Source organism: Musa acuminata, chromosome BXJ3-1 (genome assembly GCF_036884655.1).
Source record: "Musa acuminata AAA Group cultivar baxijiao chromosome BXJ3-1, Cavendish_Baxijiao_AAA, whole genome shotgun sequence".
Classification (NCBI taxonomy): domain Eukaryota; kingdom Viridiplantae; phylum Streptophyta; class Magnoliopsida; order Zingiberales; family Musaceae; genus Musa; species Musa acuminata.
Genome location: NC_088349.1, coordinates 41355920 through 41428008, shown reverse-complemented (window position 1 = coordinate 41428008; position 72089 = coordinate 41355920). Strand labels below are relative to the sequence as shown.

Genomic DNA, 72089 nt, shown 5'->3' with positions numbered 1-72089 from the left:
TATACCAATCTTGGATCGATGCAAAGAATGGTTTACAAGCGAGAGACTTCGTGAGTAGGGCAAGAGTAAATCGCTACTGTTATGATTGTTATGATTGCTGTTGTTGTGAAGGCATAGGTTTTAATATATTAACATGTTCCCTCTCCTATTTATATAAATTAAGAGAAAGGATTTCCCTTAACAGAATAGAGGATTTTTCTCAATAAAATAGAGAGATTTCCTCGTACAGTTGGGGAAATCTTATATTCTATCAATTGGTTAGGCGACGAAAAACGATCAAGAAAACCAGAAAAATCGATCTTCACATAAGAAAGTCGACAACCAAGAATCGATTAAAAGAACCCCAAGACCAACAAAAATTTTGAACTCTAATCAAAATTTCGACGGATGAAGAACCAAGTGAAACGAAACAAAACAAGAGAAAAAAAAAAGAAAGGAATGAGATCACCGCAATAAAAATTGAAGGAAAGGACCCTCACAGCTGTACCCGTTCGTGTTCGTCGGAGAGTAGTTCCGACCTTCGCAGAACGACGAGATCGCCGAGAGCCGAGAGCCGAGAGCCGAGAGCCAAGAACGCGCGAGGGGAGAGATAGTTGTGATTGCAACAGAGTGGGCCCTCGGGTTATATAGATGCCACCCATCCCAAGCGTTACATTCTAAAATCATTCCGTTATATTTACCCAATCTACGTAGCGGGTAGTTTGACATCACACCATTATATACAGCTATCATCTACGTTAAATTTCGTGTACCTTACTCTTTTAGAATTTGTATGTTAAAGAAACAAGACGTGGTATTTTTTTTGTACGAAGCAATGTTTTTAAACTACTAAAATTATTATTAATATAATGAGATTTGATATTCTTTTATTTGTCACTAAAAAAGAAAATTTTTATTTCAGATTTTTTTAATTTTTAAATAATATCTATAAACTGATGATATTTTTATTAATACACTAGGTTTTGAGTCTCAAATAATAATATATCTTATTTTTAATTTTAAATTTAATACAATTTTCCTTCACATAAATTATGCATCTAATTAATCCAACAAAGATCAATGAACAATTAGACAAAACTAGAAGTAAATGCTGACCATTCTCAATTTAGATGATAAATAGTTAAATGCTTGAATTATTAAGAAAAATATGACAATTAATCAGTTTTAATCATATTAATTTATTATTGTAATTCTAACCAAAATTCATTGAAATTTCATCTTAAATTGTTGGATAATCATAGAGTTAGTTATTATTGTAATTCTAATCTCAATATTCAATCTATCTTATCTTTGCGAACACAAATCGATATTAGCTTTCTTATGAGTATAATCATAGAGTTAGTTAACTAGCCTCTCTTACCATACCAAGTAGCAAAACAAAATAATAATAATATTTTTAAAAAATAAAGAGGAGGAATTATATTGAAATATGAATTAATAAACTATAGCCATTTACAATTCTATTTATAGAGCCTAAAAAGCATCCCAAATGTCACATTTAACTGATATTGTTGTAAGAGACATATCCTTTCATTAAAATATCTTTTATGCGTATCAAGATTATCTTTACATAATTTTAATTTTTAAAATATAATACTAATAAAATTATATTTATTTATAAGATAATATCATTAGAAAAACTTTTTATTTTTTTCTTTTTACCTAGAAAAGAATGACTTCAGGATTATGTAAAAGACTGAGATACTTTTCTCTCCCTTTATCAAAAGAAAATGTAAAAATATCTATAAATCAAATACGACTATAATGATATATTAAATAATAAAATAATACTTTTAATTAATATCTTAATAAATATAGTATGAATTATTAAAAAAATAATAGTACTATCAAAAAATAATCATATAGGTTGTTGTTATTAGATATCAATTTAATTTATCCTTAAGTCATTTTTGCTATTTTTGACACAATTTTGATTAAAATGTGTTATAATTGATAAAAGAGCAAAAAAATTAAATTAAATTTATAAGTTATGAAATCCATAAAGTAGATTAGAAAATATTTATAAAGAGTATAAAAGAGTTTATAAAAGGTAGAACCAAAATATATGAGATACATTATTCTTAAAATAGATTCCACTACTTCATAAATTTATAAAATTATTATAATTTTATTTAGCTAAGGTGATTGAACTCCAAATCAAAAACATTCTACATGAAACCTTTATAAATATTTTGTAGATTGTTTCAGTTTTCAAAACTTTGATAAAAATTTATTATTTTTTTTACCTTTTCATCACATTTTAACTTGATATGTCAAGAGAACTGTGTAGACTTTGCATCACTTCAAAAAAATTTCTATTATTATCTACTTAGAATACTCTTTAAAGGATCCATAATTTGTGAAAGAGATTTTGGGGGAGATAGATATAAGAGTATTATTATTAAATAAAAGTAGAAAAATATCATTTCCAGAATTCTTTATTACAAATGATCATTAAATTAAAACTAGGATGCTTTATAAAGTGATATAGTAAGCACTAAAATTAGAATGTCTTATGAAAAGATATAATAAGCCATGTAGTAGTTTTTGTTGTACAAAGCTGATTGCAAGCTTCTATGAGTACATTTACTCCCATTAATATATATCTTAAAAAAAAGTTTTGTGATTATTGATATTCTTTTATATTACAAATAATATTATTTTTATCATAATATGAACACCTAGAAAAGAGAAAAAGAGATGATCATATGAAATTAACTAGAGCTTATCGAAGTAAGATTTTCTTTTTAGGCAAGATTTTGATTTTCTAAAATAAAATGATTGAAGGTAAAATCCATCAAACAAAATTACATATGTAGTAAAAATCATCATACCACCTAAAATGGTATAAAACATGTTATGCGTACTAGTCTAAATGTGGATCGGTATGCGAATTGCTCTTGTTTTAAGTGGTCTAATCTAGATTATATATGAAAACCTTAGAATCACCATATTTCTCATTATGTTGTTGCTATTGGATGGTGCTCACTCATTAGCCAGCATTTCTCTCTTTGGTACATACTTTCTTCTTATCATTCTCCTCTTCTTTCTTCATGTCCTTTCTCACTACTTTGTCTCCTCTTTCTCCTCTTTCACCGCTTTATCTTTTTCTTCATCCTCCCTCCTTTGATCCATCTTCTTTCTTCTTTCTCCTTCACTGCTTCCTCTTCTTCCTTCTTCCCAATCCAACACAAATTGATATAGGACAAAAGCATATTATTGAATTCTCTTATATTAACAACTACATAAATACCTTTATGTTCAACATGACCTCTTTTGAGTTTGGCTTCTCAAATGGATTCTCATATTATTAGATACTTCAATCACCATCATTTTGTGTTTGTCCAATGATCTTATATAGTATAAGGTTTATATATTTTATTTTCAAATACAAAATATTTAAAAATATTAAGAAAGACAAGGTTAAACAACATAATTGTTCCATTTATTTATAGTCATTGCTTGAAATATCGGAAAGAAAATATATTAGAAAAATATATTTTCTATTAGTAACTCATTGCAAAATTACTATCATATTTGGTACATTTAGATGCTTTCTCTATTTAATAACCTTTTTTACTTTAGAGGAGTCTTGTCTAAGTGGAATTAGAATACTTTGGGTGATATTAATGACAAAGTTGATATTAATAAGTTATAGCTTCTAGATGCCATTGCTATTATCTTAAACAAGGATATTATAGAGTTGGGATCCCTTTATAATCACATTCAGACTCTTACTAGGTATGTTAACCTAAAGACTTCGGTCAAGATCAAGTTTAGATAGATTCAGAACGAGAATAGGGATATGAGATTTTATCATAATTTAATTATTGATAGATATAAGTAGAATTTCATTCATAACATTACCATTAGTGTACTTATGAACCTGAGCTTGTCTCTCATAAATTCATCTCCTTTTATTCTCAATTTTATGGTGAGGATATGAATAAGCCCTTTTTTTATTTTAATTCTAAATCCCTTTAGCCTAATATGAATAGTATTCTTAATGATCAAGGTTCTAAGTTCATTAGATATTTTAACAAATATAAAATCTGTAAGTTTCTTAGGTTGTTCGACTTTAGTAAAAGTCCTAGGACTGATAGGTATACTTTTAAATTTTATCAATACAACTGACATACTAAAAAAGATTATCTTGTTAAGGCCTTTAATTAATTATATTTTCATGGCTTTTTGTTAGTTGATTAGACTAGAACCTTCTCTGTCTTCATCCCTAAATATTTCATTCCTAGAAAAATTTTATATTTTTCATCCCATTTCTCTAGGTAATGTGGTGTATAATGTTTTGTCTAAGCTTTTAGCTTCTCATATCAAATCTCTCTTGAATAATTTGTTTCGTATTGAGTAATCAGCTTTTCTTTCAAGTAGAAGTATTCATGATAATATTTTGATAGCTTAAGAAGTGGTTCATTCTACGTTTGAAATAAGGGTAAGAGTCCTTTAGTTATGTTTAAAATTGATCTTGAAAAAGAATATGACCATCTTTCTTAGGATGTCATTATTTGCATTTATATTATTTTAAATTATTTTATATAATTTATGTCTTCGATTAAAACTCATATTTCTATTTATATCTTTTCATATCTTATTAATTGTAAGGGATTAAGGTATTTCAAGCGCAATAGGGGTATCGGGGACTAATATCCCTATATCTATACATCATTGTGGCTCAAATCCTTTCTTGCCTATTTCATAAGGCTATTGATGATAAGTTGCTTACCCTATTTAAATTTAAAAATGTATATGTTTCTCTCATATTATATATGTAAATGATATTTTGACATGCTTTAGGGTGAATAAAAGATTTTGTGAAACCATTAAGGATAATCTCAAGGCTTATGAGACTCTTATGAATCAACTCATTAATCTTAGTAAATATGATTTTTTTTTTCTCGTAGCATGAGAGTTGGTAAGAGAAAGTTCCATTTTAAATATCTTAGTACTATAATCATCCCTCATAGAATTCTTAAATCGCCCTTTGATATTATGTTGAAGTCTTCATGGTAAAATTGATTCTTGGAATAGGTCTAAGTTATCCTAGGCTGGTGGGTGTTAGAATCATAATGACACTAAGAGGAGAGGGTGAATTAGTATTATAATAAATTTTAACTGATTTTAAAGGTCCATTAATAAATCCATATTGGAAATGAAATTAACCAAAAATGTGAGTAAGGGTTCTAAGTAAAGTAAATTAGTAAGTAACAATAAATTAAAATCAAGAGAAACAATACAAATCGATTTATAGTGGTTCAATCTTTCCGACTTATATTTGCTCTCGATTTCTCTTTCATCGAGGTCATTGGCTTTCACTACTGATCTTCTTTTCAACAGATGAAAATCAACTATCATTGTTATAGCTTTTATCCTTTTAATAGGCTTATGAGAGAACCTCCACACTCACTCTTTTATAATATCTCTTATCTCCTATAAGTTAGAATCACCTCCTATAACTCAGAATCACCTCTAAACTCAAAAAAAGAGACTTAAATAATATCCAAAGAGAGAGCTACAACTCTTTACCAACTTATAAATTGATGCTCCATCAACCAAACCTTAGTGAGGTATTTATAGGCCCCAAGAGGCTTAAAAAATAGAGTCAAAAAATTTAAATCCCCTAAATTTTAGGGCATAGGCGGTACTATCGTTGACACATGGTAGTACTACCGTTATAACTTTTGATATTACAATTTTAGACTTTTGGACAGTACCATTATTATAATTTTTAAATTTTAAGTAATACCACCATCAATATAGGTGGTACCACTACCGGTAGCACTGATAAATAATGTTTATGCTTATCGGTTGACTTAAGCGGTACCACCACTTGTGCCTAGTAGTACCACTACCCAAGCCAACTCAAGTCCATTGTTTTAGCCTTTTAATAGGCCTAATTTAACCTTGGTCAAAGCCCATTGGCTTTATCAACAAGTTGACATGGTTTTGGCCCAATCCTAACTTAGTTTGACCTAAAAAGATATCAAACAGAACTTTAATAATTCAACAACATATCCTGCACAATTACAAAGCTTTCAACATGTTGTATGATATTTTGGCAAGTCGTCCAATCTTTTGATACTTTATCTGAAACTCTGGTATGTCGCCCTTTCCATCAGCATATCACTCAATCTATCGGCATGTCAACTTTTCTACGATATATGTTATTTTAGCATAATATCTAATTCTTCTAGCAAGATACCCAAACTTATAGCATAAAGTTCAATCATCCAACTCTATGTCTAATTTCCAACATAATACTTTTCTTAGCACAATGTTTGATTCTCCTACTTCGACAATTTGCCCTTGATGGTTCGAGTCCTTGATCGATATATTTCCTATGTCACTTCTCTCAAAAGTATATTAGTTTGTGAACTCATTAATTGATTTTATTATCAAAATATAGAATTGGATCACCCTCATTAATTTTTTTTAAATGTCACCCTTTTTCATGTTTTAAATGTCTTGATACTTAAAAAAGTGTTTCAGAATATTATATTAAGGATTTCTTATAGTAAAAATTTGATAATACTAATGGCTTTATCTAATTTCCTAGGATATTATTACGCTCCCCAAACAAGATGGTGGTTAGGGCATTCATTTGACCACTACTAGTCTTGCTCTTTAAGTGAAAAAGAGTTTCCATAGTGCTGAATTAGGAGTCCAATCTTTAGGTCAAAGTGATTACTGTTAAATGACATTATCTCCCCTTATAAGCATGTTAATTCTTCTCTTGTTAATTGTTGTTGGAGTTTTTTTCTCTATATTTTCTCTACGAGGGTTTATCTTTCTTCATCAGTGATAGTATTTCTATTGATGTGATATATGATAACTGATTATTTGATGTCCCTCTTTTATTGAAGCTAACATTTATAAATATGGATTTTAACTTTAAAAATGTCATAATTTCTAGTTTGATTTAGGGTTTGTCTTTTCAAGTACTAAACCCATTTCGATAATATATTGGAATGATACATATCGGTCTATATTGGTATATTAACACATGGTATGCTGGTGGTATATACTGGGGGTTTGGCGAGAAAGAAAAATAGAGAGAAGTGGAAGGGCGATGTCGGAATAGAGAAGGAAGGAGGAAGGAAGAAAGAGGGAAGAAGTGGTGAAAGAAGAAGGAAGAAGACGAAAGATGATGAGGAGAAAAAGAATAGTAGTAGTGTACTTGGGAAGCTACAACATTAATAGTACTGGTGAAGCAATAATATCATCGAAGTGGTGAAGCAATAATATCATCGAAGTGACAACAGTAACAACAACGATATCTTACTTAATGGCGAAGTTGTAGCGAGAACAGTGATGAAGTAGCAACAACAAGGCGGTAGCATCTTACACAAGAAGAGGGCTCGCATTTGTGATTGCGAGTTGGTGACCTCTTATGCGACAATGAAGCATGACAATAATAGTGGCAAAGCAGCAATGGCGAGGCGACAACATCTTAAAGGAGAAGAGAGCTCGCATTCGTAAGTCATAATCTCTTTTTTATAACATTAATTTGGATAGGACCTCCACTATATCTTTGATTTTTTATTAAGTTAATTAAATTGCTCAAAATGGGATGGTTTGCATATTGGCCCACATCTGGACAAGTATATATCACCCGTCCTATACCATTTTGGGTGGTACAATAAATGTTGGTTTGGTTAATAATTAATTATGGGATACATGTAAAATACTATCCTTATTTGGGTTAGTGGGAGGACCTTTGGTTACAAGGATTAGTATTCCCTTAGCCTCTATGATGATAGAAAGATATGGAAGGCACAACTATTAACTAAATTTGCTTATAGGTATTTGAGAGGTTGCTCTAGTGACACTGGTTTGAGTGAGGAGTGTTAGGTGAAGCTACAGAAGGTTCTTATCCTCCCTAGAGTTTAATTATTTTGTTGAAAATTGCTTCATCATAGGCTTCTTACCATTGGGAGATTAGCTAAGATTGGTATTTGTGATTTTAAACGGCAACATTTTTGGAACACAAATTGTTGGCATAGCTATTAAGTTTTGGTGTTATCGTAAGACAACAATATGAGACCAATAAATAAAGATATCAAATGCTGCTCTCGAAGACAATATGAAATTCCACTTAAGCTATTCTTCATAATTCTATTCTTATAAATGTCATCAACAAAAGGTGCAATAAGACTAACTCACTCCTAATTGAAAACGAACATCTACATTTGAAAATATTTTCTAGAAAAATAACAAAATCTTGTTTAATTTTTCTTCAAGAAATTTAAATATTACCTATTTATTTTTAACTTTTAATATAGTCAAGCGGTCAAATATTACCTCCTAATTCAACACGAAATAACCAAATACTATTTACTTTTTCTTTATGAAGATTCAAATATTACCTGATTATTATGAGTTTTCAATATAATCAAGCAATCAAAATCTAATCAATAAATGAAGCCCACTAATCTGTAGAGTGTTTTTGTTATTTAGCTGGCACTACTTTTCCTACATGATTGACATAACAAATGAGTACCATGGACTTGAATAATATAATGAATATCCTATGGCCTAGAGGGATACAGCTACATACATTTAAATTTCCTAAGATTTTGTAGTGGCCAAAGCCTCTTGATGTGGTAGCCATGTTTATTTTTGAATAATCTGATCATACTTGTTTGAGGCTAAGGCAGAGAGATAAGAAAATAAAACTTCACAACTTACCTATAAAGGCCATGTTCTTGTGAAAGCTCTAATGTTCTCATATAAATTCACTAACTAACTTATGACCATAAACCATAATGTCATGTTTGCAAAGCACCGGGCATGATTTCACTTGCTATAACTTGGAATGTTATGGCCATAACTTATGCAAAAGCTAAAGGTTTGATAGAAGCATATAAACATCACAAAACATGAATTATCTTTCTGCATACAGAAAGTATATAATCCCAATATGGTTGTAGAGTTAGAATAAATTACCTTTTCTATTACTAGTGGAATAGAGAGAAAGATGGGTTGATCAAGTACAAAAAGGAACTCAAGATGTTGCCCTCACTGGTCTCATTCAAAAGACTTTTAGAGATTTATGATTCACATAAAAAAATAGAAAATCATTTTCGTTTATCTAATACTGTATAGAGTGAGTAGAGTGATACCAAATTTATAGATTCATCAAGAGGATACTCAAAAGCTACATGAACTAAAATCCTAGAAATCAATTTGTATAGTACTTTCTTCTTTTAACAAAGTTCTTCCTAAGCAAAGAACAAATTGAGAATTAGAAACAAAAAGTAAAATTAAAAGTGTCTCACAGGATTTACTCATCATATTGTAATTATATTTAAGCAATGGCACCTAGCAAAAACACAGATTCAAACATGATTCATAATTTCTATCCGTACTATTGTACCGAGTCTCGCTCAATACAGTATGCATACTAATAGTATGCTAGGGCATATTGCGAATATGCATAAAATGAGTTAAAATCCCTTTAAAATATCTAAAAAATAAAAAAAGTTAGAATTTGATTTTTAAGACATAAATAATTATAAATTTAGCATAGCTTTAGCAAAAATAATGTAAATTAGAAAATATTGTCATATATCTTTTTTGAGCTTTAAGGAGTAACATTGTGGTATGTTTTAGATCATCCTTCCGTTAATATTGAATAATCTAGTGGCTAAGGAGTATTGCGAAAGGCAATGTGTTGACTATCACGAAACATTCTCACCCATAGTCAAGCTAAAATCCATCTGAATCCTATTGGTTATTGTAGCATACTATGATTATGAGATTTAGCAGATGGATTTAAAAACTGCATTCCTCAATAACAACATCGAGGAGGAGGTGTATATGATACAACTTTAGGGATTCATGTCCAAGGATTACTCAAATAAGATGGTGTGTAGGTTGGTTAGGTCCATTTATGGACTAAAGCAAGCTTCTTGAAGTTGGAACATAAGATTTGATCAAGTAATCAGATCTCATGACTTCGTGAAGAACGAAGATGAGCCTTATGTATACAGAAAGGTAAGTGGGAGCGCTATCACCTTCTTGATGTTATATGTGGATGACATCCTAATCATTGGAAATGATGTAGGAATGCTATCCATAGTAAAGATTTGGTTATCTAGATACTTCTCCATAAAGGACTTAGGGGAAGCATCCTATATCTTGGGGATTCAGATATATAGAGATAGATCCAAGAGGATGCTTGGCTTGTCGTAGTCCAGATACATAGTCACAATTGTCAAAAGGTTTAACATTAAAAATTCCAAGAAATGTCTTATACCGATGAGACATGAGATATCACTTTCTAGGAGTATGCCCCCAAATACTCTTGAAGAAAGGGCGAACATGGATAGGATACCCTATGCCTCAATGATAGGGTCTATCATGTATGTCATGCTATATACCAGACCTGATATAGCGCTTGCTCTGAGTGTCATAAGCAAGTATCAGGCAAATCCAGCCTTGGAGCACTAGAAAGTAATAAAGTATATCATTAAGTACTTGAGAAGGACTAATGATATTTTACTAGTATATGGAGGTATATTGCTGCAGCAAAGGCAGCAAAGGAGGGAGTTTGGATGAAGAAGTTCATCACAGATCTAGGAGTCATGCCAAGGAGCGAGGAGCCGATTCCCTTATATTGCGATAATAACGGGGCGATTACTCAAGCAAAGAAACTCAGGTCTCATCAGAAATGTTCTAAGGAGGTTCTAGCTTATTAGAGAGATCATGACCCGAGGAGATATAACAGTGGAAAGGGTTTCATCTGAAGATAATATCACAGATCCACAAACAAAGCCATTGTCTCATATTGTCTTTGAGCGTCACAAAGGTTTGATGGGGATCAGGCACATAGGTGGTTGGCTTTAGGTCAAGTGGGAGATTGCTAGTCATAAGTGTCATACAAGCCAATCATGTGAGTGATGACACTTATGACTTGACACACAGTCTTTTTGCTTATTATTATTATTTAATATTTTATCACTATATATATATATATATATATATATATATATATATATATATATATATATATATATATATAGTGATGTCTATGGATTTGTGCAATGAGAATCGAATTGTGATGAGATCACGATAATAAAATCGATTTATCTTTAAACACAAACCCTAAATAATTCTGATCATAGGTTACTCAAGAGGGACATCGAGATAATTAGACAGACTGGTGTGCTGTATACCCGTTTATATGATGAATGTAACTGATCTCGTAGCTACTCGTATGGGGACACTAGAGACACAGGACATGTGCTAGTTCACTTATTAATCTGCTTACGGAATGCTGGATAGTTGATGATGCCTTATTATTAGACAATGATTCAATTGTCCCAATGGTATATCTGATCCTTAGACTTGAGATACCAATGATGTCTTGTATGAGTATCCCACTCTTTGATACCAGACTTATAGGTCTGAAAGTTTCAAATCTAGCACAACCGGTCATCGAGAGTGGTAGCCAACCGTATGAGAACTATTGAGTATTGATAGAGGATCATTCAATCTTAGTGTCATAAGAGGAATATCTCATGTGTTCTTGCTAAAAAAAATCCCTAGTCAAGGTCATTCAGATTGAGATATAAAGAGTTCTCTAGGAGAATCCGATTAGAGTGAGACTCGAGTAGAAAGCATATGGGTATAATAGCACCATGCTCGGTATATGGTCTCTAGGATATTAGATAGATGAGGGACTATTGGTATATGGTAACTAAGGGCAGATAGATCCAATGGATTGGGTTCCCCTATATCATTTTGGGACTATGGCGTAGTGGCCTAGCACGTCTGCAGTTGATGAGTCGAGTGAATTATTATGGATATAATAATTCACTAAGCTAGAAGGAGTTCTAACAGGTATGACTCATGGCCAGCTTGATGTTGGGCCTAGAGGGTCACACACATATGGTAGGCGTTGCGATGAGTAAATGTTCGAATATGAGATATCTGTCGGAGCCCCTATCTTATTGGATATCCAATAAGCCCCTGAATTATTAGATCCTATGAATGAGATCCATTAAGAGCCAATGAGAGATTATTTGATAGAGATTAACTAATCTAAGAGGCTTGGGTAGTTGGATGGAGATCCAATACCCAATAGGGTTAGATCCACTAGGGTTAAGTTGATAGGAGACATCTATAAATAGGAGGGAACCAATGATTCATAGGCTAGAGCCTCTTTGGGTTGTCATCTCCTATTCTCCTCCTCAAATAGTAGGCTTGGAGATTTGAGGAGCATCGTTGCAACCCTACTATGTGGATCACCACTAGAGATGAGGGCATTTGACTTTATTCATCCTCTTCTACAGATATGTAGGGATTCAAGGATATATTATCTCCCTATGTAACACAATCTTTAATATACACAATTTTAAGTTTCACGGATTTTGCGCACCAATCTTCGCACGATGACGAACACATCTTTAGGAAATTTGGGGATCTTGTTTTCTATTCTTCTGCTACGCATGTGATGTTACCCCAAGATTTCCCCACAGTGGTATTAGAGCCAAGTTGTTCAGGTGAAATATTGGTTTTGAACTTCGTGTGTTGTGTTTTGGAGAAGTTTTTTATGTCAAAATCATTGACACAAAAGCGAGAAAGGGCAGCAACTGTTGTTGCCCTTGCTACCCTCGCAGATGGCAGCACTGCCATCTACGTGCAGTAGGCTTGCTGTCGACGGCCGACAGCCTACGGGGGTCGACAGCCCGCTAGCGCTTCCTGCAGTCGCTAGTTGCCTATGGGGGCCAACAGCCCATGAACAGAGGCACCGCGGGGGTAGTGGGGCCTATGGGCGCTGTGCTTGTGGGTAGAATCGCCCGTAGGGGCGATAGGGTCTACAAGGGCGCTCGTCCGGCAAGATAGCACTGCCTGCGGAGGCGGTGCTGCCCGCGGGGGAGCCCACCCGTAGGGGCGGAGCAGCTTGTAAGCACACCGCCCGTAGGCAAGGGCAGCACCCCCGCCCCCCGTCGTAGAGAGTCGCCACTAATAAGGCGACCGCAACAGAGGAGAGGGAGAACCGTAGTAGGGTTTTTGGGCAAAAAGATAGTTTTACCTTTGTGAACTTGAGAAATTTCATATTTTGTCCCTTTGTCCAAATTATGAAAATACCCCTCATAATTTAGAAATTTTCCTACTAACCTTGATTTCAAAAAAATATTAATTAATTAAAAGTTTAATTGATTATTATTATTATTGTTATTATTATTATTATTATTATTATTATTATTACTATTATTATTATTATTATCTAGTAGTTCTACATGATGATCATGTGTATATGTGATGTATGATATGTGGACGAATGATCATGGGCTATCGGAAGTGTGTAATTGTGATTATTATTATTGGGGCCTGTAAGCCTCCATTTTATTTTTCGTTTATTGTCGGGCTTGTGTGCTTATGATTAAGTTGTAATTACACTATGAGGCATAACAGAAGCATGTAAGTGATAGTGAAACCCATGAGACAAACGATCGTGATGCTTGAAGATGCGTCGAGATGCCAACAGAACCGACAAGGACAAGATAGACGATCACAGGGCATGGAGATGCACCGCTACACACATAGATCTTGATGTGAGTGATTAAGCCCACTAGCTCGGGCTTGATCACATTAAGCTATGGTCCATGATTTTCTGGTATGATTGCTCATGTGATGTGTGATTACTTGTACACCTACTAACCTACTATATATATATATATATATATATATATATATATATATATATATTATGTATGCGATGTAGATATATATTAAGTGTGTATGTGTGTAACATGTCATATTAGGAGACCAAATCAAAGAAACCCCTATCTCGATAATATTAAATCGATAAATGTGAAGCAATTAGATTAACCAACGTGACCTTCCATCGTTATAGGTAGGGACGGATTCTTGATGTAGGTTGAATTAGTCGAATCCCTCGAGGCTCACCTATATCATGATTCGCTATCTTATCTATGACATAGAGGTGTCACCGGTGACCTGAGGACATGGTATGCTTAGTCGAGTGAGCTACAATATTGATACTTCCGTCATCACAAACAATAATGATATCATATTTAGCAATAAATGTAGTTGTCTCTTTTTTATTTTTCTTCTTTTCATTCTATTCTCGCTTCCAAAACCTACACTTTTTCTTCATGTGACCTGGCCTATTGTAGTGGAAACACTTGATATCTCTTCTAGACTTGGATCTTCCTCTATAATCATATGGATTTCTATTATGAGTTCTTTCACTTCTTTCTTATTTTTCAATAATAAGTGCATTAGAATAAGATTCTCCTTGTTATTTCCTTTTGGCATCTTCATTTAACAAACTATTTTTAAATATGTCTATAGTTATAGTCCCCTCTAGCATGGAGTTAGAAATTGTCACCATATAGGTTTCTCAACTTTTTTATAAATAGCTAAAAAGTATTAATTCTAGCATATCATCTTCTATATTCATTTTCATAGTAACCAGCTTGTTTGCAATACTCTAAAACGAGCTTATGTGCTCAACAATGTTACTATCATTTTTATATTTTAAATTGATAAGCTTTTGAGGAGAGAAATTTCATTTCTCACTATCTTTTTCACAAAGAGATTTTCTAATATTTGTCAAATAACATCAGCTTTGGTTTTATCAAAAATATGCTCTTGCAAATTTACATCCATCCATCTTCTAATATAGACAATAGCTTTTCTATGTTGAACCTCTCATTTCTCATCTTCCAATGTAAAATATTTTCTTTAATTTTGATAAGCTTATACAAATCTTTACAATATAGCAAATCTTCCATCATAGACCTCCATATGGAATAATTTGAAGAGTACAATTTAATCATATTGTTTGACTCTTCCATTTTAATCACACAAGAAAAACTAGTACCAAATAACTTGGCTTTGATACCACTTTATTGGGAAAAACTATTATAGTGGAATAATTATTTTCCCTTTTTGTATATCAAAATGGGTTCCTTACCAAAATATCAACTTGTTACCCAAAACAAATATTAACTAGAGCAGCATAAATAGTAGAACAATGAATCAATCATAAAGTGAGACACTGAATTTTTACGTGAAAAGCCCAATGCGAAAGAAATCACGAGACCGTGGTCCACTTCAAATCTCCACTATCACCAATAATGATAATATGTTTACAATAAGTATTCTCTAAAATAACTAGAGGATCATAATAACATCAAGAATACAGATCTTGGCTCAATAATAGCATATCATCATCATCATATATGAATTTCATAAAAGGAAAGGTTTAAGTCTCACAAAGTGAGTATATCAGAAAAGCACCTCGAATAGGACAAATCGTAGATTGGCACCATTATGATTAAAGAGCTTATTGCAAGGATTCTCTATATAAAATTTGGACCAAAATCGATAAAATTTAGTTATTTGATCGTTTAATAAAAACCTCAAAACCTAGCTTTCTCTCTCCTCTATCTTTCTTTTGTTTTCTGCATCGATCTTTTTCCTTTCGCCCACCTCTTATGTCACGCACAACGCTATTTTTTTTTTTTTTTTTTTTTAATAATTGATCAGATTTAGGCTCAATGCTCCTATTGTCCGGTCCAAGACCACCTAAATCTAATAATATTTTAATTATCTAAGTTGGGAGTTGATTCGGAGTAAACCGAGATCCTTCTTCTAAATTGATCCCAAATTAATTTCTATTAACATCGAATAAATTAGACTCCAATTATGCCCAACCTTGTAAAATTAGGTCAAGATATTTTCAACAATACTCCTCTGCTTAAGTTAGTAGACGATTTAGAGGATTCAACTAGCATTATAAGAGAAAAGATTATGTAAAATGTGAGATGTCTATTATCTAATATTGAAATATTGGTCACTTAGATACTAGAATATCAACTACCCGAGGATCCAGCGCTGAGATGATGCCAACCATATTAGTATTTCTCTTTCACCATTAAATCACCTCTTCAACTGGTCCGTTTGCAAAGAGAATCACTCTAGAGGTTTCACGTTTAACAGCTATGACAAGCCTTAATGGTAACTAATAGTCAAATAACCTACTAAACTACTACTAATAGCATCAAAATTAAAAGGAGGGACATGTCTGCACTATAAACTTGACTCTTACCGGTGATAAAAGGGAAAGGAAAAATTGAGTTAACTTTATCAAATCATATTTCAAACAAGGAAAAATATAAATTTCAACTCCACCAGAACCTAGTCGGTATCAAAGTACATTTTGCTTCTCATGCTTAAGCTCCAAAATAAGCATAAAAAAAAGAAAGAAACACGTAAACAAAGTGTTTAATACGATCAAATCAATTGATAGAGTTAATGATCTAATCTATATTTTGAGTAACGGAGGACTAGCTTCGATCATAAAAAGATAATTAAATCAGGAAGAATCAATGTTAGACCATATTGGAATATGTTAGAAGATTGGACGTCGAGCCAGAGGATCGATTGACGTATCGATAGAAGGCTTTCTGCCATGAGTTCGAGCATTGGGCCAAGAAGATCGAACATTACGCTAAGGAGATCAAATGTTGCGATAAGGCAACATGCCGATTGGGTAATACGTCGAAGGAGAAGACGATGCGCCGAAGGGTCAGACGAAGCGCTGAATGAACCAATGACATATCGAACAACATGTGATTAATGCTCTGTAATAAGTCTAGATCAAAGTAGTTTTAGTTCTAATTAGATTAGTTTAGAATATAATTAGGCCTACTCAATTAGGGGCTCATTGGGCCTGAGTTACAACTATTTTGGGTCAAGTAAAAGGCACATTCGATCACCCAAGATTATGTGGAACCACCCATGAGTTGGAAAAGTCAATAGCACACTTTTCCATGCTACCAGGCAGTGGTACCACTCAATGTCAAACTGGGAGGCGATGGTACCACCCAATGCAAGCGATGGTGTCGTCTATACCCTAAAAACTCGAGGATTTGAATTTTGGCTCCAAGTTTTGAAGCCATTTGGGGTCTATAAATACCCCACAAATTCTTGCTTGCAATACATACAAAAAGAGAGCAAAAACTCAATGATTCCAATATTGTAAAACTCTTTTAAGTATAGAGTCCCTCCTCCAAGAGCTTAGTGATAGTCCTAAGGGAGGTGTGTGAGGGAACACTTATAAAAGAGGGGTGTAAAGGTTCTCTCCTGAACTTGTGAAAAGAAGAAAGAGTGTAAGGATAGTTGATTTTTGTCCATTAGAAAGAAGATCGACGGTGAAAAGTTGGTGGCCTCGAGTGAAGCAGAATCGAGAGTGGACGTAGGTCACAATGACTGAACCACTATAAATCGATTTATATTTATGTTTTGTTGTTTACCTTTATTGCAAACTGCTTTACTTCCTCGTTACTTTAGCTGCATACTCGTATGAACATTTTCAAAGTTAAACACTCCTTGATACGATTTTATCGTACGAAGATTTTCAACTCGACGTAAGTTTTACATACGCACCAATTCACCCCCCGCGCCCTTCTCTTAGTACCTACTTGATCCTAATACAAAGAACAAATATATCTACAATAAATAATGTGCAAGCTTCTTCCCCGACGAGTTAATGCTGAGTTCTAGACCAAATCTATAGGAGCAAGCTAATTGCACGTACCAATGGTGCCAGCATAAGTTCTTGAGAAATCCTAACAAATTGAACATACTGATGACAATTCAGAATTTCATATAAAATGACATTTTATTTAATTATATACTTGTACTACAATTATATACAAGCCAGTATATAATTGTATATAATTAAATATAATTGTAGTACAATTCATATACTTGTATATTTAATTATATACAAGCCAGAATTTTTTGTCACGTCTTCACTTTCACCCCATATGCATAGGACATACAAGGAAACAGCAGTTTAATTGCATAATAGCTCATTATGGATGCCCAACGATAACACAGACTTCTAACAAAGAGCCACTCATGAGCTCAGCCATAGCCTCAAGTATCAGGCACGAATTTTCTACAATAATCCATGGACTAAGTGACACAAACGGATGCAAATTTCTCCAGCCCTTCAGCAATATATTCACATTGCAGGAGAAGATATCCAAGCAACTTCATTATATACTATGCACAATGAGTAACATACTACTAGCCGTCTTTCATTGTCACCTCAGGCACTGAATCCCTTCTGGAGAGAACTCCACTGACCGGCAGGAATGCTAATGGAAGCTTCAGCAGACACCTCAGCCATCATCTCCTTGCTGATACCGGCATTGCAGATGTTTCATCCCATACTGAGATAGAGATCCACAGTGTGCTTCAAAAGTCCTCACCTGGAAAGAGAAAAAAAAAAAAGACATCACAGCTTTATAAAATTCAAAGGAACAAAAACCAAAGAATTTCCCACATATTCCATAGGTTATAGGTTATCTAACACAAGTTTCGTTGTTGAAGTTCCTCAAGAACGAAATTGAGTACAACTGGTCTTGCAAATCATGGATCTGTAGATTGTACCTTCATATATTTTTATCCAATAGAACTGGAAATAATACACCTATTTATTCGCCAGTAAATTATAAAGCAGAAGTCTTCACTTAGATAAAAAATTGTGCCATGTCCAACCAAATTGGTACAGACAAGAAAATGCTTGAAAATAGACTCAATTGCATGATGACAAGATCATGTGATCACAGGCCACTGAAACATCAATATGATAGAAAGGTATTGCTACAAAAGCAGCCACAAACCAACTAGGACATGTTTCACAATCCGATCTTGTTATCATGGCAAACATGAGCCAGAAACCAAAATTGGTATTTCAATCTTGATTTGTGACTGCCTTAAATAGCCATAATTACATTCATAATTCATTCTGTTCATCCATAATTACATCCTTAAGGGTCTTTTTTCTTGTATTAAGTCGAAAGGAACATGCTTAAAGGCGCCCATACAGTTACAGTTAGTTTAACATTAATGAGAATCCCCATCAAGATATGATAGTGTTTGGAAATTCCCTGGTTGTTAGCATCCTATGCAACAATGACAGGCCAAGTTGTCTGCCATCAGAGGTGAAGCATAAGATACAACTTGGGAAGGACTCGTAGGCATGCTAACAGAAGACAATTTTGAAATTGTTAAAAAACATGTTGATCAATATACTCACCATCGATTTGAGGCAGGACCAATCATCCACTAAAGGCTGGCCTGCAGGGCGAACAGTTTTCAGCACTTCTGACCCTTGCTTAGAACTGAACAACAACTTCCCGATGAATTCTATACTATTGTCTACATGCAACCGATGTGATATTACTTCGAGAAGTTCCTTCTGAGCGTTACGTTTATGAGAAGAGCCTTCACGTGCCTTTTGATACTTCAATAAGAAAGGTAAAGTGTCAGTCTGAAACAACAGATGAAGCAATTGAAAGAAGTAAAAACACAAAGTTGCACTAGGTAATGCCAGAACCATGTACTGCATTTAGGGATCAGAAAGCATGAGAAGAATGAACAGAACAAGCAAAGCAAACTACATAGTAAGGATGATGCCAACCTTATGCCAGAGTAAGGAAGATGCCAACCTTTAACCGAACATCATGGTTGGTCGAGTCCCTTGAGATTATGGTGGTTCGGAGGCCGAATAGGATAGGAATCACAAAAAGTTATGATCAACAAAAGTTGTCTACCTTTTGGGCTTAGTGTGATTGGTCGAGTCCCTCAAGGTTACACTAAGACGTTGATTCGATCCCGATCCCCACTAAAAGTCTACCGAGGACTTCCGTTTCACGTGTTGAGGGTGTCGCGTGACTCGCTAGTAAAATAGTGGGAGTAGATTAAGATAGAAGTCTATATCTTGATTGTTTATTTTTCTACAAAATCTACATGTTATTTATTTCTGCTGCATTTTTATTTTCGAAAAAATCTCGCTTTCAAATCCCTTACATGGCATATTTGATGTCAACCACCTCACTAGTCCAAATTATACGGACTGGCTCCGCAACTTGAGAATTGTTCTCACGGTGGAGAAAATCACATACATATTTGACATAGTGATGCCTACGCCCGAGGAAGAGACAAGCGAAGAGACATGAGATATCGCTTTTTAGGAGTATGTCCCCAAATACTTCTGAAGAAAGGGCGAACATAGATAGAATACCCTATGCCTCAATGATAGGATCTATCATGTATGCCATGCTATGTACCAGGCTTGATATAGTGCTTGCTCTGAGTGTCACAAGCATGTATCAGGCGGATCCAGGCTTGGAGCACTAGAAAACAGTAAAGTATATCCTTAAATACTTGAGAAGGATTAAGGATCTTTTACTGGTATATGGAGATAGTAGCCTCAAGGTTGAAGGCTACACGGACTCGAGTTTCCAATCTGATATCGATGATAGCAAGTTAAATTCGGTGTATATGTACACTTTAAATGGAGGAGCAGTGTGCTGGAAGAGTTCCAAACAAGATACTATAACTGACTCGACCACAAAGGTGGAGTACATTACTGTAGGAAAGGCAGTAAAGGAGGGAGTCTGGATGAAGAAGTTCATCACAGATCTAGGAGTCATGCCTAGCAACGAGGAGTCGATTCCCTTATATTATGACAATAACGGAGCGATTGCTCAAGCGAAAGAACCCAAGTATCATCAGAAGTGTTTTGATGAAGTTCCAACTTATTAAAGAGATCGTGGCCCGAGGAGATATAATAGTGGAAAGAGTTCCATCTGAAGATAACATCACAGATCCATTGATAAAGCCGTCGTCTCATATTGTCTTTGAGCGTCATAGGGATCTGATGGGGATTATACATACAGATGATTAATTTTAGGTCAAGTGGGAGATTGCTACTCATAGGTGCCCTACAAGCCAATAATGTGAGTGATGACACGTGTAACTTGACACACATTTTTTTGCTTATTATTATTATTTGATATTTTATCATTATATAGTACTTTATATATATATATATATATATATATATATATATATATATATATATATATATATATATATATCCATGGATTTGTGCAATGAGAATCGGATCGTGATGAGGTCACGATAATGAGACCGATTCACATTTAAATACAGACCCTAAATAATCTCGGTCATATGTAACTCGAGAGGGACATCGAGATAATTAGATAGACTGGTGTGTTGTATACCCGTCCATATGATGGATGTACAGGTTCTCATTGAAGAAGGAGTTTACTGATTAATCCGCTTATGAAATGCTAGATAGTTGATTATGCCTTATAGTTAGTGATTCTGTAGTTCTAGTGGAATATTTAGTCATTCGACTAGACACCAAGGATGTCCTATATTAGTACTTCACTCTTTGATATAAACTTATAGGTTTGGAGGTTCCAGATCTAGCACAGCCGGTCATTGAGAGTGGTATCCAACCTTTCGAAGATTATTGAGTGTCGATAGAGGATCATCCGATCTTGGTGTCATAAGAGGAATATCCAATGACTCACGGCTAGCTCGATATTGGGCCCAGAGGGTCACACACACATGATAGGCGTTACGATGAATAGAGGTTCAAATATGAGATATCTGCCGGAGCCACTATTTTATTGGATATCCAATAAGCCCCTGAATTATTGAATCCTATAGATGAGATCAAATAAGAGAGATTATTGGATAGAGATCCACTAATCTAAAAGGCTTGGGTAGTTGGATTGAGATCCAATACCCATAGGGCTGGATCCACTAGGGTTAAGTTGATATGGGACAGCTATAAATAGGAGGAAACAAATGATTCATAGGCTAGAGCCTCTTTGGGTTGCCATCTCCTATTCTCCTTTCCCTTTCTCCTCCTCAGATAACAGGCCTAAAGATTTGAGGAGCATCGTTGGAGCCCTACTATGTGGATCACTACTAGAGAGAATGGCATTTGACTTCCTTTATCCTCTCCTACAGATCTATAGGGATTTAGGGATATACGATCTCCCTAGGTTACACAATATTTAATGTATACAGTTTTAAGTTTTATTGATTTTGCACAAGAATCTTCGTACGACAATGAACACATCTTTGGAAAATTTTGAGATTTTATTTTTTGTTCTTTCGTTGCGCATGTGATATTGCCCCCCAGATTTCCCCACAATGGTCTAAGAGGACAGGCTGCCTTGCCCGTGGGATGTCCCATTGTGACCCCTCCAATGTTTAAGTTAGAGGGATGAGGGAGGAGAGAGTTAATAGTATTCATAAAAGTGTAGTGTTCACCCGCTTGCCCCTGTTTAGCCTAGGCTTAGTTTTTATACCTGGGCATATGACAGCAAGGACAAGGATTGGTGAGGGTGCCCCCACCCTGATTGTTAGGGGACAATAATGGAGGTGGCTTACTGACATGTTATCTTGAGGTCGACATTAACATTAGGTGATCGGGATGATATTTACTATCTAGCCTTTTAGTCGCTTTGAGTTAGATAAGGAGTGATCCCTCCTTTAGTCGTCTGAAAGGGAGGTGTCGGGGAGGCAAACCATGCCATCGATTACTAATGCAGGGGCGTGCCCCTTTCTTCAACTGTGGTGTCAGCCAGGAGTGAGTCTTGCGGGCTTTCTTTGGGAAGTTGAGACAGATAGGGATCACGGGTTGATCCCCTGTCAACAGTTGCAAAGAGTTGATGGGGGCTCCCATACTTTTACTTAGGTGGCCTCCTCAGTTCGGATGGTGGGATGAGTTAGTGGTGCTAGTACTTTCTCTCAAACTTAGTATGCTTATATAATCAATTCAAGTGTATATCACTAGTATCCTCCATATGCTATGGAATTTGAAACTATAAATTTAAATCTTGATAAAATACTAGTATCAATAATCTATTGGTTTGATATGATCATATATTGAGCAGTTCATAGACATGTACCACCTAGTATCATCCAAAAGGATCATATATAAATAATACAGACCAATATTATACCATGTTTGGAACCATGTATTTAGGTAGACATAAGGTCCTACAAAATAATATATGTAAAGATAGGGACTCATATAAAATAATCAAACAAACAATGCTTTAGCTCAAAATTCGTGTCCAGAACTTACCTATCATATTTGGCTCTTTCAGAAAATCTAACTTGTGAACCCACTAGTGTATACTAGAAAGACCAACCTATACAAGATAGTAGAATGAACTAGCGAAAAAAACTAATTAGTCCACTAGTGTATACTAGAAAGACCAACTTATGTAAGATAGTGGAATGAACTAGAGAAAAAACTAATTGGTTCTGAAATCTAAATAAGGCATTTTCACTAGGTGCTCAAACCAAGTAAATCATCTCCAAGGTGTGTAATACCCTACCTTCATAAAAAAAAAAAAAAAAGTCTATCATAGTACTCAACTTAAAGAATTTTCTCCCGAATGGTTTGGAATTTAGGATCACTTGGCTTCCCATAAAGCTGGATGATAGCATTTCTTTTATAACCTTCCATAAACAAATTAAAACAAAGAAGATATATAACAAACAGACCATAAAACCATGAAAAAATAGATTAAAATTTAAAATAATTTATTTCCCATAATAAGATGTCAAAACCAACCATTAAATAGATATGGCAAACATATTAGTTTTGCACCATCAAATTCATTTCTAAGTTTACACAAATATATGCATAAATTTTTCTCCAAGTCATTAAGCACACCTGAAATTTAAAAAAAATTAAATAGCCTAATGGTTTAAAAAAATTTTATCTAACAAATTTCTAACACAAGAAATGTAAATTATATAATTAATTGTTCAACATTATATCTTTGAATATGTGATAACAATAATGCTCTTAAGTAGTTACACTACAATATATATTTAGAAACAAACATCAGGAAATATGTAAAGAAATATATGCAAGTACTTGTCTGTGACATTCCCATCTGCTCCAGGTTCCTTCAAACACTTTCAAATATCAAAGTAATATCTTCAGCAGGAGAATAAAGATATACACTTGCCAGAATATGGAATGAAAGTCTTGTTAAATAACACAATTCCATTGAATTGGTAACTTTGCCCATTTCTCAAAGGATGATATAAGTGGCTACAAGGAAGGATTGTAGTTGAGCTCTTTCTATATACAGGACAAAGGCTAGTAACAACACCAATGCATATGTTTACTATAGCATTGAAGGGTCAGATGATGCTACTACCATCATTCTATCCCATGTCTTTGTAACTAAAATGGAAGCTACTGATTTAGGAAGAGCCCTTACTGACCAAGAGCAAACCAAATTTTGTTTAACCATGTCAGATAGTTCATTCACACCATTGAAGTCAATAATTCTTCCAAGATGATGCAATGCAATAGATGACTATTCTGGTTCTGAATGACCAACATTATGTAGAATAAGCCCACCAATAAAGCCTCATTTCATTATTAGTTTACCGTTAAGTTTATCAATGCTCATTTCACATAATGATGATAACCATTTATCAGTCTACAAATACTATGAAATTTTTGATGCATTACAATAGAAGATCAAGATTATAAAACATAGAGAAGAAACCGTAGGAGAGAGTAATGTTCTCAGGCAACTTAAATAGAAAATCAAGCATAGCAGATGCTACTTGCCAACAAAGAGATATTAAGATATGAGCTATCTCGGGCATTTTATTATCCAATGCTTGCATGTGCTCAACAGTAATCGATTCAAGCACGCAAAAAATAATAGCCTTGGCATTTCTAGCGACATGACATCCCAAAGGAATAGTATTTTTGTAACATGAAGATGATTCCTTATTGTTTCTAGATAATGACCACCAACAAAGGTCCGCAAACTGCATGGAAGAGAGTTTAGTTGCATACCAATAGCTTCCAAAATTATTTCTCCAAACTCACCAAACTGTTTTCTTATGTTTGGGAATAACATATGCATGTGAGGAAAATGTACTTGAAATGATAGTTTAACATCTGACTGATCAGAAGACTCAAATTCTGTGGGAGTGTGTTTTGGTACCTGATGGATATGAATATGCAGATTAAAAATTCTATTACTAAATTATCGGTAAGTGCTAACTCATCCTCAAAAACTGAAAAAACGATGAAATTTGTGAAAGACCAGAGGCAATAAACAAGTGTTCCTTCAAGTATTGCTTTGTATTTCAAGATACTGACATCCATCCTAAAAGTCTAGAAAATGAACATGTGCAACTTGAAAATCTAGATATTTTCTGCATCCATGATAAATGTGGAACTAAAGTTCTGTAGATGAAACCAGCACTTTTGATACCAATGGGATATGTCCGTTCATCATTTCCAGATTAATCCTTCAAGAAGTGCCCAGCACCTTGGCAGCCCATGTAACTTTACCATTTCAAGTTGTATGTTGCCTGCTTTCAGTTGGGTGTACAAAATTGTAAGTTGTCCACTAAGATTTGCAGCTGACTGCAGTATAATGTCATTAACATTCTCTACAGAACAGGATAACTCAGTTGCAGAATGCAGTAGAAAGAGGGGAGACTCTGTAGGAGGATTACAAAGTGGCAAAGCAATGGTTGATTCTGCCTAATCAAAGTTGCCACATCAGATTCAATGTCGACTTGTGATATTTCTAAAGCCTACTGATTATCTTCAAAATAATATGTACAAGGTTTCCAAAGAGCCAAAATTCTCTCAGATTCGAGGTCCAGTTTAGCGGAAGCAGAATTTGTAGAACAGTTATATCTCTTTTACTTTCAAGATAAGCTATTGTCTCCAGATTGACATTACATCTCTTAAGGTCTTCATAAAACACCACTAATCCATTTTTATTCATGAATTTGGATCCAATGATTTTCATCTGATTCATAAGCTCTGAATTGCATCCATATGAAATCGATTATAAAGAATGAGTTGGCATAACATTCTGCAGCCAAGAGTATGGATTCTATTGCAGCTTCATGGCTTTCTGGGGTTGTCATGCTGGGAACACAAATCAGCTGCCAAATGTTCAAATTGGGAAGCCCTATATACCGAATCTTGATAGTTTACAAGTTGTAGATAATCTGCTTGTGAATACAAGTAATCAGCAAAGAAACCAATATTCTGAAAGTTGTTATTTGAAATCTTATTCACCTCTGAAACACCACAACTGAAATTCAATCTGATCCAGTCCCCAGTAAAATAATTTGAAACACTTGTCAGAACAATTTTTGACAGATCTCTAGGAGCAAACTACAGATTAGCATCTTGGAGTACATCTTTTCTTGTGGCAGCTTTAGATGCATCAATCTTTCTCTTTGCTTCATCCGGATTACTGGATGTGCTAGAAGCCCCATGAGAACATATCACAAAGTTAGAAGAAACAGCTAAAGACTCTTGATCAGCCACCTTAGGAAATGAACATTTGCAAAGGTCAATATCTGAAGGAAATGGCATATGTGGCCCCAAAACAAAAAGGAGTACACTGCAATATAGAAAGACAATGAAGACAGTATATTGTCAGCTAAAAACCAAGTAATGTAACAACCAACAAGGTGCATTTGATAAGATTCATTTTGTTGCAGGGAAAAAAAAATAATAATAATTTCTTCTTTTTTGACTCTCACATCTTTTTAAACTGTAGTCTTCACCGATCACTTCATTCTCTCTCTTTGCATCTCCAAAAATAAGCATTATAAAGTATAAACTATAAAGATGTTAAAATTTTTTTAATTTCTCTATGATATTAGCATATGCTGTTACAATAGACCTTGGTGCAATAGATTCACGTCTCCATTCACATTCCACAAAAGGAAGAATGGCAGGCCTTCGTAATGCAGTACATATAACATTGAATGCAATACAACAGTTCTTCTATTTCTCCAAGTGTATATCATTAGCATCTTCAGAAGTTGTATTCTTTGTTCCAGTAATCACAGGATCACGGAAGGGTTCTAGCATCTCTAAAAGAAATAGAAGCCTATGTTTAAATTCCTACAAGGATGGTAAAAGCATCATCTATCTGATTGGAAAGAGTAAGCAAAATTATGCTTGATACTTTAATAGAAGGTCAAACCTTATATTTTGACAGTACATCATCCATATGCTCAGACAAGGCCAGCAAGATATATTTCAAAGCAAGGATTGAAACATCGTACCGTACCGACATTTCGAGGTTGGCTTGATATGGTACGGTACGCCTAATTTAGGTGTAATGGAGTTTAAGATAATACAAATATGAGAAAAAAAGAGTTTGAGATAGTTTAACAGAGTATGAGAATGAAATGGAGTGAAATAGGGGAGAAGAATGGTTTAAAAACATGAGAAGGGTTTGAGATAGTTTAAGCGTTCCTCCTGGTAATGGGTGGTCCGCATACCGGTAACCTATCGGACCGGTACGTACCGCCTGTACCGGGTGGTACCATTCAAAATTGTATACCTTGCTTCAAAGCAGCATAAGCACGACTAGTAGATTCTGGAAACACCCGGTAGGGGCATTATGAACAGAGTCAACCAAACATGAAGCATGAAAATAAGTGCATAATCTATCATATGAAATTTTTTCCTTTTCTTGAATTTTTATTCAGGAGGAAGTGGATAGAATTTGGATAATAACGGGGGCATTGTGATGAAATTCACAGTTTCTTGAGCACACAGATGAAAGATGGATGTCACATACAGGGTTCATGAACTAAAAAGTACTAAATGACAGTAACTAGAACTAAAGGACTTGCATTCACAGGATTAGAAGTGTATATTTTAAGTGTATATTGGTATCTTAGAAACATGTAAAAAATAATCTGTTACCCATTAAGAAATATATAGCTTTCCAAGCCACAACAGTAGTTATATTGGTCCATAAAAGTCCCATAAGAGTTGAGCACAACACTCCAAAGAACTCTGTACAAGGCTACGTCATAGTTGTATCATCAAAACACTGAAACAGTAGGTTCTTTATTGGCTCTCTAGAAAAAAAGGAAAACTCCAATCCAACAGACAAAAGTTTCAGTTTCACAATAACTGCTATGATGATCAGGATCAAATTCAAGAGATCAGGGTTTTATTCAAGTGTACAAATGACTGATATTGTTGGAATCTTCATAATAAGGTAATAGATGGATCACAAAATAACATCTATGATAGGTCATAGAAAGTATTTTTTTAGTTCATCAGGATGGACATGTCAGTACAATACATGCCGATCAGCACGGTTTAAACATATGGCTGGAACAAGCCTTGTGCTTGATTGTGTGTTCAGGGACATCCTTGGTATAAAACAAAACTCCATGCTAGTATTATACTAGCATAACATAGTTCGACAATCATCAACCACTGCCATCTGAACAATCATCAAATGGTGAAACTAATTGTCATCTGAACAATCATCATCAAATATTATACCACAGCAGAACAAATTGCCTCTGAACTTCATAGTCTTTGTTATGCTAGGACTATGATGTTCAAATCAAATAACATTTTTCTCAAAATGAGGAGATTATTTCAAGAGAAAATTAGTGATTGATAATTTGACCATCCACAATAAATCACAATGTATTGACCACAAAAAAGGTCAGATCTGCACCAAGAAATGACCAAGTACTCATCAAACATAAATAGTTTTAATTGCTTATGTTAGATAATTCACCAAACATTGTTTATATATTTTCATGATGAATAGGTTAATTATGATGAATCATGATTTATATACATCTACCTATTCTAACATTAAATAAATACCAAATTTTGTCACATTAAATAGTGAACATTATACATTGATACATATCCATATCCATCATATCAATATCTTACACTTGTATCCATGACTTCATAACCAACCAACCAACCAAACGAGCATTCATTATAATAAAGAATTAAGCCTTCATAACAGTAATAAAAACAAGAAGAATGATGAAATTACTTGAATAACACCAAGAGGTCCTCCAGAAGTTCAATTGCAAGATCAACATGAAAAAGGGTCAATGCAGTTACAAAAATACAAGTTGTTGACTTAATATGTAGACTTATTATGGAAAAAGATGAAACCTTTGCAGTAATTGTATATATCCATGGTGATAATGGTCCAAAGCATAAATCAATCAATACACATGCTGCTTTTGCCTGAAGATTGAAAAATAAATGCTTACTTAGAAAGCCAAAAAGTAAGTTGTCTATTCATAATTAAACTTGGTATGAAACCAACAAACACGAGATGATAAGAATGAAGACAGATAGCCCGCACAAGCATTAAGAAGATGACGATGACATTATTATTATCTGCAACAACAAATTAATATGAATTGTTGAGACTTTTGATAAGAATACAAATGCATGTAACGTATATCACCCAGATGCATCACTGCTGAACCTGAGAGAGAGCATGCTGGACAAAAGGATGTTTCCACAAAGAAAAACTATCATCAACTTGATTTAGGAGGCTAATTGGAGGAAGACGTGCCATCAAATGAAAGGAAATCAGAATCCATCCAAATTAATTAATATATAAACTAGTAAAAGGTGTTAAAAGTTTTAACTTAAAACAGAGACCTTTCACCTGGAAGCAGTGCTTGTATAAGTGGTAATAGGGACCAAAATTTTAAATTACTGTTAGCCAATTTGCAGAACAGGAGAGGCTATCTATTCATTATAAAAGAATGTAAACACTCGACAAATTAGTTACAGAAGCAGACTCCTGGTGGCTAAAAGTTATTCCAATAGGAAAAAAACAGGATACTTAGTTTAAAAAACATTATAGGGTAGGTGATCATTTAGAACATACTTGTGAAGCACATCCAAATAAGACATGAGGACTGCCTTCTTCCGCTGCAGATATATCCAAGACATTCAAATAAGAAGCATCCCAATAATCTTCAGTTCATTTGAATTCTTCCCCAAACAAGCTCAAGTAATCAGTAGGTTGCATGTGCCTGGTTACTTCAGTTTTAACAATTTCATCAAATATTGAAGACAGACCCAACTATTCAAGTACAAAATTGCCAAATCAGGTTGTAAATTGATTTGATAAGAAACCATATCCATTCACATAATATGCATGAAAAAATAATTTAATTAACATTAGTTTCTTCATAAACTTATTGTGGAATCCTCTAAACTAAGAAAGAACACTTTTAAACACGTGGAAAGCCAAAAAGCAAAAGAATTTCTATTAAGTAATATGGAACACATCATCTATAATTATTTCAATGTTTGACACAAAATATTATAGAACAAAATGCAAAGAAGAAACAGAAGAACATCTGTAACTAACAATGTGGAGACTTGTTCATTTAAATGGCAGTCCAAATCCTTTGAGAAGATGGACCTGCATAGCCATCGTGTCTCTCACAATTCAATTGGAGATTCATATATGTCATTACAGCTGCCAATAAAAAGTTAAAAAAAAAATTAACCATCAAGTTTTAGTTCACAAAGTCAAATAGAGTGGAGTAGTTTACCTCATCATGTTCTAAGGATTGTCAATCTTAATCCAACCAATTTAGAATGATACCAACCGGTACGGGCGATACGTACCGGTCCGACGACATACCGGTTTGCGGACCACCCGCTACCGGACAGAACATGCTAGAGTGCTACAATGCTACAGTAAGAGGAAGAAATATTTAAAACTGCTCGGTAACAGTGATACAGTGCTCCAATGGTCAAATTGACCATTGGAACCCTTTCTTATGATATTTAAAAACCCTTCTTCTCCTTTATTTCACTCCATTACATTCTCATACTCTCTTAAACTATCTCAAACTCTTTTTTTCTCACATTTGTTCTCTCCTAAACTCTACAAAACAACGATTTGTAAATTGAATCGAGGCTAATTTAGGAAGATTAAGAGGAAGAACTTTCTAATCAAGAGTTATGTTTACATAAGGATAATCCGTACTAAACTGAAATATGAACCTTGCATAAGATATTCTTCAAAGCCTGAAAAAGATATATGATACTATTCTTACCTAATTTACATTGATTTTATTAAACTTATGCTATTACTATATTTATTTCTAACATAAAAATCCTATCCTAACTTTTATTTTATTTTTAGGTATTTTCGGAGGGTCTTACACCTAAATTAGGTGTACCGCTCGGTACACCCTGACGTACCGCTCGGTATACGGTACTATACCATACCGAGCCAACCTCGAAATACTAATACGGTACGGTATTGCATACCTTGATCCAACCTATAAAATTTCACCATTAAGAGCCTTATCCACATGTTGTGGTTTCCCGTCCTAACAATTATCATCCATAGAAAGCATACTTGTTGGTTTCTTATATGAGTAACTTACATTATGGACAATGCTAGTTCATGATATATAAGTTACACAGTCCCGATATTTGCATGTTAGTCAATAAAAGAAGTCACTTAAATCAAGGATTGAAATTTTGTACTATACCAAAATTTCAAGACTTATTTGATACGGTATGATACTATATACCGAGTGGTATATTTTGGTATACCGCTGTGTGTGTGTGTGTATATGTATGTATATATATATATGTATATATATATATATATATATATATATATATATATATATATATATATATATAGGTAAGCTGCACAGTTTACCTCTATGCGGGGTGACGTGCAGATAAAAAAAAAATTACGACATCTAAAAAACAAAAATATTGCGATGATGCCCGAGGCAACATTGCCCAATAAGAGAAGAAAAAAAAAAATCTTCAATTCTCTCCGCCCCACAAGCCGATGCCTCTTCTCCCGTGCACAGATGAGAAGTCGTCGACAGACGAGGAGGAGAGAGGTGACATCCAGGTTTTACCTTTTTTTCCTATTTCTTTCTTCGTCTTCTCCCTCTTCTTTCTTCTCCCTCGATCACCGTCGATAATAACACCTCAATCGATAACGATAATGCCTTAATTGATGGTACCGCTCGGTAGCGGGCTGTCCGTGTACTGGTCTATTGACGGACCGGTATGTACCGCCCGGTACGAGCAGTATCATTCGGTATTGTAGACCTTGATTTAAAGAACTAATGGGCACTTTAAATGTTAGAACTAGGAACAGAAAACTCTATTTCTCATAATAACTGGAGAGGTCAATATATGTTGCATCAATTTATTGTGACGGACTAGTCTTACCATGAAACAGTTAGGATCATGCTTATGAGTACTAACATGTTTTCAACACTGGCTTTTTATGGCCTTAAGCAACCCTCCACCTTTTTCATTCGGGCTTGGGACCGACATTGGCGGTGTTAGAAACATTGGTACTCATAACAAGAAATCAAGTAAAGAAACTAATTTTCTTTGAGAAAGATCAAAATTGAAACACCTAGCAGGAATTTAAAAGTGACAATTGTAGATCCGAAAAATAAGTATACTTCGGTCTAATTAGACAACAAAGAGGCCTTTGAATCATGGCACTACTCGCTTTTTTAAACCTAACAATGAGAAACATTTTTTGCCAACATATAAAAACATAAGAAAGTTTGTTTTCTCTATGGCTGTGATTTTGGTGAAGGGGGAAATTAAGCATAGCCATCTCTGAACATATCACTAACCTATGATACAATGACTTCCAATGCAGAAAATCTTGGAGAAAATGAAGTTCTCGATTGAGGCATTCACATCAACATAATAACTCTACTAGATTGAACATGTTTCATCTTGTTAACAACTAAGCAAAAATTTATTTACGCCTAACACATACTTATATAAGATAAATTTGTCCATTTAAATTTGTTCCTCCTAACCTTGCCTCCTGGCTAACGTTCAAGGTGAGAACATTTTTAATTAACCTAGTCTATTGGTACTCCATTTGTGCTAAGGAAACCCAACTATATAAATATTTATCCTATTCGTTTCATGAAAGATGCAATCTTTACGTAACTTTTATTCAATTTTCAGATCCATATATCAACTGGGTAGCTTGTCCTAATATCTTAATGAGGGAATGCCTTGGAAGATGAAGAGATAGCTCCATTAACAAGTGTACTAAAATAAAAAAAATCAGAAATTAAGAAAATATGGGAAGACTCTTTCAGATAATAATTTATATAAAAGAACACAATTAAATTGATTACACTATCATGGACTTGAGTTAAAGAGACATTGTAATACAAAAAAAATGTTCAAATTTTGTCACACCATCGAGGAATTAAGTTATATCATTTTTCTTGTTGTGATCAATTGCAACTTTTATTTCGGCATATCCTAAGAGTTTTGCAAGAATATATAGAATTTTTGAAACTTGAATCATATAATGTAAACTATCCGTCCAACCCATTATTTGCTTACTTTTGTCTAGATTAGATGACATAAACTAATTAGACATCTTGTTTCTGTAGGATTTCATTCCAATACATACATTTTTAGTTTAGCAACTTAAGATCCAATATACAAAAACCAAAAACTTATAATGAATAACAAATATATATTCAGGATAAGGATTATAATGAATAATAAATGTATGTTCAGGACAAGGATTGAAATTTCATACAATATCGGAGTTTTGAGATTCGCTCGGTATGATATGGTACTTACTGTATACCGAGAGGTACATTCGATATATATATATATATAACATAAAAAGGGGCGATTGCCTCGTCACCCTTTTTGGTACGTGGGGAGGGTTTTTTCTCCCACACGAGCAAAAAAACAAGCGACGTCACTTTGTTTTACTTATAAATTAACATATGACTTCTAAATTTTTTGCAAAATCAGTTAACTTAGTATACCAATAAAATGCATTGAAGTAATTCTTGAAATAATTGAACTCTTCAAAACGATTTGCAATATTTCATTAACAAATTCAGAAGGCTTAACAGAGAGAGAGAGATGGGGGACCAATTCACTAATTCAAATGAAGGTAAAGTGTGTGTTTAAGCTAAGCTTCTGGTTCGAATGATACATTGCCCCAAGATATAAACGTTCAGAATCTTACGAGTTCTTCCTGCATTCTTTCATTTTGTTAGTTCATTTTTAACAAACAATATCTAGCATATCAGCTTGGATATATAAATTTGTCCACTTTTGGGAAAAAAAAAGTACACTTGTTGTTCATTCATATACAAATTCTCTCAAATTTTTATCCAAAGTGGGAGGCTTCAAGTCAAACACTAACAAGCACCTAGTAGATGGATCTTTTCTGGATGGCTCCACGTCAAGCACGAAATATTCAAACCATTTGAAACACGAGGGTAACAAAAAAAATCTGACCAGTATGAATAACTATTATTCTGGATAACAAGAGTGAGCTAAGCATATGTGCATTAATAAAAAAAATACTAGATGATCTCATTGGTAATTGATAAGACATTCATTCTCTTGTTCTTCGATGCGTAATTTCACAACATAAAATAGATTTCTAGTTTTACAATTCAAACACCAACAACCACTAATCAAGAGAAAAAGAAGGTTGTATATGCACCATCCCCTTCTTGCAAAGGGTACACGCACCGTTGGCCACGAGCTTCTTGTTTGTCTTGATCAGGCTATGGAGTTTCCTGAGGATCATCAATGTCCACCGCATTAGCCTTGTCCATAAGGCCAATGATAGTTTACAAGATGTACATGACGATGGCAAGAGGCACAGAGGTAGAGGTGTTGGAAGGGATGGTAACTTTGGTGATGGAGACTTCAAATGCTTACCCAATATTCATTTTGTTTCTCCATTACATCCAACAAGATCATCAATATATTATTAAAAAAATGATGACTTAAATAATTCAATCGGAATTATTATGTCAAATTCAAACTTGGTACCACATGTGATATTACTGGAATCGCAATAAATAATCACAACCGCTCCTGCTACCTTAATCTCAGTAAACAAATAGGGAAGTTGGAAACATGAAATACCAACTCAAAGGTCGGTGTTATACTTACAAAAGAAAAATTTCAGATATAGTGCTTGGATGCTGAAACTTGTGGTAAATGACCACAACAGTAGAATTGAAAAAATACTGAAATAGTAGCCATGTTATTAATTGGTGAACATTTATATGAAACATAACAAGCTTGTCTATCAAGCTCATGAACATTGCTACTACTCTTCTACAGCTACAACTGATTCAGCAAGATAAATCCCAAAGACTGAAACAATCACAAATCAGAACCTTCAGATTCAATGAAGATCCTGTTAATCGGAAGGACCCGAACTACTCCACTATCACCATAATGAAGCATTTGTGAACTATTGATCTAGTAAGCTAACTTCCAAAATTTAGAACCTGCATTATATCCCATTTGGCACCATTTTTCCAGCCCTATCTTAGGATCAGAAGTGTATCTATGTTGCAGAAGACCTAGTCTATTCATGGAAAGACATGTAAATTTGATATTTTTATTCATTTCACAGGGAAAAACATAATAAACAGAATTACAATGCCTCACCTTTATCAAGCTCATAGATTTATTTGTTTGGTATCTCTTTACTATTATGAAATATACTGTGGTTTACAATTCTCTTAGGTTGAAATAACTGCTTTCTACAGAAATTATGACGCATCTTACTAAAATCAGAAATGCATTGAAGTAATTCTTGGAATAATTGAACTCTTCAAACAAGTTTGCAATATTTCATTAAAAATTTCAGAAGGCTTAACAAAAAGAGAGAGGGGGGACCAATTCACTAATTCAAATGAAGGTAAAGTATGTGTTTAAGCTGAGCTTCTGGTTTGAATGATACATTGCCCAAAGATGTAAACATTCAGAGTCTTGCGAGTTCTTTCTGCATTCTTTCATTTTGTTAGTTCATTTTTTACAAACAATGTTTAGCATATCATCTTGCATGTTTAAATTTGTCCACTTTTGGGAAAAAAAAGTACACTGTTTGTTCATTCATGTAACCCAAAATAACTAAAATTGAAAAGCCCTTGCTTTTAACTAAAAGTCTTAGTCACTAAAATTGGTTGCCATGTTGACAAACTACGTAGTTGTCTTGTAGTAAAATTCCACATGTTACCATAAATAAAGTTAATACCCATAAAAATGAATTAGAACTACTCTTGTAAACAAATTGAAATAAACAAAAAACACAACAAAAAATAATATTTTCAATCTCAGTCCGTTATCGGTTTCAATAATATATCAGAGTCGTATGGTACTGGTATATAAGATAGTATACCAACATGTTCCGCCTGGTATACAAACAAGTTGTTAGTCATTTTTTATCATTAACAAATTTGAATGAAAGAGAAAGAGATACTATAATCCAGAGTCCAAACAATAGATTATAGACATCATCAAGGTATTTATTTAGAATGTGATATTTTAGACTAAAAAAAAAACTTGGTAGATCTTTTCAAATTTCAACTATGCTTCTCTTCCGCTAAAATTTGAGCTCTAATACTGCTTTATATTTATAAAATGACCTTTTCAAGTATGCATCTCCCTTCCTCTAAAATGTAATTTCTAACAATGCCTTATATTTATTAAATGATAACTGTATTTTTTATAATTAATTCTTAATGAAGACATACAAAATGGCAACAATTAACATATTTTAGCCAATTAACAAGTATTCCTAATCACCATATTCTACCTTTTGTAAACTTTATTTCAATTACATCTATTTTTTAAAAAATCAAAATGTTCATTCCTTAAAAGCTAAGTAATGCATTACATCAAAACTAAGGAGGCATGTTAAGAGTATTTTTTCTTTGTTGACTGTATCTTTTAAATTATAAAATATGTTATCATTGATGCAATAGGTGTTTGAGGGCAAGGAAATTAGCAGAGATCCTTGATCGAGTGAACTATGTTTGTTTGAGTTAATGAAGTTCAGGTAGAGGCCCAATAGGCACTCGTCATGTCTCTTATTAGATAACTATGTTTTGGATCGAATAGGTGTAGTCTATAGGAATGCCCTTGAAGATTTTGATTCTGTGATAAACTATTATGGATTTTTAAGATTTGAGAAAAATATATTCTTAGACTAAGACAACTTTTGTGAAATTTTTAATTTTCATAAATTTGTAAACATTTCTCTAACATCTTTATCAACATAAGTAGATTTTTAATTTTTCATGTTTTTATTGTGTTAAATCTTATTTAAACATTTTTCAGACTGCTTTCAATTAAATCATATTTTCCTAATTATTTTAAATATTTTATATGTTTTGTTTGTGTTATATGTCTTTGTCAACTTCTTCTTAATTGTTATCAATATTTCTTTCTAAAATTATCTATTATTTTTTCTCATGACAAAGGAAATTTAGTTATACTCCCAATTTGGTGGCAAATTTCATTAAACAGAACAAAATAATTTGGAATTTTACCAAAAACAACTGTATTATGTTTAAAAGTCATAAAAAATAATTTATGTACTCCAAATTATTTTCCTCAAAATTTTTTTCATGTTTGGATTTTAGATAGCCATAATTAAAGTAACCAAGGTATATTGACAATAAGGATTGATGTTATTGATGTTCTGCCTGACTTGGTATGATATATTGACAACAAGGATTGACGTTCTAACAGAGTCAATTTGACAACATCAATCCGATCATTTGCTAGCATTAATTAATATATTGTACATTCCTAAAGATTTCAACTAACAATTTTTGTATTTTTGTGTTATATCACATCATATTGCGTTAGAATTGGTACCAATATTCAATTCATTCATCGAAGTTGGAAAGTACATGAAAAGCAAAAACAACTACATACAAACATAGCATACAAATCCAAGAGGGACAAGCATACGGGTCAACGATTAAGTTTTAATACCATATTACATGAAAAAATAAAAGAAGAAAAACAACATAAAGAATTACAGGGCATGACAATTTGCTTTATAAACAATAGAAGATGTTCATCAAAACTAAGTAGCTAGCTTCCTATTTAGTGATAAAAAAGAATATGATATGAGCCAAAGGTGTCATGATTCAGTTATGCATCTACTTTTATACCCAAATCTAGTGATTCTACAAAGCCTAACCTATGGAGACTAAAAATAAAAGTTTCAAATTACCATATCAAAACGTAACTGATTGAGTGTACCTTCAAAATGTATGGATAAGTACATGTGTTTTAACCTGATTAAGAAGCATCTTTTATTGAGATATCAGTTGAATGCTGCACAAATATGTTCCAATTAACAACTAGCTTTGTATGATACCTTTATAATTTGCTTTGCTAGTCATTTCAATTTGAGTGAGATTTTATTTACACTTAATATTTCACATTGTACATTTACCATCATAGAATTACAAATTAATTATTTTAGAAGTAATAACATGATAAGCAAAAAGGACCATAAAAATTACAAAAGGATGTTCTTTGAGTATCGAGTTGAGTAAAGTCAATTTAGCTAAAGCATAGCAAACAATATAAAATGCCACATTATAAAACCTTATTAACTATAGTAATGATTGCATCATAAATGCATAAGAACTTCTAGCTAACAACACATCATAAAAATTTATAGATCCAATGTTAAGGGCACAAAATTGCAGACGTGACTTCAGCAACATTTCAAGAGCCCATGTAATTCTCTCAATTTGGATAAGTGAACATAAACAAAAACTTCGGATCAGTGAGCATAACTAAAATCTTGATCACAAGCACTACAAAATGCTATTGGAAGTTGAATCTAGACAACATAAGAGCTAATAATCAAAGAAAAGACATTCTACCAAGTGACACTATCCCATAATTCCATATCCACATATTGCAATCGCCATCATCTGAGAAATGACCAAACTGAAACCATCAACAATTGAGTCCCAAATCCAAGACATTCAAATAAGAAGCATCCCAATAATCTTCAGTTCATTTGAATTCTTCCCCAAACAAGCTCAAGTAATCAGTAGGTTGCATGTGCCTGGTTACTTCAGTTTTAACAATTTCATCAAATATTGAAGACAGACCCAACTATTCAAGTACAAAATTGCCAAATCAGGTTGTAAATTGATTTGATAAGAAACCATATCCATTCACATAATATGCATGAAAAAATAATTTAATTAACATTAGTTTCTTCATAAACTTATTGTGGAATCCTCTAAACTAAGAAAGAACACTTTTAAACACGTGGAAAGCCAAAAAGCAAAAGAATTTCTATTAAGTAATATGGAACACATCATCTATAATTATTTCAATGTTTGACACAAAATATTACAGAACAAAATGCAAAGAAGAAACAGAAGAACATCTGTAACTAACAATGTGGAGACTTGTTCATTTAAATGGCAGTCCAAATCCTTTGAGAAGATGGACCTGCATAGCCATCGTGTCTCTCACAATTCAATTGGAGATTCATATATGTCATTACAGCTGCCAATAAAAAGTTCAAAAAAAAATTAACCATCAAGTTTTAGTTCACAAAGTCAAATAGAGTGGAGTAGTTTACCTCATCATGTTCCAAGGATTGTCAATCTTGATCCAACCAATTTAGAATGATACCAACCGGTACGGGCGATACGTACCGGTCCGACGACATACCGGTTTGCGGACCACCCGCTACCGGACAGAACATGCTAGAGTGCTACAATGCTACAGTAAGAGGAAGAAATATTTAAAACTGCTCGGTAACAGTGATACAGTGCTCCAATGGTCAAATTGACCATTGGAACCCTTTCTTATGGTATTTAAAAACCCTTCTTCTCCTTTATTTCACTCCATTACATTCTCATACTCTCTTAAACTATCTCAAACTCTTTTTTTCTCACATTTGTTCTCTCCTAAACTCTTCAAAACAACGATTTATAAATTGAATCGAGGCTAATTTAGGAAGATTAAGAGGAAGAACTTTCTAATCAAGAGGTATATTTACATAAGGATAATCCGTACTAAACTGAAATATGAACCTTGCATAAGATATTCTTCAAAGCCTGAAAAAGATATATGATACTATTCTTACCTAATTTACATTGATTTTACTAAACTTATGCTATTACTATATTTATTTCTAACATAAAAATCCTATCCTAACTTTTTTTTTATTTTTAGGTATTTTCGGAGGGTTTTACACCTAAATTAGGTGTACCGCTCGGTACACCCTGACGTACCGCTCAGTATACGGTACTGTACCATACCGAGCCAACCTCGAAATACTAATACGGTACGGTATTGCATACCTTGATCCAACCTATAAAATTTCACCATTAAGAGCCTTATCCACATGCTGTGGTTTCCCGTCCTAACAATTATCATCCATAGAAAGCATACTTGTTGGTTTCTTATATGAGTAACTTACATTATGGACAATGCTAGTTCATGATATATAAGTTACACATTCCCAATATTTGCATGTTAGTCCATAAAAGAAGTCACTTAAATCAAGGATTGAAATTTTGTACTATACCAAAATTTCAAGACTTATTCGATACGGTATGATACTATATACCGAGTGGTATATTTTGGTATACCGTTGTGTGTGTGTGTGTGTATATATGTATGTATATATATATATGTATATATATATATATATATACATATATATATAGGTAAGCTGCACAGTTTACCTCTATGCGGGGTGATGTGCAGATAAAAAAAAAATTACGACATCTAAAAAACAAAAATATTGCGATAATGCCCGAGGCAACATTGCCCAATAAGAGAAGAAAAAAAAAAATCTTCGCTTCTCTCCGCCCCACAAGCCGATGCCTCTTCTCCCGTGCACAGATGAGAAGTCGTCGACAGACGAGGAGGAGAGAGGTGACATCCAGGTTTTACCTTTTTTTCCTATTTCTTTCTTCGTCTTCTCCCTCTTCTTTCTTCTCCCTCGATCACCGTCGATAATAACACCTCAATCGATAACGATAATGCCTTAATTGATGGTACCGCTCGGTAGCGGGCTATCCGTGTACTGGTCTATTGACGGACCGGTATGTACCGCCCGGTACGAGCAGTATCATTCGGTATTGCAGACCTTGATTTAAAGAACTAATGGGCACTTTAAATGTTAGAACTAGGAACAGAAAACTCTATTTCTCATAATAACTGGAGAGGTCAATATATGTTGCATCAATTTATTGTGACGGACTAGTCTTACCATGAAACAGTTAGGATCATGCTTATGAGTACTAACATGTTTTCAACACTGGCTTTTTATGGCCTTAAGCAACCCTCCACCTTTTTCATTCGGGCTTGGGACCGACATTGGCGGTGTTAGAAACATTGGTACTCATAACAAGAAATCAAGTAAAGAAACTAATTTTCTTTGAGAAAGATCAAAATTGAAACACCTAGCAGGAATTTAAAAGTGACAATTGTAGATCCGAAAAATAAGTATACTTCGGTCTAATTAGACAACAAAGAGGCCTTTGAATCATGGCACTACTCGCTTTTTTAAACCTAACAATGAGAAACATTTTTTGCCAACACATAAAAACATAAGAAAGTTTGTTTTCTCTATGGCTGTGATTTTGGTGAAGGAGGAAATTAAGCATAGCCATCTCTGAACATATCACTAACCTATGATACAATGACTTCCAATGCAGAAAATCCTGGAGAAAATGAAGTTCTCGATTGAGGCATTCACATCAACATAATAACTCTACTAGATTGAACATGTTTCATCTTGTTAACAACTAAGCAAAAATTTATTTACGCCTAACACATACTTATATAAGATAAATTTGTCCATTTAAATTTGTTCTTCTTAACCTTGCCTCCTGCCTAACGTTCAAGGTGAGAACATTTTTAATTAACCTAGTCTATTGGTACTCCATTTGTGCTAAGGAAACCCAACTATATAAATATTTATCCTATTCGTTTCATGAAAGATGCAATCTTTACGCAACTTTTATTCAATTTTCAGATCCATATATCAACTGGGTAGCTTGTCCTAATATCTTAATGAGGGAATGCCTTGGAAGATGAAGAGATAGCTCCATTAACAAGTGTACTAAAATAAAAAAAATCAGAAATTAAGAAAATATGGGAAGACTCTTTCTGATAATAATTTATAAAAAAGAACACAATTAAATTGATTACACTATCATGGACTTGAGTTAAAGAGACATTGTAATACAAAAAAAATGTTCAAATTTTGTCACACCATCGAGGAATTAAGTTATATCATTTTTCTTGTTGTGATCAATTGCAACTTTTATTTCGGCATATCCTAAGAGTTTTGCAAGAATATATAGAATTTTTGAAACTTGAATCATATAATGTAAACTATCCGTCCAACCCATTATTTGCTTACTTTTGTCTAGATTAGTTGACATAAACTAATTAGACATCTTGTTTCTGTAGGATTTCATTCCAATACATACATTTTTAGTTTAGCAACTTAAGATCCAATATACAAAAACCAAAAACTTATAATGAATAACAAATATATGTTCAGGACAAGGATTATAATGAATAATAAATGTATGTTCAGGACAAGGATTGAAATTTCATACAATATCGGAGTTTTGAGATTCGCTCGGTATGATATGGTACTTACTGTATACCGAGAGGTACATTCGATATATATATATATAACATAAAAAGGGGCGATTGCCTCGTCACCCTTTTTGGTACGTGGGGAGGGTTTCTTCTCCCACGCGAGCAAAAAAACAAGCGACGTCACTTTGTTTTACTTATAAATTAACATATGACTTCTAAATTTTTTGCAAAATCAGTTAACTTAGTATACCAATAAAATGCATTGAAGTAATTCTTGAAATAATTGAACTCTTCAAAACGATTTGCAATATTTCATTAACAAATTCAGAAGGCTTAACAGAGAGAGAGAGATGGGGGACCAATTCACTAATTCAAATGAAGGTAAAGTGTGTGTTTAAGCTAAGCTTCTGGTTCGAATGATACATTGCCCCAAGATATAAACGTTCAGAATCTTACGAGTTCTTCCTGCATTCTTTCATTTTGTTAGTTCATTTTTGACAAACAATATCTAGCATATCAGCTTGGATATATAAATTTGTCCACTTTTGGGAAAAAAAAAGTACACTTGTTGTTCATTCATATACAAATTCTCTCAAATTTTATTCCAAAGTGGGAGGCTTCAAGTCAAACACTAACAAGCACCTAGTAGATGGATCTTTTCTGGATGGCTCCACGTCAAGCTAACTTCCAAACTTTAGAACTGCATTATATCCCATTTGACACCATTTTTCAAGCCCTATCTTAGGATCAAAAGTGTATCTATGTTGCAGAAGACCTAGTCTATTCATGGAAAGACATGTAAATTTGATATTTTTATTCATTTCACAGGGAAAACCATAATAAACAGAATTACAATGCCTCACCTTTATCAAGCTCATAGATTTATTTGTTTGGTATCTCTTTACTATTATGAAATATACTGTGGTTTACAATTCTCTTTGGTTGAAATAACTGCTTTCTACAGAAATTATGACGCATCTTACTAAAATCAGAAATGCATTGAAGTAATTCTTGGAATAATTGAACTCTTCAAACAAGTTTGCAATATTTCATTAAAAAATTCAGAAGGCTTAACAAAAAGAGAGAGGGGGGACCAATTCACTAATTCAAATGAAGGTAAAGTATGTGTTTAAGCTGAGCTTCTAGTTTGAATGATACATTGCCCAAAGATGTAAACATTCAGAGTCTTGCGAGTTCTTCCTACATTCTTTCATTTTGTTAGTTCATTTTTTACAAACAATGTTTAGCATATCATCTTGCATGTTTAAATTTGTCCACTTTTGGGAAAAAAAAGTACACTGTTTGTTCATTCATGTAACCCAAAATAACTAAAATTGAAAAGCCCTTGCTTTTAACTAAAAGTCTTAGTCACTAAAATTGGTTGCCATGTTGACAAACTACGTAGTTGTCTTGTAGTAAAATTCCACATGTTACCATAAATAAAGTTAATACCCATCAAAATGAATTAGAACTACTCTTGTAAACAAATTGAAGTAAACAAAATACACACCAAAAAATAATATTTTCAATCTCAATCCGTTATCGGTTTCAATAATATATCAGAGTCGTATGGTACTGGTATATAAGATAGTATACCAACATGTTCCGCCTGGTATACAAACAAGTTATTAGTCATTTTTTATCATTAACAAATTTGAATGAAAGAGAAAGAGATACTATAATCCAGAGTCCAAACAATAGATTATAGACATCATCAAGGTATTTATTTAGAATGTGATATTTTAGACTAAAAAAAAAACTTGGTAGATCTTTTCAAATTTCAACTATGCTTCTCTTCCCCTAAAATTTGAGCTCTAATACTGATTTATATTTATAAAATGACCTTTTCAAGTATGCATCTCCCTTCCTCTAAAATGTAATTTCTAACAATGCCTTATATTTATTAAATGATAACTGTATTTTTTATAATTAATTCTTAATGAAGACACACAAAATGGCAACAATTAACATATTTTAGCCAATTAACAAGTATTCCTAATCACCATATTCTACCTTTTGTAAACTTTATTTCAATTACATCTATTTTTTAAAAAATCAAAATGTTCATTCCTTAAAAGCTAAGTAATGCATTACATCAAAACTAAGGAGGCATGTTAAGAGTATTTTTTCTTTGTTGACTGTATCTTTTAAATTATAAAATATGTTATCATTGATGCAATAGGGGTTTGAGGGCAAGGAAATTAGCAGAGATCCTTGATCGAGTGAACTATGTTTGTTTAAGTTAATGAAGTTCAGGTAGAGGCCCAGTAGGCACTCGTCATGTCCCTTATTAGATAACTATGTTTTGGATCGAATAGGTGTAGTCTATAGGAATGCCCTTGAAGATTTTGATTCTGTGATAAACTATTATGGATTTTTAAGATTTGAGAAAAATATATTCTTAGACTAAGACAACTTTTGTGAAATTTTTAATTTTCATAAATTTGTAAACATTTCTCTAACATCTTTATCAACATAAGTAGATTTTTAATTTTTCATGTTTTTATTGTGTTAAATCTTATTTAAACATTTTTCAGACTGCTTTCAATTAAATCATATTTTCCTAATTATTTTAAATATTTTATATGTTTTGTTTGTGTTATATGTCTTTGTCAACTTCTTCTTAATTGTTATCAATATTTCTTTCTAAAATTATCTATTATTTTTTCTCATGACAAAGGAAATTTAGTTATACTCCCAATTTGGTGGCAAATTTCATTAAACAGAACAAAATAATTTGGAATTTTACCACAAACAACTGTATTATGTTTAAAAGTCATAAAAAATAATTCATGTACTCCAAATTATTTTCCTCAAAATTTTTTTCATGTTTGGATTTTAGATAGCCATAATTAAAGTAACTAAGGTATATTGACAATAAGGATTGATGTTATTGATGTTCTGCCTGACTTGGTATGATATATTGACAACAAGGATTGACGTTCTAACAGAGTCAATTTGACAACATCAATCCGATCATTTGCTAGCATTAATTAATATATTGTACATTCCTAAAGATTTCAACTAACAATTTTTGTATTTTTGTGTTATATCACATCATATTGCGTTAGAATTGGTACCAATATTCAATTCATTCATCGAAGTTGGAAAGTACATGAAAAGCAAAAACAACTACATACAAACAAAGCATACAAATCCAAGAGGGACAAGCATACGGGTCAACGATTAAGTTTTAATACCATATTACATGAAAAAATAAAAGAAGAAAAACAACATAAAGAATTACAGGGCATGACAATTTGCTTTATAAACAATAGAAGATGTTCATCAAAACTAAGTAGCTAGCTTCCTATTTAGTGATAAAAAAGAATATGATATGAGCCAAAGGTGTCATGATTCAGTTATGCATCTACTTTTATACCCAAATCTAGTGATTCTACAAAGCCTAACCTATGGAGACTAAAAATAAAAGTTTCAAATTACCATATCAAAACGTAACTGATTGAGTGTACCTTCAAAATGTATGGATAAGTACATGTGTTTTAACCTGATTAAGAAGCATCTTTTATTGAGATATCAGTTGAATGCTGCACAAATATGTTCCAATTAACAACTAGCTTTGTATGATACCTTTATAATTTGCTTTGCTAGTCATTTCAATTTGAGTGAGATTTTATTTACACTTAATATTTCACATTGTACATTTACCATCATAGAATTACAAATTAATTATTTTAGAAGTAATAACATGATAAGCAAAAAGGACCATAAAAATTACACAAGGATGTTCTTTGAGTATCGAGTTGAGTAAAGTCAATTTAGCTAAAGCATAGCAAACAATATAAAATGCCACATTATAAAACCTTATTAACTATAGTAATGATTGCATCATAAATGCATAAGAACTTCTTGCTAACAACACATCATAAAAATTTATAGTTCCAATGTTAAGGGTATAAAATTGCAGACTTGACTTCAGCAACATTTCAAGAGCCCATGTAATTCTCTCAATTTGGATAAGTGAACATAAACAAAAACTTCGGATCAGTGAGCATAACTAAAATCTTGATCACAAGCACTACAAAATGCTATTGGAAGTTGAATCTAGACAACATAAGAGCTAATAATCAAAGAAAAGACATTCTACCAAGTGACACTATCCCATAATTCCATATCCACATATTGCAATCGCCATCATCTGAGAAATGACCAAACTGAAACCATCAGCAATTGAGTCCCAAATTTCATCAAGACAAACACACCAACATTAACACCTAAAGGTCGAGGAGAGGTCATAAACTAATCCTTATCAAGCTATGACAAATAACAATCACCAAGAGAGAACTCTAAGATCACAAGAAAGGTAGCTTTGCATTTAATATTCCATTTAAAATCACAAAAATATTTAAAGATGGACATTTGTCTTCATGATTTCTTACTTCTTGAGATTCTCTTCAATTTTTTTAAAAAAATTTCTGACCTAGTTCCTAGCTCAGAGCACCATTAACATAACCAAAAAAACTGATAGCACCAACACTTGAGAGTAAATAAATCTAAATCACCATTGTTGAAATTGTATGACACCCAATGGTTATAACCAATCATACAGCATTTTAGAAAATGATAGTAGCTACCCATGATATCTTCACTTCTTGTTGTTGTTGGTACAATGAACAATCTGAATCTTGAACGAGGCAAATACACAAAGATGCACAAATTACTAAATATGGCATGTCACGTAAAACTAGATAACTGACATCAATAAAATATTTCCTATATAAGATTAGAGAATGGACTACATAACAGCAGAAAAAAAATATCTCAGATAGATTTATTTTCTGAATTTCTATATTCATGACCAAGGTCTGCAATACCGAATTGTACCGCCCAGTACGAACAGTACATACCGGTACGCAGACCGCCCGCTATCGGGTGGTACATTCAAAAAAACCTCGTATCGAACGATACGATATAATATCGAGCGGTAACGGTCGAAATTTCAACCGTTACCGCCCGGCACAAGTCGGTAACGGTCGATTTCGATCATTACCGCACTGTAGCAGTGCTACAGTGCTCCAACGGACAATTTGACCGTTGGAGCCCTTTCTCATTCTATTTAAGCTATTCTTCTCCCCTATTTCATTATACTCTCTTAAACTCTCTCTCAAACTTTTTTTTCTCTCCTAAACTCTACAAAACAACGATTTGTGAATTCAATCGAGGCTAATTTGGGAAGATTAAGAGAAAGAGCTTTCTAATCAAGAGATATGTATTAGCTTTCTTTAATTAGAGAGTAATTAAGATCTTTAACATTATGATTAGTATGTTTCATACATATTAAATATTGAATAATATTTATGATAGTAAAATAAGTTTAATTAAGTTTTATTAAAGTTATTTAATGCTATGATTAGTCATTTTAATGATGATTTAATCGAAATTTATTCGATTTTATATCAATTAAATGTCTTTAATACCTATTAGGGTATTTGTCATGTTTATAGTGTTGAAAGAGAAGTAATTAGTGAAAAATTAACTATGTTAATCGTATAATTAGTGTAGATAAATAATGATTTTATCATAATTTAAATCATATTGGATTAAAATTACATATTTGAATCATATTGATCCCATTGACCTCCAATTCTACAACGAAGATTCAGAGCCAATGTTAGATTGGGTGGAGGCCCGTCATTCGTTTTGGTGGTAAAATCAACAATCAGGTATATCTACATATGTAATTATTTAATTAATTTAAATTTTAGAGTTTATATTGTAATAAAATAGTCTAACAATTCAAATGATTTTTCTGTAGATATTTCAATCTATAACGGGCTGAAATACGAACCTCGAACAAAACTATCTCAAAGCCCGAAAAAGATATGTGATACTATTCTTACCTAATTTACATTGATTTTGCTAAACTTATACTATTACTATATTTATTTATATCTTGAAAACCCTATCCTAACTTTTTTTTTATTTTCAGGTATTTTCGGAGAGTTTAACGGACTGAAATCAGGTGTACCGCTCGGTGCACCTGGGGGTATCGCTCGGTACACCGTACCATACCGTACCGAGCCCAGGTCGAAACACCGGTACGGTACGATATTGCGAACCTTGTTCATGACAACCAAAGCAATAATATACTCCTAAATTCTAGACATCTAGAAATGCATACTTAGAGCAATGAGGAAACTATTTGCTGCCTCATGTTCAAATGTGGGAAAAAAAACAATTTTGAAAAGTGGAGCCAACAACTGAAAGTCCAACAACTAATTGTGCGAAGTCTTTAAGTGACTCATCAACAGCGAAGGTATTATGTTCAGTACCTTTACATGCAAATCCAACAAGGTAGGAAAACCTATATTATTAATATGATAAATTGTCAGTTTTAAAATGATAAAACGATTAGTTAAATATCAGCTACAGAATATATAGTCAGAATAGTGCAAAGTGGAAAACACACAAATAAAAGAGAAAAAACAAAGTCTAAAGGAATCAAAATGTGTCTAAAAATATTATCAATGAATGATATATAATAAAGAGCAGTATCTAAAATGCAATTCCAGAATTTGATAGGTCTTTTTTTTGCTTTCTTACGGAACAGAGAGACTAATAGAAGTCACAATTCTTTGTTAGTAATGAGTAATGACAACTAATTTGTTCGAAAGATTATGGAATGTTATTATTGATGAATAATATAACACAAGGAGAAAAAACAAAGTCTAAAGGAATCAAAACATGTCTAAAAATATTATTGATGAATGATCTGTAATAGAAGAGCAATATCTAGAATGCAATCCAGAATTTGATAAGATCTCTTTTTTTCTTTCTTACATAACAGAAAGACTAATAGAAGTCACAATTCTTTGTTAGTAATTATAACTAATTTGATAAAAAGATTACAAAATGTTAAGAGGCAGGCCAGAAGTTAGACAAGAAAGAGAATTAATTAGAGTAGTAGACTTTTCAATGATAAAATTTGAGAAACCACCATAGATACTTTCTAGTAAAGGAGTAACCAAAATATTCAATAAAGAAAGGATACTTGAACCTGATTCTCAAATTCCAGTAAATGAAACATCAATGCTCTAAGTCTCTTTGTCCCTGAATGAAAAAAAAAAAGCAATGTGCCTTGATTATAACATGAATGAAAGGTAAGCCTCAACATATGACTGAAGCATCACAAATGGCAATCTATGAGAAAATTGTTAGAGGTGAAATATCTTTAAGCATGAAACAATTTGCAAACAACTTAATCTATAATCAGTGACGTTAGGCAAAATCTCATTGTATGAAGCTGAAAATATTGACGGTTATGACTAATAGTAGACATTTGTTATAATATTGACAATTATGGAAAGACCCTTACCGTAAATTTATGGAGGAAAAGGAGAAAAAGAGGAAAAAATATGATGGAACTTAAAAATGGTGTCCATATTCCTTCTTAAAATCCATATGCAGGCTCAACAAAAAAACAACATATGACTTCTAAATTTTTTACAAAACCAGTTCACTTAGTATATCACTAAAATGCATTGAAGTAATTCTTGGAATAATTAAACTCTTCAAAACAATTTGAAATATTTCATTAAGAAGTTCAGAAAGCACAGAAAAAGAGGCGAGGACCAATTCATTAATTCAAATGAAGGAAAAGTGTGTTTAAGTTGAGCTTCTAGTTTGAATGATACATTGTCCAAAGATGTAACATTCAGTCTTGCGAGTTCTTCCGGCTTTCTTTCATTTTGTTAGTTCATTTATGACAAACAATGTCTAGCATATCAGCTTGGAGATTTTATATAAAGTCGTCCACTTTTGGAAAAAAAAAGTAAACTAGTTGTTCATTCATGTTACAAATTCTCTCAAATTTATATTCAAAGTGTGAGGCTTCAAGTCAAACACTAACAAGCACCTAGTAGAAGGATCTTTTATGGATGGCTCCACATCAGGTACGAAATATTCAGACCATTTGAAATAGAGGGGAGAATAACAAAATCTAACCAGTATGAATAATTATTATTCTGGATAATAAGGGTGAGCTAACCATATGTGCATCAATAAAAAAATGCATAATTTCACAACATAAAACTGATTTCTAGTTTTATAATTCAAACACCAACAACCATTAATCAAGAGAAAAAGAAGGTTGTATATGCACCTTCCCCGTGTTGCAAAGGGTGCACGCACCGTTGGCCATGAGCTTCACTGCAGCTTCTTGTTTGTCTCGATCAAGCTCTGGAGCTTTCTGAGGATCATCAATCTCCACCGCATTAGCCTTATCCATAAGGCCAATGATAGTTTACAAGATATATATGATGATGGCAAGGGGCACAGAGGTAAAGGTGTTGGAAGGGATGGTAACTTTGGTGATGGAAACTTCAAATGCTTACCCAATATTCAATTTGTCTCTCCATTACAACCAACAAGATCATGAATAGATTATTAAAAAAAATGATGACTTAAATAAATCAATCAGAATTATCATGTCAAATTCAAACTTGGTACCACATGTGATATTACTGGAATCGCAATAAATAATCACAACCGCTGCTGCTACCTTAATCTCAGTAAACAAATAGGGAAGTTGGAAACAAGAAATACCAACTCAAAGGTCGGTGTTATACTTACAAAGGCAAATTTCAGATATAGTACTTGGATGCTGAAACTTGTGGTAAATGACCACAATAGCATAATTGAAAAAATATTGAAATAGTAGCCATGTCATTAATTGGTGAACATTTATATGAAACATAGCAAGCTTGTCTATCAAGCTCATGAACATTGCTACCACTCTGCTACAACTACAGCTGATTCAGCAAGATAAATCCAAATCGAAACCTTTAATGAAGATCCTGTTAATCGGAAGGACCCGAACTACTCCACTATCACTATAATGAAGCATTTATGAACTGTTGGTCTAGTAAGCTAACTTCCAAACTTTAGAACTGCATTATATCCCATTTGACACCATTTTTCAAGCCCTATCTTAGGATCAAAAGTGTATCTATGTTGCAGAAGACATAATCTATTCATGGAAAGACATATAAATTTGATATTTTTGTTCATTTCACAGGGAAAAACATAATAAACAGAATTACAATGCCTCACCTTTATCAAGCTCATAGATTTATTTGTTTGGTATCTCTTTACTATTATGGTATATACTATGGTTTGCAGTTCTCTTAGGTTGAGTAACTGCTTTCTACAGAAATTATGACACATCTTACTAAAAACAGAAAATTTTAGGCTTGGATTTCACTCTTGAACTTATCTATATTTTCGAAAAATTTCAAATTGAAAGTTATTCATTTCATGAACAGTTTTTTAAACAATATCTGAGTGGTTGATCAACAGTCTTTTGATTATCAAACACAATTCTAGTTTTGCAACTCCACAATTTTCTAAATTATTTCACCCTCTAAACAAAATCCTGAGATGCTTTAGTATCTTTGTATATGCAAATAAACATTAAAAAAAATACTATTTCAAGTGAAATGAAGTACTCCGTAGTGAAATAAGATCTACACCAAATAAAAGTTTTCACGGGTTCTAGAATGGTCCTAAAAGAACATAAAAAATCTGAAGGCTAATGGATATTTTAGGGAACCTTTAGTCACCCAAAAAATAAAGACATAAGAAGTTACATCTTATATCAAAATTATGCATAGATCTCTTAGTTGTTGAATATGATTATAGTTGTGCAACACCATAAGTTTCCATATTTTCACTCTCTAAGCAAATCCAAAGATGCTTTAATACCTTTGTATCTGTAAATAAAGATTTAGCAAAGACACCATAGCAAGATTTTAAATTCATCATGTGAAAGTACTTTGATCTGGCAATAGAGCTACACAGTTCAATCTTCAAAGTTTCTTAATGGTCCTAAAGGAATATAAAATTCTGAAGTTCAACTTATATCATAGGAAACCTATAGTTAGAAAAGAAAAAAGAAGCATAGGGTCATAGGCAATTACCTCTTATAATGCATAGATCTCACGATTGTCAAACACACTTCTAGATATGCAATGTGATGTCTTCATGTGATAACTAGGCCATATTGAATGTTATAAGAAATCTCAACTCAAAAAAAAATGGAAAAGGAAATCTGAAGTTTGTTATACGGTTCAATCTTCAAAGTTTGTTATGGCAATGTGATATCTTCATGTGATACTTAAGGCCATATTACAAGTGCTTTGTTCTGGCAATAGAGCTATATAGTTCAATCTTATAGTCAGAAACTTATAGTCGGAAACTTATAGTCCTAAAAGAATATAGTCCTAAAAGTTTTTTTATAGTCCAAAGTTTCTTTATAGTCCTAAAAGAATATAAAATTCTTAAGTTTAACTTATATCATAGGAAACTTATAGTCGGAAACAAAAAATAGAAACATAAGGCCATAGGCAATTACCTCTTATAATGCATAGATCTCTCAATTGTCAAACACTCTTCTAGGTGTGCAATGTGATGTCTTCATGTGATACCAAAGCCATATTGAATATCATAAGAAATCTGAACTCAAAAAAGAAAAAAAACAATAAGCATCTATCAGTTTGATCTAATTATGCATGATTAGCATACACAACAAAATATATAGTCTGCACAAAAATTCTCAAACAAAAATGAGATAAAGATAGTAACTTACAAAAAAGAAACACAAGAGAAGCAAATTGAAATCACTTTAAACCACATAATTAGATTATAACAATTGGGCAAAAATTATAGACCACATGTTTCATCAATTGGGCAATAATCATATCGATAACTATGAAATGATAAACAATAAATAGGAAACAAAAATCAAACTCGTAGCTGCAATGATAGTCATGTTGTAAATAAGCCTACTAAAATGCTGTAAAAGGCTGTAAGGCTTCTAACTTACCTTAGGCGGTTGCGCTCATATTTGAAGATCTCGAATCCATGCGCTTGTATGAAAATGTGCTGCCTCTTTGACACCACGAAACTTCCCATTGCAATGTTACCAACAACAGATCTTCATGTCAAGCACTAGAGAAGTCTTTCATTTGGAATCTTAATCATTTCCACCTATCCGCCTTTTCATCTTATGAGAACATTAAATTGGGCAAAGGGCAGTTCAGGTTTTGTTATTTTGGGAGTCTCAAAGATATTCCAAAACCTGACTGTCTCATCTGCTGCTGCAGAAGCTACTACACCTCCCAGTGGACTCCCAGCCAAGGAAAGAACCCGGGATGAATGACCGGAAACCTCAGCCACTCTCGTCATGGATGGGTAATTCCACAAGGTGAGTTGATTGTTCGGCGAACCATGAGAGGTCAGTAATTCAGATTTGTTTTTGTCCCATAGCAAAGCACAAACTTCAGAGCCAGCATCAATCGAGTTCAAGCAAGCACCATTAACGGTGTTCCAAAACTTAACGCAATGATCATTGCAACCTCCACCAGAAGCCAGCAGGTTGCTCCGAGTTGGGCACCAGTCAACGGCCTTCACAATGGAAGTGTGGCTGCTGATCCTGTGAAGCCATTGACGTTGACGTGGATGGTCACGTGAGACAGGCATGCAGGCATCCCATATGTGCACTAGTTTGTCCTGCCCTCCACTCGCCAAATACCGCCCTGACAACACGGACCATTTAAGACTACAAACTCCACGCAGATGCCCATTATAGAAACAGATGAACATGTCATCCTTTCTAAAGTCATAATCAACAACAGTGCCATCAAATCTTCCGACTGTCAAGATTGAATTACTTCTCCACGCAAGTGACAACACAGGGGCCTGGTTCTCATCTTCCATCCCATCCACGACATGTCCTGTTGCTGTATCGATCAGGGATAAATCTGAATTGCCAAATGCGACAGCAAGAACTGCACAGTCTGGCGACCAGCGGATGCAAGTGATAGGTCCTCTGTCTTCTTCGGGTTGTAGAAGCTTAGTCGACTCGTTTGCAGCGTCCCAGAGATACACTGCGTCCTCAAGGCCAATCGCCAACACATTATTGCTTCCCCAGTCGAGGAGATTCAAAACATTATCATCCAACAAGCCGTGGATTACCAAAACCCTCTCTGGTTCTTTAGGGATTCGCCTCTGCTGCTTCTTCTGCGGCCGAATGGGCTCGTCAAACTCGGGCAGCTTGCTGGCCGACGCTTCAGGTGCAGTCTTGAAAGCGAGGATACGAGACCTGTTCTTCAAAATGCACTCGTCAAGAAGCTTTTGGTACGCCACGCTCGATGGGGATTCCCTCGAACCATCACGCTGCGGTCTCGAAGGCCCGGTTAGGGCAAAGCGTGCGTAGTCCATGTCCATCGCCGACCGGAACGGGATGAAGCGGTCGTACTCCACACGCCTAGAACGCGAAGAAGACATATTTTCCAATCGAAACCAGAACGAGACTGGCTAGGTGACGAAAAACGATCGAGAAAACCAGAAAGATCGATCTTCCCACAAGAAAGTCGACAACCAAGAATCGATTAAAAGAACCCCAAGACCAACAAAAATTCTGAACCCTAATCAAAATTTCGACGGATGAAGAACCAAGCGAAACGAAACAAGAGAAAAAAGAAAGGAATGAGATCACCGCAATAAAAATCGAAGGGAAGGACCCTCGCAGCTGTGCCCGTTCGTGTTCGTCGGAGAGCAGTTCCGACCTTCGCAGAACGACGAGATCGCCGAGAGTCGAGAGTCGAGAGCCGAGAGGACGAGAGCGCGCGAGGGGAGAGAAGTTGTTGTGATTGCAACAGAGTGGGCCCTCGGGTTATATAGATGCCACCCATCCCAAGCGTTACATTCTAAAATCGTTCCGTTATATTTACCCAATCTACGTAGCGGATAGTTTGACATCACACCGTTATATGCAGCTATCATCTACGTTAAATTTCGTGTACCTTACTCTTTTAGAATTTGTATGTTAAAGAAACAAGACGTGGTATTTTTTTTGTACGAAGCAATGTTTTTAAACTACTAAAATTATTATTAATATAATGAGATTTGATATTCTTTTATTTGTCACTAAAAAAGAAAATTTTTAAATAATATCTATAAACTGATAATATTTTTATTAATACACTAGGTTTTGAGTCTCAAATTATAATATATCTTATTTTTTATTTTTAATTTAGTATAATATTCATTCACATAAATTATGCATCTAATTAATCCAACAAAAATCAAACAATGAACAATTAGACAAAACTAGAAGTAAATGCTGACCATTCTCAATTTAGATGATAAATAGTTAAATGCTTGAATTATTAAGAAAACATGTTAATTAATCATTTTTCATTATATTAATTTATTATTATTATTCTAACCAAAATTCATTGAAATTTCCTCTTAAATTGTTGGAGCAAAACAATGATATACAAATTTTGATGAAGAAACAAATAAGATATTAAAATAATAAAAATAAAAAGATAAAGTTTAGAAAGAACTTAAAGACATGTAATCGATGTCTTAATATGAAAAACTCATCCTTACATATCGGATTGATCGAGATTCTAATCTCAATATTTAATCCATCTTATCTTTGCGAACATAAATAAATATTATCATAGAGTTAGTTAACTAGCCTCTCTTAGCATATCAAGTAGCCAAATAATAATAATAATAATATTTTTTAAAAATAAAGAGGAGAAATTGTATTGAAATATGAATTAATAAACTATAGCCATTTACAATTCTATTTATAGAGCCTAAAAAGCATCCTAAATGTCATAACTGATATTGTTGTAAGAGACATCCTTTCATTAAAATATCTTTTATGCATATCAAAATTATCTTTACATAATTTTAATTTTTCTCCAAGTCATTAAGCACACCTGAAATTTAAAAAAAATTAAATAGCCTAATGGTTTAAAAAAATTTTATCTAACAAATTTCTAACACAAGAAATGTAAATTATATAATTAATTGTTCAACATTATATCTTTGAATATGTGATAACAATAATGCTCTTAAGTAGTTACACTACAATATATATTTAGAAACAAACATCAGGAAATATGTAAAGAAATATATGCAAGTACTTGTCTGTGACATTCTCATCTGCTCCAGGTTCCTTCAAACACTTTCAAATATCAAAGTAATATCCTCAGCAGGAGAATAAAGATATACACTTGCCAGAATATGGAATGAAAGTCTTGTTAAATGACACAATTCCATTGAATTGGTAACTTTGCCCATTTCTCGAAAGATGGTATAAGTAGCTACAAGGAAGGATTGTAGTTGAGCTCTTTCTATATACAGGACAAAGGCTAGTAACAACACCAATGCATATGTTTACTATAACATTGAAAGGTCAGATGATGCTACTACCATCACTCTATCCCATGTCTTTGTAACTAAAATGAAAGCTACTGATTTAGGAAGAGCCCTTACTGACGAAGAGCAAACCAAATTTTGTTTAACCATGTCAGATATTTCATTCACACCATTGTAGTCAATAATTCTTCCAAGATGATGCAATGCAATAGATGACTATTCTGGTTCTGAATGACCAACATTATGTAGAATAAGCCCACCAATAAAGCCTCATTTCATTATTAGTTTACCGTTAAGGTTATCAATGCTCATTTCACATAATGATGATAACCATTTATCAGTCTACAAATACTATGAAATTTTTGATGCATTACAATAGAAGATCAAGATTATAAAACATAGAGAAGAAACCGTAGGAGAGAGTAATGTTCTCAGGCAACTTAAATAGAAAATCAAGCATAGCAGATACTACTTGCCAACAAAGAGATATTAAGATGTGAGCTATCCCGGGCATTTTATTATCCAATGCTTGCATGTGCTCAACAATAATCGATTCAAGCACGCAAAAAATAATAGCCTTGGCATTTCTAGCGACATGACATCCCAAAGGAATAGTATTTTTGTAACATGAAGATGATTCCTTATTGTTTCTAGATAATGACCACCAACAAAGGTCCGCAAACTGCATGGAAGAGAGTTTAGTTGCATACCAATAGCTTCCAAAATTATTTCTCCAAACTCACCAAACTGTTTTCTTATGTTTGGGAATAACATATGCATGTGAGGAAAATGTACTTGAAATGATAGTTTAACGTCTGACTGATCAGAAGACTCAAATTCTGTGGGAGTGTGTTTTGGTACCTGATGGATATGAATATGCAGATTAAAAATTCTATTACTAAATTATCGGTAAGTGCTAACTCATCCTCAAAAACTGAAAAAACGATGAAATTTGTGAAAGACCAGAGGCAATAAACAAGTGTTCCTTCAAGTATTGCTTTGTATTTCAAGATACTGACATCCATCCTAAAAGTCTAGAAAATGAACATGTGCAACTTGAAAATCTAGATATTTTCTGCATCCATGATAAATGTGGAACTAAAGTTCTGTAGATGAAACCAGCACTTTTGATACCAATGGGATATGTCCGTTCATCATTTCCAGATTAATCCTTCAAGAAGTGCCCAGCACCTTGGCAGCCCATGTAACTTTACCATTTCAAGTTGTATGTTGCCTGCTTTCAGTTGGGTGTACAAAATTGTAAGTTGTCCACTAAGATTTGCAGCTGACTGCAGTATAATGTCATTAACATTCTCTACAGAACAGGATAACTCAGTTGCAGAATGCAGTAGAAAGAGGGGAGACTCTGTAGGAGGATTACAAAGTGGCAAAGCAATGGTTGATTCTGCCTAATCAAAGTTGCCACATCAGATTCAATGTCGACTTGTGATATTTCTAAAGCCTACTGATTATCTTCAAAATAATATGTACAAGGTTTCCAAAGAGCCAAAATTCTCTCAGATTCGAGGTCCAGTTTAGCGGAAGCAGAATTTGTAGAACAGTTATATCTCTTTTACTTTCAAGATAAGCTATTGTCTCCAGATTGACATTACATCTCTTAAGGTCTTCATAAAACACCACTAATCCATTTTTATTCATGAATTTGGATCCAATGATTTTCATCTGATTCATAAGCTCTGAATTGCATCCATATGAAATCGATTATAAAGAATGAGTTGGCATAACATTCTGCAGCCAAGAGTATGGATTCTATTGCAGCTTCATGGCTTTCTGGGGTTGTCATGCTGGGAACACAAATCAGCTGCCAAATGTTCAAATTGGGAAGCCCTATATACCGAATCTTGATAGTTTACAAGTTGTAGATAATCTGCTTGTGAATACAAGTAATCAGCAAAGAAACCAATATTCTGAAAGTTGTTATTTGAAATCTTATTCACCTCTGAAACACCACAACTGAAATTCAATCTGATCCAGTCCCCAGTAAAATAATTTGAAACACTTGTCAGAACAATTTTTGACAGATCTCTAGGAGCAAACTACAGATTAGCATCTTGGAGTACATCTTTTCTTGTGGCAGCTTTAGATGCATCAATCTTTCTCTTTGCTTCATCCGGATTACTGGATGTGCTAGAAGCCCCATGAGAACATATCACAAAGTTAGAAGAAACAGCTAAAGACTCTTGATCAGCCACCTTAGGAAATGAACATTTGCAAAGGTCAATATCTGAAGGAAATGGCATATGTGGCCCCAAAACAAAAAGGAGTACACTGCAATATAGAAAGACAATGAAGACAGTATATTGTCAGCTAAAAACCAAGTAATGTAACAACCAACAAGGTGCATTTGATAAGATTCATTTTGTTGCAGGGAAAAAAAAAAAATAATAATTTCTTCTTTTTTGACTCTCACAAACTGTAGTCTTCACCGATCACTTCATTCTCTCTCTTTGCATCTCCAAAAATAAGCATTATAAAGTATAAACTATAAAGATGTTCAAATTTTTTTAATTTCTCTATGATATTAGCATATGCTATTACAATAGACCTTGGTGCAATAGATTCACGTCTCCATTCACATTCCACAAAAGGAAGAATGGCATGCCTTTGTAATGCAGTACATATAACATTGAATGCAATACAACAGTTCTTCTATTTGTCCAAGTGTATATCATTAGCATCTTCAGAAGTTGTATTCTTTGTTCCAGTAATCACAGGATCACGGAAGGGTTCTAGCATCTCTAAAAGAAATAGAAGCCTATGTTTAAATTCCTACAAGGATGGTAAAAGCATCATCTATCTGATTGGAAAGAGTAAGCAAAATTATGCTTGATACTTTAATAGAAGGTCAAACCTTATATTTTGACAGTACATCATCCATATGCTCAGACAAGGACAGCAAGATATATTTCAAAGCAAGGATTGAAACATCGTACCGTACCGACATTTCGAGGTTGGCTTGATGTGGTACGGTACGCCTAATTTAGGTGTAATGGAGTTTAAGATAATACAAATATGAGAAAAAAAGAGTTTGAGATAGTTTAACAGAGTATGAGAATGAAATGGAGTGAAATAGGGGAGAAGAATGGTTTAAAAACATGAGAAGGGTTTGAGATAGTTTAAGCGTTCCTCCTGGTAATGGGTGGTCCGCATACCGGTAACCTATCGGACCGGTACGTACCGCCTGTACCGGGTGGTACCATTCAAAATTGAATACCTTGCTTCAAAGCAGCATAAGCACGACTAGTAGATTATGGAAACACCCGGTAGGGGCATTATGAACAGAGTCAACCAAACATGAAGTATGAAAATAAGTGCATAATCTATCATACGAAATTTTTTCCTTTTCTTAAATTTTTATTCAGGAGGAAGTGGATAGAATTTGGATAATAACGGGGGCATTGTGATGAAATTCACAGTTTCTTGAGCACACAGATGAAAGATGGATGACACATACAGGGTTCATGAACTAAAAAGTACTAAATGACAGTAACTAGAACTAAAGGACTTGCATTCACAGGATTTGAAGTGTATATTTGAAGTGTATATTGGTATCTTAGAAACATGTAAAAAATAATCTGCTACCCATTAAGAAATATATAGCTTTCCAAGCCACAACAGTAGTTATATTGGTCCATAAAAGTCCCATAAGAGTTGAGCACAACACTCCAAAGAACTCTGTACAAGGCTGCGTCATAGTTGTATCATCAGAACACTGAAACAGTAGGTTCTTTATTGGCTCTCTAGAAAAAAAGGAAAACTCCAATCCAACAAACAAAAGTTTCAGTTTCACAATAACTGCTATGATGATCAGGATCAAATTCAAGAGATCAGGGTTTTATTCAAGTGTACAAATGACTGATATTGTTGGAATCTTCATAATAAGGTAATAGATGGATCACAAAATAACATCTATGATAGGTCATAGAAAGTATTTTTTTAGTTCATCAGGATGGACATGTCAGTACAATACATGCCGATCAGCACGGTTTAAACATATGGCTGGAACAAGCCTTGTGCTTGATTGTGTGTTCAGGGACATCCTTGGTATAAAACAAAACTCCATGCTAGTATTATACTAGCATAACATAGTTCGACAATCATCAACCACTGCCATCTGAACAATCATCAAATGGTGAAACTAATTGTCATCTGAACAATCATCATCAAATATTATACCACAGCAGAACAAATTGCCTCTGAACTTCATAGTCTTTGTTATGCTAGGACTATGATGTTCAAATCAAATAACATTTTTCTCAAAATGAGGAGATTATTTCAAGAGAAAATTAGTGATTGATAATTTGACCATCCACAATAAATCACAATGTATTGACCACAAAAAAGGTCAGATCTGCACCAAGAAATGACCAAGTACTCATCAAACATAGATAGTTTTAATTGCTTATGTTAGATAATTCACCAAACATTGTTTATATATTTTCATGATGAATAGGTTAATTATGATGAATCATGATTTATATACATCTACCTATTCTAACATTAAATAAATACCAAATTTTGTCACATTAAATAGTGAACATTATACATTGATACATACTCATATCCATCATATCAATATCTTACACTTGTATCCATGACTTCATAACCAACCAACCAACCAAACGAGCATTCATTATAATAAAGAATTAAGCCTTCATAACAGTAATAAAAACAAGAAGAATGATGAAATTACTTGAATAACACCAAGAGGTCCTCCAGAAGTTCAATTGCAAGATCAACATGAAAAAGGGTCAATGCAGTTACAAAAATACAAGTTGTTGACTTAATATGTAGACTTATTATGGAAAAAGATGAAACCTTTGCAGTATTTGTATATATCCATGGTGATAATGGTCCAAAGCATAAATCAATCAATACACATGTTGCTTTTGCCTGAAGATTGAAAAATAAATGCTTACTTAGAAAGCCAAAAAGTAAGTTGTCTATTCATAATTAAACTTGGTATGAAACCAACAAACACGAGATGATAAGAATGAAGACAGATAGCCCGCACAAGCATTAATAAGATAACGATGACATTATTATTATCTGCAACAACAGATTAATATGAATTGTTGAGACTTTTGATAAGAATACAAATGCATGTAACGTATATCACCCAGATGCATCACTACTGAACCTGAGAGAGAGCAAGCTGGACAGAAGGATGTTTCCACAAAGAAAAACTATCATCAACTTGATTTAGGAGGCTAATTGGAGGAAGACGTGCCATCAAATAAAAGGAAATCAGAATCCATCCAAATTAATTAATATATAAACCAGTAAAAGGTGTTAAATGTTTTAACTTAAAACAGAGACCTTTCACCTGGAAGCAGTGCTTATATAAGTGGTAATAGGGACCAAATTTTAAATTACTGTTAGCAAATTTGCAGAACAGGAGAGGCTATCTATTCATTATAAAAGAATGTAAACACTCGACAAATTAGTTACAGAAGCAGACTCCTGGTGGCTAAAAGTTATTCCAATAGGAAAAAAACAGGATACTTAGTTTAAAAAATATTATAGGGTAGGTGATCATTTAGAACATACTTGTGAAGCACATCCAAATAAGACATGAGGACTGCTTTCTTCCGCTGCAGATATATCCAAGACATTCAAATAAGAAGCATCCCAATAATCTTCAGTTTATTTGAATTCTTCCCCAAACAAGCTCAAGTAATCAGTAGGTTGCATGTGCCTGGTTACTTCAGTTTTAACAATTTCATCAAATATTGAAGAAACATTTAGCTTGTACTTTTCAAAAGAGAAGAAAGAACTTGCTATCTTGAACATTACCAAGAATTGCTAGCTTACAATCTCAAGAGAAGCAAAAGTGCTATCTTGCCTATTTCAAAAAGCAAAATTTGCAAACTTGCACAACTAAAAATTATTGCTAGTTTGTATGTTGTAAAACTTACATATCTCTAAAACTTGATAGTTGCACTTCTCCTTTTTGTTGATGACAAAGGGGAAAAAGATATGATAATATGAGAATCATACATGGTAGGATGTAATATACTTTGATATTTTGATACCTTGATAATTTGAAACATTTATGATAAAACAATTCTACCCTACGAGTTTTCGATGATTTGAAACATTTATGATGAAACAGCTTCATCGATCATATTTGAAAGTATATACAATTTGTATCATTTTTATTTTCATATTTATATTTTATTTATTTATTTATTTTGATAATAATATTTTTTGTTAGGTGCATACCTCAAAAAGAAGGAATACCAATGAGTTTTTGAATGGTACTTCTTCTTATCAAAATGATTATATTAGGTTGGCAATTCTGGATTACGTATATGAAGAAAGTAAATATTTATTTATTTTCTTAAAACTATTGGAACTACATGATAATTTTTAACTTAAAATTTAATTACACTAAAAGTTATGCATATATTAATAATTATTTATTTTTTTAGATTATGATTATAAAACTTAATATTCAGTTCTCAAATGCAACCACCACTTATGCATTATTAGACATATTTTATCAAGATTATTATTTTATAAGAATTTAAAATATAAGATAATTATTATTTAAAATATTAAATTATTTTATAATAATTTGAATATAATACAACTCATAGTTATATAAATATTATATCAAATAAAGTATGTATTGTGTACTTACATTTCTACTAAGTTTTGCTTGAGTTCCATTCAATTAATTTTTATAAGAGAAATAAGGTATAGTCTCCAAATCTTACACATCAACTTCATTTTCATTAAAAGTTATATTATAGTGAATATCCATTTTATTACATTAGATGTGATGAACTTAAAGATATTATGAAGACTAACATGAAATAATATGAATAATATTGGCTCATTAGAACGTATAAATGTATTATAATTTCATTAGAAGATCAAGTTATTTTATAGTTTTAAGTGATAAATTTTTTATCAATGAATTATGTTTATTATTCGATCAAATTACTTTATGATTTGATCAATTTAAAAGATTGAACATTTAATCATTAAAGTTATCAAACTCACAAAATATTTTAAATTTCCCAATGATGTCAATTTAGATGATAAATATCTTGAACATAGCATATTCTTGGAATCGAATCGATACTATTTACTTTTATAAAAAAAATAGATTGCTTGTTGTTGTCCTCAAATATTTTATCTTAAAATGTTGCAAAGAAAATCAGATGATGACAAAGAAAAAAAGAGATATGAGAACCATTCATTTGTAATACAGTTTTAAAATAATAAAATATCAAACCAATATAATTGAGCTAAAAAATCTTATAGTATTTGCTCTATATTGTATCAAAATATAATTCTAACTAATTTATAATGAGAATTTATTTATGAAAAATATAATTATTTTTTAAAATATAAAATATATATTTATTATATCATTCATTTAAAAGATTATTATTTAAACAAATGCACATAATTTGTTTTATAGGAAATTAAGGAAATAACAAGGATATCTGATGATGATGAGCATGATGACATATTTGTACTAGATTTAACTTTTTCATCTCAAGATTTTTCTTATCTATATGGAAGCATAATATTATCGAAATATCAGAAATTATATGATCATTTGATAATCCTTTAATTAATAGTCAATAATGTAATCAAATAAGAAATATAATATTCTTATTAAAATATTTATTATATTTAGTTTAGTATTCTTAAGCAATTATTAATTAATTTATGTCTCTATTTATGTCAACATATATGCATAATAATCATGAATAGCATTCTCATATTAGATTCAGATTTGAAACTTCATTTGGTAAAAGAAGATACTAAAAGTTGTTAAATCTATTAAATCGATCAAAACATATAGTAATTTGTTCGAACAATAAAAAAATTTTAATGATATAAAATTTATCACTTGAATCTATAGAGTAACTTGATATTCTAATGAAACAATGGTACATTTATACCTTTATACCATCTAATAGGTCAATATCAACCACATTACATCATGTTGGGTTCAAGAGTATCTTTAAGTTCATTGCATCTAATGTAAAAAAATTAATATTTACTATAATATAACTTTTATTATAATAAAGTTTATATGAATAGAAACTTATAGTTTCTTAAATGCTAATATGCCAAATATGGGTAAAGTTTAGAGACCACATTCTACTTCTCTTGTAAAAATCCACTGAATGATTCCCCAAGTAAAGCTTAGTAGAAATGTAAGTATGCAATACATGTTTTGTTTCCTATAACATTAATTTAATAATGAGTTGTATTATATTCTAATTTTTAGAAAATAATCTAATATTTTAAATAATAAATTACCTTATATTATTCATATAATCTTAATGAAAAGTGTCTAATAATGCATAATTGGTGGCTACATTTAAGAACCAAAGATTTAGTTTCACAATCATAATTTGGAAAGAAAAGAATATTTGTTAATATATGCATAATTTTTAGTATAATTAAATTTTAAATGAAAAATTATCCACCAAACTTTCAATAAAAATAGATATACTTACTTTCATCATATACATAATCCAGAATTACTCACCTAATGAAATCATTATTATGAAAAGAATCATCATCCAAAAATCGATTGGCACATCCTCTTTTTAATCTCCAAAAAGGTATATATTGTATGCACCTTATAGAAAAATATTATTATAAAAATAAAAATAAAAATATAATTATTAAAATATAAACTATACAAATTATATATATATCTCCCATTATAATTGATGAAGCCATTGCAATAAAAGTACAAAGGAGATTTATCTTTTACAAATAGAGATTATTGAATAATACATCTAATATTCTTAAAATAAATTGAAAGATATGACCTCCCATATTTCTTAGAAAATCCATTAGTACTGACATACTCGTAGTCACGAATAAATCTACTAATATTTTAGATATAGAAATATCATCACTAGCTTATATCATTGTTATTTTCTTAATTTTCTATAAAAAAAATATATGCATTAGTTTAAATAGTAAACTTTCAAGTGAATGATATAATAAAGAAATATTTTATATTTAAAAAATAATTATATTTTTCATATATAAATTCTCATCATAAATTTGTTAAAATTATAGTTTGATAGCATACAATGCAAATACTTAAGGTTTTTTTAGCCACATTATCTTTTGGTTAAATATTTTATTATTTTAAAATTATACTATAAAAGAATGATTCCCATAGCTCTTTTTTCCTTTGTTATCACCTAATTTTCTTGGTAACATTTTGAAACAAGAAATTTGAGGACAATGACAAGCAATCTTTTTTTTTAAAATAAAAGTAAGTATTATCGATTCGATTCCAAGAATATACGACTAATGATCAAGAAATTTACCATCCAAATTTATATCATTGAAAATTTTAAAATATTTTGTTAGTTTGATAAGTTTTTAAATGATTAAATGTTAAATTTTTTAAATCAATCAAATCATAAAGTAATATGATTGAATAATAAAAATAGTTCATTGATATAAAATTTATCACTTAAAACTATAAAATAACTTGATCTTGTAATGAAATAATAGTACCTTTATACCTTCTAAAAGTACGTTATTATTTATACCTTCTAAAGCCAATATCATCCACATTACTTCATTTTAGTCTTCAAAATACTTTTATGTTAATCGCATCTAATGTAACAAAATAGATATTAATTATAATATAATTTTTAATTATAATAAACTTGATGCAAATAAGAACTTATTATTTTTTAAATGCTAATATGTCAAATATGGTTAAGGTTTGAAGAACTTACCCTCATTCTCTTAAAAAAATAAACCAAATTGATGCCCAAGCAAAGCTTAATAGAAATGTAAGTATACAATATATGTTTTTTTTCCAATAACATTATTTAAATTATCTTATATTCTTCGTATAATCTTGAGAAAAAGTGTCTAATAATGCATAAGTATTGGTTGCATTTGACAAACAAAGATTAAATTTCACAATCATAATCTAAAAAGAAAAGAATAATTGTTAATATTATGAATAATTCTTGGTATAATTAAATTTTAAGTTAAAAATTATCATTAGTTATTAACTTTTAATAAAAATAGAAATACTTACTTTCTTCACATACATAATTCAGAATTGCCTACATAATAAAATCATTATGATAAAAAGAATCATCTTCTAAATACCGATTGATACCTCTTTTTGAGCTCCAAAAAAGTATATCTTGTATGCATATAATAGAAAAAATATTAATATAAAAACTATATATTATTATTAAAATAGAAAACTATACAAATGGTATATACCTCCCAATATGATCGATTAAGCTACCAAAATGGAAATATAAAGGAGATTATTTAATGAAACATATAATATTCTTCAAAGAAATTGAATAATATGACCTTTCAAATTTATTAAAAAATCTACTAGTACTAATATACTCGTAGTCATGAATAAATCTACTAATATAAATGATAATATAATAATTATTGTAAAAATTAATAAATAAGATACTATCAATAACCTTATACTATGTGCAGGTAATTTCATGTTATATAATAATCATTTCACAAATTTTAAGGGCACTAGATAAAAAATATAATTATTAATAATCATATATTTTAAAATCCATAATGATGTTTATAAAATAATTAATAATTTTGAAACATTATGAATATCACATGGTGAAAATGATTAAGTATTAAAAGTTTAAACATTATATTAATTATCATAATAAAATTAAATAACAAAATAAAATTATACAAAAACTAATATTACAAGAATACAATTATACCAAAGTTGTAACATCTTAAAAATGCTGAAAAATATTAAAAATCAATTTAATAGATCGAGTTATATGATAGTCTTATTGATTTTGTTTAAACACAAAGTTATCACAAAAATAATCATATATTTTTTAGCAAATCTTTATGTCTTATGAAACATCAAATGTTGTTGGACATTAATATTCACAATTATTACATATGCTTAAAGAATTATAAGAATATAAATTAATCGATCTAAAGATAATCAAGAATACTAAGTATGGATTACTACAATAAGAAGAACAAATATTACATATGCATAAAGAATTTTAAGAATGCAAATTAATCAATCAAAATTTAATAAAAAATATTAAGTTAGGATTACGACGATAACAAGAATTAAACATACATTAGTCAATATCATCCATATTACTTCACAGGTTCTACCCATTTTTTATATTTCTAAGTAAAACATGTTTGTCAAAATTTTCTAGTGGATTAAGCTCTTGAATATTGCAGTGCTAGTAAAGAATATTTAAAATTAATCAAATCACATTATAATGGTGACATGAGTATATCATCAATTAACTTATTATACTATTCAAATTCTAGTATACATTTACCATTTTGTGATGTGCTAAAAAATATACAAAACATGATTTTTATTTTCTATTTCTCAAATAAGATGATGAATTAAATATTCTTAACTAAAGTTATGATTTTCTATATATCATAATGATAGAAAAAGATCTATATATTTGTCATATTTATTTAAAATGAATATGACTATCGTACAACTCGATCTATCAAATTGGTTTCCAATATCTTTTCATCATTTTTAAGATGTTACCACTTTGGTATAATTGTATTCTTTTGATGTTACTTTTTGGATAATTTTATTTTGTTATTTAATTTTATTATGATACTTAATATAATGTTTAAACTTTTAATACTTAATTGTGTTCACCATGTGATATTCATAATGTTAAAAAAATATTAATTATTGTGTAAATATTGTATGGATTTTAAAATCTAATTTTTCTAATGATGTATTTTTTTTTTTTATGTAGTGCCCTTGAAATTCCTGAAACATATATTACTGAAAATGAAATGACCATCCCATGGTATAAGGTTATTGATAGTATCTTACTTTTTAAAAGTTTTTTAATAAGTATTATACTATCATCTATATTAGTAGAGTTATTCATCACTACGGGTATGTTAGTACTAGTAGATTTTTCAATATATCTTAGAGGTCATATTTTTTATTTTATTAAAAAAATATTACATGTATCATCTAATAATCTCTATTCATAAAAGATAAATCTACTTCGTACTACTATTGTGACATTTTCATTGATCATATTTAGAGATATATCCAATTTGAATGATTTTATCTCAATATTTATATTTTATTTATTTATTTTTATACTAATATTTTTTTTGCTAGGTGCATATGAGAATACCTTACTGCAGTTCAAAAAGAAATTATGCCAATCAATTTTTGGAAGATGATTCTTTTCCTCATACGAATTTTATTAGGTGGGCAATTCTGGATTATGTTTGTGAAGAATGTATATATTTCTTTTTTATTAGAACTATCATAACTACATGATAATTTTTAACTTGAAAATGTATTATACTAAAAATTATGTATATCTTAATAATTACTCTTTTTTTTTCATATTATGATTGTGAAACTAAATATTCAGTTCTCAAATGTAGCCACCACTTATACATTATTAGACACCTTTCATCAAGATTATATGTTTGAAGAATATCAGGTAATTTATTATTTAAAATATTAAATTATTTTGTAAGAATTTAAATATAATACAACTCATTGTTATATAAATGTTATCGAAACAAAGCCTATATTGCATACTTGTATTTTTACTAGGCTTTGCTTAGGGATTTGTTCGATCAATTTTTGCAAGAGAAGTAGATTGTGGTCTTCAAACCTTACCTAGTAGATTAGCATTTTAGAAACAGTAAGTTTCTATTTTTATCAACTTTATTATAATTAAAAGTTCTATCACAGTTAATATCAATTTTGTTACATTAGATGTGATGAATTTAAATGTATTTTGAAATAAATAAATTATATTTTTTTATTATGTGTAATTTCTAGCTTTAAAATCAATTTTTTAAATATTACATTAGAGTTTCTTATGACGAGCTCAATAATGATAATTCGATATCATTAATATAATGATTGGATTTTATAGATTGTATATCTATGTAATATTAAAATATTATTTTAGCTTATAATAACTTACTTTATATTATTCTCATTATCGATTTTTAAATTTAGATTAAAAATTTATGATGATAAATTTTACTGATCTTCTCGTTATCTTCTATTTACAGGTTCTACTTCAACTTCTCTATGACCTATATTGGTCTAGGCATGGTAATGCTTAAGAGACGTATATGTTCCATGCTTCTGGGAGCATTAATCTTATGGGGATCTTGTAGCCATATTTAGAAACCAAAAGAGGTTAGTGGTACAATGAACACAACAAATTTTCTAATATAAAAAGCCTCCAAGGATACAAAGTAATTTAATACCTTTTACCTTATCTTAATTGAGATTTTCTATTATCCAAAATTTATTATCTCTTTTTAATGTTGATGCAATAGATTTGCATGAAGCCTTCAACTCTAGCTTTTAGATATAAAGTATTCTCAATCGCAAGTATATAATTATATCCAAATAAAGAATCAAATATGATATACTCTCATAGACTTTAGTTTTGCCTAAGTAGTGTGATACTTATGTGCTTGTACATAAAGAGTCGACGTCCTCATAATATCATAAAGTTACCTAAGGATAAGTGCCCATACGACATTGTTACAGAACTATGTGACAACTCAACCTAATACATTACTCCAAATCTCAACATGTGCGATATGGGGGTTCCAATGTTCTAAGATGAATGAAGTTTTGAGGGGCCACTCCGTGAACCCGACTATAATGCACCTCCTCTCTTCCAGTTATTCTCTTGTCGTTGTTGTTGAGTAGTGAAACTTTGATCGCTAGTGTTAGTTCAAGTCACTGGTAACTCTGACTCTATTGTGGGGTGGATCGAATTGCACTTTATCTTCACTGGTTCTAACAAATCTTTCAAGCGAAAGAGAAAACCTTCATATGTAGCATATTATATTGGCTGAATTGAATGGATGTTTATTGAAGCTTCAATGAGCATCATCTCATGAAAGTTAAAGTTTTGAGACATTATCCTTCACATTATTTGTCCATTGATTCCTCTTCTACATAATTGTCACATCCAATTAGGTTCTTATTCCCTCCACTTTTAATTGCCACTCTGTTACGGAATGAAGTAAATAAACTATCTTTAGTAAAACCAATCAACATGAGTGAGGATTTGATAACTATGTGTTACTAAGTACTTTTTGAATGATCTACAAAAATATGCAAAACTCTTTTACTAGATAACTAAGAGAACTTGGGTACTTAGTTTTACCCATGCTCTCAAAAGTTTTGAAGGCCAAGGTTATTTGACTTTTTTAGCCTCCTTAAGCATTATACTTCATACATAAAGTTAGCTAGCAAGTATTTGATATTGAAATCTTTGCTCTTACTTCTGAAACCCTCAAAATGTTACACTCTTTGCATTGAATTAATTATTCAGATTTGCCTTCTCATTACCATTGAACTTGTGAATCAACAAAATTGTTCTGTAGTTGTAATTTTACTTATTTATTTATTTATTACTTCAATATATTTTTCATATAGTAAAATCATATAATATATATTTTTTTATTTTTATTTTTACCATTTTTTCCAATTTATGATTATGAATATAGTATATCAAATACTAATGTAATTTATTTCTATTGTTTAAATGTGTTTTGCAGGCTTATACTTATATTGCAATTTGCATTCAAGATGTTGATTTTCAGTTGTTTAAAATGATTATGACATGTGATTAATTCATATTACACTTTTTGAGAGAAGAGGTATAAGATCAAGATCCCAAAGAAGAGAGGCAAAGGTAGTACTTTATTGAGGAGTTTATTCCTATAAAATTTATCGGTGCTTTGCATATATGCACTATAGTCCTTCATTTTGTACTCATCCCTCTTATTCTTCCATTAAGAGGGTACCAAATTGTTTCTTATATTGCAATTTGTATTCGAGAAGTTGTTTTTCAGTTGTTTAAAATGATTGTGACGTGAGTTAAATTCATATTACACTTTTTGAGGGAAGGGGTACAAGATCATGATCCCTAAGAAGAGAGGCAAAGGTAGAACTTTATTGAGTTTATTTCTATAAATTTTATTGGTCCTTTGCATATATGCATCATAGTCCTTCATTTTGTACTCATCCCTCTTATTCTTCCATTAAGATGGTACCATATTATTTATCTTATAATCCTTTCTCCAATCATATCATTCTTTACATCATTATCTTATAATGCAGTAAATTGATCCATTGTATCCACTAGCAATCCTATTATTATACTCTTGATAGCTTCATGGTTTAGTTCTTTTGGGGGAGGGTCGTTGGAAGAGTTGATATTTTGTACTATTTTATTTTGTATGGGAATGAGATCATCCATCATGAGTGAAGATTTTAAGATAGGATATCTTTCTAAGATATCCCCATGATTGACTTTCATTGGACACACTTTTAGCATTAACTTAGATAATGTGATTGGTGTATCAGTCTACTTATTGAAAGTTAAATCATTTCCGATTAGTACATCACTTAGGAGATATAAGGTGCTCTATAATTCTATTTATAAAGGAATGGATTTCATAGCAAACAACAATTGGAAGCATTTACCATAAAATTATTTTCCCCTATCCATTCTGTTCTTTTTTATTTCAATATTCCTTAATATTCTTCATTAATAGTTACAAAAGAAGAAAGTTTCATGGTCTCAATAGGTACCTGATCCAATTGCACTTGCAATTCCATTTCTAGTGAGCCTTTCTTTGTCGTTAGCTTGTTCATAGGAATTATTGTAGATTTTATTTGGTGAAAGTATCA

General features: G+C 32.2%; 1 protein-coding gene and 3 long non-coding RNA genes across 9 annotated transcripts; all 4 read right to left on the bottom strand.

Annotated features, from left to right (window-relative positions):
* Positions 1-17846: 17846 nt before the first annotated feature.
* On the bottom strand, positions 17847-19239 carry LOC135629310 (uncharacterized). The gene is made up of 2 exons (XR_010493189.1): positions 19103-19239; positions 17847-18272 (listed from the first exon to the last, which is right to left on the bottom strand). It is a non-coding gene; the product is annotated as an uncharacterized LOC135629310 (long non-coding RNA).
* A 5837-nt stretch (positions 19240-25076) lies between these two features.
* Positions 25077-31309, bottom strand: LOC135628799 (uncharacterized). 5 transcript variants are annotated; one of them, XR_010492998.1, is made up of 3 exons: positions 29601-31309; positions 28868-28942; positions 25077-26309 (listed from the first exon to the last, which is right to left on the bottom strand). It is a non-coding gene; the product is annotated as an uncharacterized LOC135628799 (long non-coding RNA). The 5 variants fall into 5 exon arrangements; XR_010492994.1 differs by having other exon boundaries at positions 25077-28942; XR_010492995.1 differs by lacking the exon at positions 28868-28942.
* Positions 31310-50269: 18960 nt separating this feature from the next.
* LOC135629098 (cell division cycle 20.2, cofactor of APC complex-like) lies at positions 50270-54785 on the bottom strand. Its single transcript, XM_065136271.1, has 2 exons — positions 52986-54785; positions 50270-52615 (listed from the first exon to the last, which is right to left on the bottom strand). The coding sequence occupies exon 1, from the start codon at positions 54446-54448 to the stop codon at positions 53162-53164; it is 1287 nt and encodes a 428-aa protein (XP_064992343.1). The 5' UTR covers positions 54449-54785; the 3' UTR covers positions 50270-52615; positions 52986-53161.
* Positions 54786-57397: 2612 nt separating this feature from the next.
* On the bottom strand, positions 57398-61947 carry LOC135629086 (uncharacterized). 2 transcript variants are annotated; one of them, XR_010493152.1, is made up of 2 exons: positions 61913-61947; positions 57398-58630 (listed from the first exon to the last, which is right to left on the bottom strand). It is a non-coding gene; the product is annotated as an uncharacterized LOC135629086 (long non-coding RNA). The 2 variants fall into 2 exon arrangements; XR_010493151.1 differs by lacking the exon at positions 61913-61947 and adding an exon at positions 61056-61184.
* Between the last annotated feature and the right edge of the window lie 10142 nt (positions 61948-72089).

Coding starts and splice junctions, on each gene's coding strand:
- LOC135629098 (XM_065136271.1), bottom strand. CDS start 54,448: ATGTCTTCTTCGCGTTCTAGGCGTGTGGAGTACGACCGCTTCATCCCG.